General features: G+C 42.4%; 2 protein-coding genes across 3 annotated transcripts; one reads left to right on the plus strand and one right to left on the minus strand.

The window, feature by feature from the left end:
• Window positions 1-7,126: 7,126 nt before the first annotated feature.
• LOC135507817 (small ribosomal subunit protein eS6) lies at window positions 7,127-11,547 on the minus strand. The gene is made up of 6 exons (XM_064927496.1): window positions 11,469-11,547; window positions 10,556-10,687; window positions 9,865-10,075; window positions 9,232-9,378; window positions 7,515-7,672; window positions 7,127-7,260 (listed from the first exon to the last, which is right to left on the minus strand). The coding sequence occupies exons 1-6, from the start codon at window positions 11,472-11,474 to the stop codon at window positions 7,165-7,167; spliced, it is 750 nt and encodes a 249-aa protein (XP_064783568.1). The 5' UTR covers window positions 11,475-11,547; the 3' UTR covers window positions 7,127-7,164.
• A 14,952-nt stretch (window positions 11,548-26,499) lies between these two features.
• Window positions 26,500-60,373, plus strand: LOC135507818 (tetraspanin-5-like). 2 transcript variants are annotated; one of them, XM_064927497.1, is made up of 10 exons: window positions 26,500-26,913; window positions 29,793-29,843; window positions 34,609-34,755; window positions 37,343-37,513; window positions 41,730-41,855; window positions 42,702-42,749; window positions 55,839-55,955; window positions 58,598-58,659; window positions 59,100-59,145; window positions 59,426-60,373. In XM_064927497.1, exons 1-9 carry the CDS (start codon window positions 26,830-26,832, stop codon window positions 59,110-59,112), a joined length of 819 nt encoding a protein of 272 aa, XP_064783569.1. In that variant the 5' UTR covers window positions 26,500-26,829; the 3' UTR covers window positions 59,113-59,145; window positions 59,426-60,373. The 2 variants fall into 2 exon arrangements, with proteins under 2 accessions (XP_064783569.1, XP_064783570.1); XM_064927498.1 differs by lacking the exon at window positions 26,500-26,913 and adding an exon at window positions 27,914-28,458.
• Window positions 60,374-66,274: the final 5,901 nt, after the last annotated feature.

Below are 66,274 nucleotides of genomic sequence, written 5' to 3' on the forward strand. Positions count from 1 at the left end.
AGAGTGTGGGCAAAGCGCTATAGGCTTTTACACAATCGCCCAACCTTAACATACACACACACACCCTCTCAGTGTGTGGTTACAGTAGGTTTTAGGAACAGCAATAACATCAGGCAGGATTTAGCCTACCAACTGCCTAGCCAGTTGTAGCTCAATCTTGGGTGCAATGATCATGTTCCCGCACTGACTGACTGTGTGGAGGCTCATTGATATAATGTTACGTTAGACTACATGCTACACTAGCAAAGTTATATATAGCTGTTGGCTATATTAGCCACGACTTAAAGTTCTTTGCGCAGCTTCAAATGTCGAACAAAGTTGGAAGTTGTTGCACCTCCATCTATAATTTTCATCCCGCATGTTTTGCAAGTTGCAATCCGTGTTTTGTTGACTACAGTGTAGTCTTTATATCCGAGAATCATAATTTTGGGTATCATCTTTCCAAGGGCTCCGTCTGAATTCACCCACCGACGTTCCGGTGCACTGCCACATACAACTTTTTCTCCTCTGGCACAATTTTATTGGCTGCTGTCCGATTCAAACTGTAATCGTTAAATGAAGAGTTGATGCGCTGCACACTTTTTTTAATAGCATCGTTTTTAATATTTGGGCTTGGGGAGGGTATCAAGTCAGTCCGAGTCAAAAGGCTCAAGTCCAAGTTAAGTCGAGTCATTGGTGTCAAAGTCGAGTTGCAAGTCTTTTATCGATTTTGTCAAATCGAGTGTAAAATCATTATATTCCAAGTCATGTGGCTCGAGTCCACACCTCTGGTAAATGGTGTGCTTGTTGTGAAGCCTTGGGCAGGATTCAAACCGTTTTGTCTGCTATGCACAATGTTCAAAGGCAATGTTCCTGCATATTCGGAAACCAAATTCACAGTAAACACTGCATACAGCGCATTTGGAAAGTATTCTGACCCCTTGACTTTTTCCACAGCCTTATTCTAAAATTGATTAAATTGTATTTTTTTCTCAATCTACACACAATATCCCATCTCTCTCAATTCAATTCAAGGGCTTTATTGGCACGGGAAACGTGTTAACATTGCCAAAGCAAGTAAGGTAGATAATATATAAAGTGAAATAAACAATAAAAATTCAAAGTAGACATCACAAAACAATAAAGATATTACAAATGTCATATTTTATATATATACAGTGTTTTAACAATGTACAAATGGTAAAGGACACAAGATAAAATAAATAAGCATAGATATGGGTTGTATTTACAATGGTGTGTGTTCTTCACTGCTTGCCCTTTTCTGGTGGCAACAGGTCACAAATCTTGCTGCTCTGATGGCACACTGGAATTTCACCCAGTAGATATGGGAGTTTTTCAAAATTGGATTTGTTTTCGAATTCTTTGTGGATCTGTGTAATCTGAGGGAAATATGTCTCTCTAATATGGTCATACATTGGGCAGGAGGTTAGGAACTGCAGCTCAGTTTCCACCTCATTTTGTGGGCAGTGAGCACATAGCCTGTCTTCTCTTGAGAGCCATGTGTGCCTACGGCGGCCTTTCTCAATAGCAAGGCTATGCTCGCTGAGTCTGTACATAGTCAAAGCTTTCCTTAATTTTGGGTCAGTCACAGTGGTCAGGTATTCTGCCGCTGTGTACTCTCTGTGTAGGGCCAAATAGCATTCTAGTTTGCTCTGTTTTTTTGTTAATTCTTTCCAATGTTTCAAGTAATTATCTTTTTGTTTTCTCATGATTTGGTTGGGTCTAATTGTGCTGCTGTCCTGGGGCTCTGTAGGGTGTGTTTGTGTTTGTGAACAGAGCCCCAGGACCAGCTTGCTTAGGGGACTCTTCTCCAGGTTCATCTCTCTGTAGGTGATGGCTTTGTTGTGGAAGGTTTGGGAATCGCTTCCTTTTAGGTGGTTATAGAATTTAACGTCTCTTTTCTGGATTTTGATAATTAGTGGGTATCGGCCTAATTCTGCTCTGCATGCATTATTTGGTGTTCTACGTTGTACACAGAGGATATTTTTGCAGAATTTTGCGCGCAGAGTCTCAATTTGGTGTTTGTCCCATTTTGTGAAGTCTTGGTTGGTGAGCGGACCTCAGACCTCACAACCATAAAGGGCAATGGGCTCTATGACTGATTAAAGTATTTTTAGCCAAATCCTAATTGGTATGTTGAAATGTATGTTCCTTTTGATGGCATAGAATGCCCTTCTTGCCTTGTCTCTCAGATCGTTCACAGCTTTGTGGAAGTTACCTGTGGCGCTGATGTTTAGGCCAAGGTATGTATAGTTTTTTGTGTGCTCTAGGGCAACAGTGTCTAGATGGAATTTGTATTTGTGGTCCTGGTGACTGGACCTTTTTTGGAACACCATTATTTTGGTCTTACTGAGATTTACTGTCAGGGCCCAGGTCTGACAGAATCTGTGCATAAGATCTAGGTGCTGCTGTAGGCCCTCCTTGGTTGGTGACAGAAGTACCAGATCATCAGCAAACAGCAGACATTTGACTTCGGATTCGAGTAGGGTGAGGCCGGGTGCTGCAGACTTTTCTAGTGCCCGCGCCAATTCGTTGATATACAGTGCCTTGCGAAAGTATTCGGCCCCCTTGAACTTTGCGACCTTTTGCCACATTTCAGGCTCTGTCCAAATGTCGTTCCACTTCATGATTGTGTCCCACTTGTTGTTGATTCTTCACAAAAAAATACAGTTTTATATCTTTATGTTTGAAGCCTGAAATGTGGCAAAAGGTCGCAAAGTTCAAGGGGGCCAAATACTTTCGCAAGGCACTGTATATGTTGAAGAGGGTGGGGCTTAAGCTGCATCCCTGTCTAACCCCACGACCCTGTGTGAAGAAATGTGTTTTTTGCCAATTTTAACCGCACACTTGTTGTTTGTGTACATGGATTTTATGATGTCGTATGTTTTACCCCCAACACCACTTTCCATCAGTTTGTATAGCAGACCCTCATGCCAAATTGAGTCTAAGGCTTTTCTGAAATCAACAAAGCATGAGAAGACTTTGTTTTGGTTTGTTTGGTTGTCAATTAGGGTGTGCAGGGTGAATACATGGTCTGTTGTACAGTAATTTGGTAAAAAGCTAGTTAGCTAGCTGGCTTATAACTCATCCATGGCATTTTCACTCGTCATGTCAAACACTGTATTCAAAGTGCCCACTATTATTTATATTCTAACTATAGAGTTATAATAAACATCCTATTTCCATGATTCTAAAAGTTCACCCAAGTGTTTATTTTAATCGCAATTGCAACTTGGTTAAAAATAAGGCCAAGTATTTTTGGCCATATTGTAGCAGTGTAAGTTATCTCAAATGAGTGAAAGAGATGCAGAAATGTATGTTTTAGTTTAGTTTGAAGTTGAATTGAACAGTATAAACCAATCCAAATGGAGAAAGACCCATTGAAATAATTTAGAATATATGGTGTTGCCACCCAAGGGTCGTGCACTACTCATAAAGCAAATTTAGATATTTTAATTAAAATATGTCAAAAACATAAACATTTGAAAAATAACATATGATATGATATTTTGGCCACATCGCCCAGCCCTAATTCAGACCCTTTACTCAGTACTTTGTTGAAGCACCTTTGGCAGTGATTACAGCCTCGAGTCTTGTTGGGTATGACACTACAAGCTTGGCACACCTGTATTTGGGGAGTTTCTCCCATTTCTCTCAAGCTCTGTCAGGTTGGATGGGGAGCGTCGCTGAACAGCTATTTTCAGGACACTCCAGAGGAGTTTGATCAGGCCACTCAAGGACATTCAGGCACTTGTCCCGAAGCCACTCCTGCTTTGTATTGGCTGTGTGCTTAGGGTTGTCCTGTTGGAAGGTGAAATTTAGCCCGTCTGAGGTCCTTTGAAAAACATCCCCACATCATGTTTCTGTCAACACCATGCTTCACAGTAAGGATGGTGCCAGGTTTCCTCTAGATGTGACGCTTGGCATTCAGGCCAAAGAGTTCAATCTTGGTTTCATCAGACCAGAGAATCTAGTTGCCTTTTGGCAAACTCCAAGCGGGCTGTCATGTGCCTTTTACTGAGGAGTCGCTTCCGCCTGGCCACTACCATAAAGGCCTGATTGGTGGAGAGTTGCAGAGATGGTTCTCCCATCTCCACAGAGGAACTCTGGAGCTCTGACAGAGCTCCAATCGAGTTCTTGGTCACCACACTGAAAAAGGCCCTTCTCCCGATTGCTCAGTTTGGCCCGGGGGCCAGCTCTAGAAAGAGTCTTGGTGGTTCCAAACGCCTTCCATTTAAGAATAATGGAGGCCACTGTGTTCTTGGAGACCTTCAGTGCTGCAGACATTTTTGGGTACCCTTGCCCAGATCTGTGCCTAGACACAATCCTGTCTCGGGTGCTCTATGGAAAATTCCTTCTACCGCACTGCTTGGTTTTTGCTCTGACATGCATTGTCAACTGTGGTACCTTTATATAAACAGGTGTGTGCCTTTCCAAATCATGTCAAATCAATTGAATTTACCACAGGTAGACTCCAAGAAAGTTGTAGAAACATCAAGGATGGTCAATTGAAATAGGATGCACCTGAGCTCAATTGAGTCTCACAGCAAAGGGTCTGGATACTTGTGTAAATATTTTGGTTTTTATTTTTTATACATTTGCAAAAATATTTTTTTTTTACTGTTTGCTTTGTCATTTGAGGATTTTTATTTATTTAATATATTTTAGAATTAGGCTGTAACGTAACTGTGTAAAAAGTCAAGGGGTCTGAAAACCTTCCAAATGCACAATCATGTCATCTTTTTTTGGGCTTGGGCTTGTTACATGTCATTAATGTAGGGCTTCTAAAATGTATTTTATATATGGCTCAGGTAGCATCAGTTTAGCATTTTCATGTTGATCAAAGCTCTAATCAAAACCAGACTTTTTTTTTGCTCATCGCTGCATCTCACGCCCCTGACTCGGGAGAGGCAAAGGTCGAGAGCCGTGCGTCCTCCGAAACACAACTCAACCAAGCCCCACCGCCCCATCTTGACACTTAACCCGGGAGCCAGCTACACCAATGTGACGGCGGAAACACCGTACACCTGGCAACCGTGTCAGCGTGCACTGCACCCGGCCCGCCACAGGAGTCACTAGTGCGCGATGGGACAAGGACATCCCTGCCGGCCAAACTCTCCCCTAACCTGGAAGACGCTGGGCCAATTGTGCGCCACCCCATGGGTCTCCCGGTCATGGCCAGCTGTGACAGAGCCTGGATTCGAACCCAGAATCTCTAGTGGCATAGCACTGCCTTGCGCAACTCAGGAGCCCCTCCAGATGACATATTTATATGCGTTATGCCTTTGAATGACATACCGGGTTACCCAGAAGAAAAGTGATTGATTCTCAGGATGGGACATTTGTAAAATACCAGGAAAATATTAAATCCTGGTGTACGCAGCCATCTTGTCTATTTCAAATCTTCTCTCATTGATCATGACATGCAGCACTTTGGGGTGGACCCACCAGTCTTGAAAGAAGATTTTATATAGACAAGATGGCAGCGTACAATTGTTGGATTACCCATTTTAAATAAACAAAGCTTTTTCTAAATTCAAATGCCCCACCTGCAACTGGACACATTTTAGAAGATATGCTTGACCGAATCGAGAACGAAGATAGTATTAAGTTAAGGTTGGTCAATTTCGCTGTCCTACACCAAACAGTAACTAACCTCAAACTCCCAGTTAAATCACATTGATGTAACAATCTGTATCAACTGCAGGCCTGGATTTCAGCTGAACAGTCACAGCTCTCCAAGTATGCACTCAGAGGTGTATGAACAACTGATAAGCACTGGATTTGACGGTGGAAAGCATAAACAACTTTTGGGTGTCATGAAAATCAGAGTAGAAAGTTCATAAATCTTTAGGAATGTAGCAAAGTAAAAGTTGTAAAAATATACATAGTACGGTACAGATAGCCCAAACTACTTAAGTAGTACTTTCAAGTATTTTTAATTAAGTACTTTACACCAGTGGTGCAAATACACTATCAAGCAAAACTGTTTTGCATGATAAGGAGTGGAATGAGGTTGCGTCAAAAGGTTTAGCCTGTTAACCAAGCCAGGCAAACTGATCAGTGCTGAAAAATCTGCGTACAGGAGAAAAGCTCCACGTTAACAGTCACATCCCAGTTTTGACTGATGCTTCAACACCAGTTACGTGTCTGTCCACGAGATTGAGATCAAACGAATGACAGGGCTAATTCCTGAAATCCCAAACCAACCAGGAATTCCTGTTTCTAACGTGAAGACTAAATGCATCCATGGGATCCTTCCTACAATACTGTGTACTACTTGACCTTCACCTCATTCAAATTAAATCAACTCTATTGGTATACAACACCAGCATGCAGCCATCAACCTGACACCCACAGCATGAATGATCCAGTTGCCAACCTGTTCAATTCCTAATTTGACAGAATAAATTCATCCCGTTTCTTTGTGGATGTTATCCATGCCCCAGGACATCCTCGAATTTTCTACTAGAGCCACTATGTAGTTTCTCCCTAGTCAGTATATCTGGGTCACTTTATGGCTACATTTACACAGGCAGCCCAAGCTCGGATTGGTCAAAATACCAATTGAAAATTATCAGAATTAGACTGCTTGTCCACAAACATCACCATTTTCAGATCCTCCGGTTCAGCAGACAGTGGAAGTGCAGGACTAATATTGACACACACTAAGGGAACAATTGAATTTAACAAGAGAATCTGAAATGTAGTTATGTATATGCAAAAGTTCCATGTCAACGCACAAACCAATTTTTCAGTCTGGCCCCAGCTTCAGGCACATCAATCAGCATGACAGTGTCATGTGATCTTTGTTCATTACCACAGCACCCAAAAGATAGACGCAGTTGAATGAGAATCCACTCCAGATCATAGCAGTGGGTACCTACATTTATTTACGATTGCCCTTTGGTTTGCGGCAGTCGTTAAAACAGATACCATCACAAGTCTTGTTCTCTACAGGCCTTTACAGATTAGATTTTAGCGTTCACCAATTATTTAGCGGTTTTGAGAGCCATGGAGCCACTCAGGGATGTGACTGATCACTGGAAATACAATCAGGATGTGTTTCAGGCATGGACATTCTTTTTGATCAATGAAACACTGAGTAAAGACACCAGAAGCAGAATTTCAGCAAAACATTTTTTTTTAATTCAATTCCACATTTCACTTCTGGCTGGACTCAGATTTGGATGTGGAGGCCCTAAGGGAGGAGAGGCGGCGCCTTTTGGCGATTTGTTCCTGGCGCTTCTCCTTAGCCTCCTACAAACAAACGAGATGTGTTAGTCTTCCTACGGACTAAAAGTTGCTGACTTCATGGGTGATATTATACCCATGGACATTTCAATTGTAATATTTTAACCATTTTATGAATCAACTTGCAACCATATCAACTCGCTTACAATTGTAGGAATAAAATGAATGGGATTCACAACATTCAGGGCAATTCATTACACATTAGAACAGATAATGACTAATATTACAGCTAAATGCCTTAGTGGTCTCGGTTTCCATACCTTCATCCTCTTGGCCAGCAGCTTGGCGTATTCGGAAGCCTCCTCCTTGTTCTTCTGGGTGCGCTGTTTCTTCAGGGCAATGCGGCGGCGCTTGTGCTGGAGCACACGGGGTGTCACCAGCCTCTGAATCCTGGGAGCCTTGGTCCTGGGCTTCTTACCTTCAAAAAGGTATGGGAGGAGAGGTGTTATCAGTGGAATTTACTACAAAGCATGAACAAGAGAAAAAATAGTTATGGGTTTCAATGTTTATGAAATGTCTGTCCAGATTAGCGATTGAGAGTTGTAGCTGTTATTCAGTCGAGCCAGTATTCCCAAATGTTGAATAGTTTGACCATTTTGTGCGTGTCAACTCATTTGGCCAACCAACGTTCACATATGACAGACAAAACGTCCCATTCATTTCTAATATGTCCCACACAAAATTACAAGTTAACCCAAATCAGATTTTAGACAATACACTTATTGGGAGAGCATTGCAGTTCAACCAGCCATGGTCAGAGGGTAAGGTTGCATCTAGCAAAGCAGCTCTGCAGTTTCTGTGGCACAACACTGTCCCCCCTTAGAGACTACAGACCAGCCAGAAAGGGTCTACTGGTGTGCCAGACAACTTTTGCACAATTTGGCAAGGAGAAATAATAGGAGTTAAAAATAAAAATCACAGTCAAGAGTTTGACCACCGATGAGTTTACCGATCCATTCATTAACCTTTTACGACTAGGGGGCGCTATACAACTTTTGGATGAAAAACGTTCCCGTTTTAAACTAGATATTTTGTCACGAAAAGATGCTCGACTATGCATATAATTGACAGCTTAGGATAGAAAACACTGACGTTTCCAAAACGGCAAAGATATTGTCTGTGAGTGCAACAGAACTACAGGCGAAACCCAGATAAAAATCCAATCAGGAAGTGCCGTATTTTTTAAACCGCCTCATGCCAATGACTCCTTATATGGCTGTGAATGAGCTACGAATGAGCTTACGTTTTCAACGTATTCCCCAAGGTGTCGACAGCATTGTGATGTCTTTTTACGCATTTCTGTTGAAGAATAGCCGTAAGGGACCACATTTAGCAAGTGGTCACCTGATGTCTCCCACAGAAAATCGTGCGTAAAATACTGAAGTAGCCATTTTTCCAATCGCTTCTTATGAGAGAAACCAATTGCCTCGACGGATATATTATCAAATATATGTTAAAAACACACTGTGGATAGTTCGGCGTTGTAGTGATAGCATTTTCCGGTCGATTTCTCGGCCAAGCATGATGAACAAACGGGAGCTATTTCACCTACAAAAATAATCTTTTGGGAAAAAAGGAACATTTGCTATCTAACTGGGAGTCTCCTGAGTGAAAACATCCGAAGTTCTTCAAAGGTAAATGATTTAATTTGATTGCTTTTCTTATTTTTGTGAAAATGTTGCCTGCTGCCAGCAGAGCCTAGCATAGCATTATGCCATGATAAATTACACAAATCCTTGTCTAGCGTTGGCTGTAACGCATATTTTGAAAATCTGAGATGACATTGTGATCAACAAAAGGCTAAGCTGTGTCTCAATATATTTAATTTGTGATTTTCATGAATAGGAACATTTTCTAGGGGTATTTATGTCCGCTGTGTTATGCTAATTTGTTTGAGGCTATGATTACACTCCCGGATCCGGGATTGCTTGTCACAAGAAGTTTAACAGAACCACTTAGAAGCAGTGCTGGCCTCACCTTCTTTAGTCAGTGGTCTCCTCACAACATACTGCCTGACATCGTCCTCCTTGGCCAGGTTGAAGAGCTTGCGGATCTTGCTGGCCCTCTTGGGTCCCAAGCGGCGGGGCACGGTGCTGTCGGTCAGGCCGGGGATGTCCTTCTCGCCTGGGAGATGGAGAAAATGTGAAGCCACTAGATTCAAAACAGTCTATACAGAGTCACCACCCAAATGGTTAACCACATCCAAGTGCTGGCAGCAGAAGTAAGTTTCAATGGTAAATAGCCGTGAGACATGCACGTCGGATTTCTTAATATGTTTTGTCTTTTTTATGTGTGATGCAGGACTCATCTGTAAAAAATATATTTTTTTAATCAATAAAAATACAGGCCTTAGTCTCAGTAGGACTCCCCTGTCAAAATAAAGGTTTAATAAAAATATGTATCACCTTCAAAACAACCAAATGTTACAGGGAAAGGCTTGGGAGAGCATTGCAGTTCAACCAGCCATGGTCAGAGGGTCAGGTTGCATCTGGTAAAGCAGCTCTGCAGTTTCTGTAGCACAACACCGTCCCCCCTTTGAGGCTAGACCAGCCAGAAAGGGTCTACTAAGGTGTGCACGAGCAAGTGGTTACCATCATTATAACTCCATACCTTTCTTGATGATAACCAAGTTCAGCACACTGAGGTTGGCATCAACGATGCAGCCACGGACAGACTTGCGTTTGCGCTCTCCTGTCCTACGGGGGCGGTAACAGGAATGGCCCTTGGCAAGCAACAAGCGCACACGGCCGTGGGTCAGCACACCCTGCTTCATGGGGAAGCCCTGCTTGTCATTACCTCCGCTGATGCGCACCATGTAGCCCTGGGAGAGATGTGGCAAAATTAATAAAAACTTGTTCTGTACAAGGACCTCTTTATCGCACAACAGTTAGACATTTGTTTAGTGGAATTTAACAGGCAAAGGCTTGGGAGAGCAATGCAGTTCAACCAGCCATGGTCAGAGGGTAAGGTTGCATCTGGTAAAGCAGCTCTGCAGTTTCTGTGGCACAACACTGTCCCCCCTTTGAGGCTAGACCAGCCAGAAAGGGTCTACTAAGGTGTGCAAGATCATGTTGAGTTGAACATGAGCAATATCAACATTCTGTTTCAAGACACTGGGATCCAAGGCATTAAGTAGACTATTCCAAAATTACCCAAAGTTAGTCAATGAACTTGACATAAAGTGAAGATCACAATCACTAGCTTGGGACTAATTAATTGAACTATATATATATATAAAAACAAAAAAACATATCCAGAAGGATCTGAAAACCGAGTAGCTTTCTTAGGGTCCACAGCTTACCTTCCACTCATCTCCCAGGGGATCAGCAGCCACCTCTGTTGCCATACGCTTCTCATAGAAGGTTCGCAGCTTGCGCTCATCATCAACTTCAATGAGCTTCTGACAGCCAGTGGCAGGAAACGAGATATTCAGCTGAGGGACAGACATACAGATCAGTGCTTGTAGTATGACCAGATGTAGCAAGCTTTCCTAGTCGAGGACATGGTAATGTACATCAGGCAGATTACTTGCTAGACGATCACATTGCACCTAAGCTACCCATCCATAACAAATTTAGATGAGTCTAATAATTAACTACTACCTAACCACATGCCCTGTATGGCGAGACCTCTTGAAATGAGTTAAACATGATGCAGCTGTAAACGGGATGCGGGCAATTGGCAGATACTAGCATGTTGGCTAGTTAATGCAATTGGTTTAACTCTTGTTAGCTAGTTTCCTAGAAACAAAATTAGTTATACAGAGAAATTAATTCTGCAGCTACACTATTTGGAACGATCAAATGACACGTAGATAAGTGACGTAGGAAGCTAGTTGGCTGGAAGTGGCCTTGAGGGTGAATATGTTGCAACTAACAAACATGCAACGGATTCGCGAAATATGGACGTGAACAAACCCACATCAAGGATAACATTCGTATCCCCCCACCCAAGAACAGAAGATACTTTGTTGCCGTTATATGAATGACGCCCGGCAAACATGCATGCACACGGACATATTTTCAGGTTCATGTACTAACGTTGTCAGCCATAGCTAGCTAGCTAGCAACAAAATCAATATGCATCCTAAAAGACGATGCAATATCTGACTAAACGAGATACGGATTTATAATATTTGAATGGACTACTTCAATTCGGCCTGGACATTAACAGGGAGATATTTGTTATTTAGAACATGAGTTGACTTCTCTTACCTTCATTTTCTAAAACTGACTCGACGACAGCCTGCCACCGAAAAGAGACCGGATGTCCGCTTCGCAGTCTCACATAGGCAACATAGGCTATCGCGATAACGTGATGACGTTACAACGTTGCGTTTTTCTCATATGAATCATTTTTTATTATTACTTTTATTTCACCTTTATTTAACCAGGTATGCTAGTTGAGAATAAGTTCTCATTTACAACTGCGACCTGGCCAAGACAAAGCAAAGCAGTGCTACACAAACAACAACAGAGTTACACATGGAATAAACAAGCCTACAATAATACAAAAAGAAACAAATAAAGTCTATATACAGTGTGTGCAAATGGCGTGCGGAGGTAAGGCAATAACTAGGCCTTAGTAGCGAAGTAATTACAATTGAGCAAATTAACACTGGAGTGGTAGATGTGCAGATGATAATGTGCAAGTAGAAATACTGGTGTGCAAAAGAGCAGAAAAGTAAATAAAAACAATATGGGGATGAGGTAGGTGGATTGGATGGGCTATTTACAGATGGGCTATGTACAGCAGCAGCGATCGGTTAGCTGCTCAGATAGATGATGTTTAAAGTTAGTGAGGGAAATATAAGTCTCCAGCTTCAGTGATTTTTGCAATCCGTTCCAGTCATTGGCAGCAGAGAACTGGAAGGAAAGGCGTCCAAAGAGGTGTTGGTTTTGGGGATAACCTGTGAGATATACCTGCTAGAGCGCGTGCTTCGTGTGGGTGTTGTTATCGAGACCAGTGAGCTGAGATATAAGACGGAGCTTTACCTAGCAAAGACTAAAAGATGATTCATCAGCATTTTAAACTGCATGCATAAATGTAATGGAAACATTCAGTTTAATACGCCTAAATGAAACATGTAAATATAAAACTTAATCCTCTTGTTCAGATGTTTTAGACCCTTTCTTCTTTAAGGTTGCTGCCCCTATCATCGCCACACCTATCTCCAACCTTTTTAGTCTGTTTCTCCTTTCTGGGGAGGTTCCCATTGCTTGGAAGGCAGCCAAGGTTCGTCCTTTATTTAAAGGGGAAGATCAAACTGATCCTAACTGTTATAGGCCTATTTCTATTTTACCCTGTTTATCAAAAGTGTTGGAAAAACTTGTCAATAATCAACTGACTGGCTTTCTTGATGTCTATAGTATTCTCTCTGGTATGCAATCTGGTTTCCGCTCAGGTTATGGATGTGACACTGCAACCTTAAAGGTCCTCAATGATGTCACCATTGCCCTTGATTCTAAGCAATGTTGTGCTGCTATTTTTATTGACTTGGCCAAAGCTTTTGATACGGTAGACCATTCTATTCTTGTGGGCCAGCTAAGGAGTATTGGTGTCTCTGAGGGGTCTTTGGCCTGGTTTGCTAACTACCTTTGCAGTGTATAAAGTCAGAAAATATGCTGTCTCAGCCATCGCCTGTCAACAAGGAAGTACCCCAAGGCTCAATCCTAGACCCACGCTCTTCTCAATTTACATCAATAACATAGCTCAGGCAGTAGGACACTCTCTCATCCATTTATATGCAGATGATACAGTCTTATACTCAGCTGGCCCCTAGCCGGATTTTGTGTTAAATGCTCCACAACAAAGCTTTTTTAGTGTCCTACAAGCTTTCTCCACCCTTAACCTGGTTCTGAACACCTCCAAAACAAGGGCCATGTGGTTTGGTAAGAAGAATGTCCCTCTCCCCACAGGTGTGATTACTACCTCTGAGGGTTTAGAGCTTGAGGTAGTCACCTCATACAAGTACTTGGGAGTATGGCTAGGTGGTATACTGTCCTTCTCTCAGTACATATCAAAGCTGCAGAATAAAGTTAAATCGAGACTTGGTATCCTCTATCGTAATCGCTCCTCATTCATCCAAGCTGCCAAACTAACCCGGATTGAAATGACCATCCTACCCATGTTAGATTACGGAGACATAATTTATAGATCAAATCAAAATTAAATCAAATCAAATTGTATTGGTCACATACACATGGTTAGCAGATGTTAATGCGAGTTTAGCGAAATGCTTGTGCTTCTAGTTCCGACTATGTAGTAATATCTAACAAGTAACCTAACAAATTCACAACAACTACCTTATACACACAAATACACACATATGTAAAGGGATGAATAGAGTATGTACATATAAATAGATGGATGAGCGATGGCGTGCGGCATAGGCAAGATGCAGTAGATGGTATAGAATACAGTATATGAGATGAGTAATGTAAGATAGGTAAACATTATTAAAGTGGCGTTATTTAAAGTGACTAGTGATACCTTTATTACGTCAATTTATTTAAGTGGCCAGAGATTGAGTCTGTATGTTGACAGCAGCCTCTCTATGTTAGTGATGGCTGTTTAACAGTCTGATGGCCTTGAGATCGAAGCTGTTTGACAGTTTCTCTGTCCCAGCTTTGATGCACCTGTAAATCAAATAAAATAAAATAAAATAAAATGTTATTTGTCACATACACATGGTTAGCAGATGTTAATGCGAGTGTAGCGAAATGCTTGTGCTTCTAGTTCCGACAATGCAGTAATAACCAACAAGTAATCCAACTAACAATTCCAAAACTACTGTTTTATACACACAACTGTAAGGGGATAAAGAATATGTACATAAAGATATATGAATGAGTGATGGTACAGAGCAGCATAGGCAAGATACAGTAGATGGTATCGAGTACAGTATATACATATGAGATGAGTATATAAACAAAGTGGCATAGTTAAAGTGGCTAGTGATACATGTATTACATAAAGATGCAGTAGATGATATAGAGTACAGTATATACGTATACATATGAGATTAATAATGTATGGTATGTAAACATTATATTAGGTAGCATTGTTTAAAGTGGCTAGTGATATATTTTACATAATTTCCCATCAATTCCCATTATTAAAGTGGCTGGAGTTGAGTCAGTGTGTTGGCAGCAGCCACTCAATGTTAGTGGTGGCTGTTTAACAGTCTGATGGCCTTGAGATAGAAGCTGTTTTTCAGTCTCTCGGTCCCAGCTTTGATGCACCTGTACTGACCTCGCCTTCTGGATGATAGCGGGATGAACAGGCAGTGGCTCGGGTGGTTGTTGTCCTTGATGATCTTTATGGCCTTCCTGTAACATTGGGTGGTGTAGGTGTCCTGGAGGGCAGGTAGTTTGCCCCCGGTGATGCGTTGTGCAAACCTCACTACCCTCTGGAGAGCCTTACGGTTGTGGGCGGAGCAGTTGCCGTACCAGGCGGTGATACAGCCCGCCAGGATGCTCTCAATTGTGCATCTGTAGAAGTTGGTGAGTGCTTTTGGTGACAAGCTGAATTTCTTCAGCCTCCTGAGGTTGAAGAGGCGCTGCTGCGCCTCCTTCACGATGCTGTCTGTGTGGGTGGACCAATTCAGTGTGTCTGTGATGTGTATGCCGAGGAACTTAAAACTTACTACCCTCTCTACTACTGTTCCATCAATGTGGATAGGGGGGTGTTCCCTCTGCTGTTTCCTGAAGTCCACAATCATCTCCTTAGTTTTGTTGACGTTGAGTGTGAGGTAATTTTCCTGACACCACACTCCGAGGGCCCTCACCTCCTCCCTGTAGGCCGTCTCGTCGTTGTTGGTAATCAAGCCTACCACTGTTGTGTCGTCCGCAAACTTGATGATTGAGTTGGAGGCGTGTGTGGCCACGCAGTCGTGGGTGAACAGGGAGTACAGGATAGGGCTCAGAACACACCCTTGTGAGGCCCCAGTGTTGAGGATCAGCGGGGTGGAGATGTTGTTGCCTACCCTCACCACCTGGGGGCGGCCCGTTAGGAAGTCCAGTTCCCAGTTGCACAGGGCGGGGTCGAGACCCAAGGTCTCGAGCTTGATGACGAGCTTGGAGGGTACTATGGTGTTAAATGCCAAGCTGTAGTCGATGAGCAGTATTCTCACATAGGTATTCCTCTTGTCCAGATGGGTTAGGGCAGTGTGCAGTGTGGTTGAGATTGCATCGTCTGTGGACCTATTTGGGCGGTAAGCAAATTGGAGTGGGTCTAGGGTGTCAGGTAGGGTGGAGGTGATATGGTCCTTGACTAGTCTCTCAAAGCACTTCATGATGACGGAAGTGAGTGCTACGGGGCGGTAGTCGTTTCGCTCAGTTACCTTAGTTTTCTTGGGAACAGGAACAATGGTGGCCCTCTTGAAGTATGTGGGAACAGCAGACTGGGATAGGGATTGATTGAATATGTCCGTAAACACACCAGCCAGCTGGTCTGCGCATGCTCTGAGGGAGTGGCTGAGAAGCCGTCTGGGCCTGCAGCCTTGCGAGGGTTAACACGTTTAAATGTTTTACTCACCTCGGCTGCAGTGAAGGAGAGTCCGCATGTTTTCGTTGCAGGCCGTGTCAGTGGCACTGTCTTGTCCTCAAAGCGAGCAAAAAAGTTATTTAGTCTGCCTGGGAGCAAGACATCCTGGTCCGTGACGGGGCTGGTTTTCTTTTTGTAATCCGTGATTGACTGTAGACCCTGCCACATACCTCTTGTGTCTGAGCCGTTGAATTGAGATTCTACTTTGTCTCTATACTGACGCTTAGTTTGTTTGATTGCCTTGCGGAGGGAATAGCTGCACTGTTTGTATTCGGTCATGTTTCCGGTCACCTTGCCCTGATTAAAAGCAGTGGTTCGCGCTTTCAGTTTCACGCGAATGCTGCCATCAATCCACGGTTTCTTGTTTGGGAATGTTTTAATCGTTGCTATGGGAACGACATCTTCAACGCACGTTCTAATGAACTTGCACACCGAATCAGCGTATTCGTCAATGTTGTTGTCCGACGCAATACGAAACATATCCCAGTCCACGTGATGGAAGCAGTCTTGGAGTGTGGAATCAGATTGGTCGGACCAGCGTTGGACAGACCTCAGCGTGGGAGCTTCTTGTTTTAGTTTCTGTCTGTAGGCAGGGATCAACAAAATGGAGTCGTGGTCAGCTTTTCCGAAAGGAGGGCGGGGCAGGGCCTTATATGCGTCGCGGAAGTTAGAATAGCAATGATCCAAGGTTTTGCCAGCCCTGGTTGAGCAATTGATATGCTGATACAATTTAGGGAGTTTTGTTTTCAGATTAGCCTTGTTAAAATCCCCAGCTACAATGAATGCAGCCTCAGGATGTATGGATTCCAGTTTGCAAAGAGTCAAATAAAGTTTGTTCAGAGCCATCGATGTGTCTGCTTGGGGGGGAATATATACGGCTGTGATTATAATCAAAGAGAATTCCCTTGGTAGATAATGCGGTCGACATTTGATTGTGAGGAATTCTAAATCAGGTGAACAGAAGGATTTGAGTTCCTGTATGTTTTTGTGATCACACCACATCTCGTTAGCCATAAGGCATACGCCCCCGCCCCTCTTCTTACCAGAAAGATGTTTGTTTCTGTTGGCGCGATGCGTGGAGAAACCAGCTGGCTGCACCGACTCCAATAGAGTCTCTCCAGTGAGCCATGTTTCCGTGAAGCAAAAAACGTTACGGTCTCTGATGTCCCTCTGGAATGCTACCCTTGCTCGGATTTTATCAACCTTGTTGTCAAGAGACTGGACATTGGTGAGAAGTATACTAGGGAGTGGTGCACAATGTGCCCGTCTCCGGAGTCTGACCAGAAGACCGCCTCGTTTCCCTCTTTTACGAAGTCGTTTTTTTGGGTCGCCGGCTGGGATCCATTCCGTTGTCCTGGGTGAAAGGCAGAACACAGGATCCGCTTCGCGAAAGTCATATTCTTGGTCGTACTGATGGTGAGTTGACGCTGCTCTTATATTCAGTAGTTCTTCTCGACTGTATGTAATGAAACCTAAGATGACCTGGGGTACTAATTTAAGAAATTACACGTAAAAAAAAACAAAAAACTGCATAGTTTCCTAGGAACGCGAAGCGAGGCAGCCATCTCTGTTGGCGCCGGAAGTGTGACCTCGCCTTCTGGATGATAGCGGGGTGAACAGGCAGTAGCTCGGGTGGTTGTTGTCCTTGATGATCTTTTTGGCCTTCCTGTGACATCGGGTGCTATAGGTGTCCTGGAGGGCAGGTAGTTTGCCCTTGGTAATGCGTTGTGCAGACCGCAGTACCCTCTGGAGAGCCTTGTGGTTGAGAGTGGTGCAATTGCCATACCAGGCGGTGATACAGCCCGGCAGGTTGCTCTCGATTGTGCATCTGTAAAAGTGTGTGAGTGTTTTAGATGATAAGCCAAATATCTTCAGCCTGCTGAGGTTGAAGATGCGCTAGGTCTAGGTCTAGGGAGGGTGGAGGTGATATGATCCTTGACTAGCCTCTCAAAGCACTTCATGATGACAGAAGTGAGTGCAATGGGGCGATAGTCATTTGGTTCAGTTACCTTAGCTTTCTTGGGAACAGGAACAATGGTGGTCATCTTGAAGCATGTGGGGACAACAGACTGGGATAGGGATTGGTTGAATGTATCAGTAAACACACCAGCCAGCTGGTCTGCGCATACTCTGAGGACACGGCTAGGGATGCCGTCTCGGCCGGCAGCCTTGCGAGGCTTAACACGTTTAAATGTTTTACTCACATTGGCCATGGAGAAGGAGAGACCACAGGCTTTGGTAGCGGGCCATGTCAGTGGCACTGTCTTGTCCTCAAAGCGAGCTAAATGTTTAATTCGTCTGGGAGCAAGACATCGATGTCCGCAACAGGGCTGGTTTTCTTTTTGAGCCTGTACCATAATTTCAAAAGGGTTTTCTAATGATCAATTAGCCTTTTAAAATGATAAACTTAGATTAGCTAACACAATGTGCCAATGGAACACAGGAGTGTGATGGTTGCTGATAATGGGCCTCTGTACGCCTATGTAGATATTCCATTAAAAATCACACGTTTCAAGCTACAATAGTCATTTACAACATTAACCATGTCTACACTGTATTTCTGATAAGTTTGATGTTATTTTAATGGACAAAAAAAAGTGCTTTTCTTTCAAAAACAAGGACATTTCTAAGTGACCCCAAACTTTTGAACGGTAGTGTACAATGTGGAAAATACGGCCATCATAAATATGGATATTTAGCACCCTAACAACCGTTCATTTGGATTTAGAAATGCAACACATATTTACGCTTGTATGTCTTTGTTGTCTCTCTGTTGAAATCGCCTGTCCATCTGGGGAATAACAGAGTGGTGAGAGGAAATTGTTATTTCATCTTACTAGACCTATTTATCTTCTTTATCTTCTTCACTCATTGAGAGTTCCTGACCATTTGTGACGTACTGTATTCAGCTCGTGCTGCACATATGGTCTGGTGGAGTCTAAACATTCTGTACCTTTCAGCTCAAGTGAATTAGATAATTATCGACCCATCTCTAAGCTCTCCTGTTTGGCTAAAATTCTAGAGTCATTGCTGAATAGGCAACTACAATCTTTTTTAACTGTTAACAATACTCTTTCTGGTAAACAATCTGGCTTCAGACCTAAACACAGTACTATTACGGCCACTGCACGTGTTGTAAATGATATGACTAATGTCCTAGATAATGGAAAGTACTGTGCCGCCCTGTTCATACATTTATCTAAAGCTTTTGACACTGTAGACCATGCAATACTTTTGGGTAAGCTGTCATCAATAGGACTGGGATTGGATGCCTGTCGTTGTTTTCATGACTATCTAAAGGATACGAGTCAGGCTGTTAGAGTCGACAGCATCCAGTCTGAGCCATTGGAGTTGGTTAAAGGGGTCCCACAAGGTTCTATTCTTGGTCCATTACTGTTCACTCTCTACATAAACAATATTGGTGATGAGATAAGAAAGTGTCAAATTAATTTATATGCTGATGACACTGTCATGTACTCTATCGCTTCAACGCCTGACCAAGCATTATCACCATGTGGAGACAGGTTTTTAATAGGATCAAAAAGTTGGTTGAAAATACACTTGCACTTACGAGCTTAGATGGTTCTCGAATTAATCAGGTCTCTGCATATAAATACTTAGGGATATGGTTGGATGATAAACTGTCTTTTAAAATGCATATTAATGAACTATGTAAACGGCTAAAATTCAAACTAGAATTCCTCTATAGAAACAGGACACGTTTGTCCTCTACAAATAAAAGACAAGTTGTGCAACCTACTTTTATGTCTGTTATAGATTATGGGGATATTATTTACATGCATGATACGGCATCAACACTTAAATCGCTGGATGCTGCTTATCATTGCGCACTTAGGTTTATTACGGGTGCTAGCTACAGAACTCACCACTGTGTTTTATATCAAAATGTGGGTTGGACTTCGCTGTCCATGAGACGAGAACAACATGCTCTCGTGTTTGTCTATAAAGCACTTCTGAATAAGCTACCTTCTTATTAAGGTATAACTTGTCTCCGGCTGGAGCAGCCTTGTACTTTTTTAATTGTCAAATAAATTAAATCAATCAATCTCTCCAGCCAATACCCACATCAAATCAATGCCTTTAAACCCATGAGAAGGAGTGTACAAATGCATACTTTTGGAAAAGTGTGGAGAATTGGGATGCAGCCCATCGCCACTCTTGTTAAATAGAAATGTACTGATACTTTTTTGCTTAATATTTTCCCTTCCAGTGTCAGTTCTTAGAAATGCAGCTCTGTTAGAAATGACAGAGGCTGATGTAGAGAAACCCATTCAAAATTGGCTCATGCTGAGCCAAGACAGAGCAAAAAAGGAAGCGAATAAGGCCCAGTGGACTAGTGGAAGAGAGAGCAGTTCAAAAAAGGGATTAAAGGTAGGCATACTGATCAAGCTACAGCAGAGATGTAGCTTCTTATATACCCACCTACAATAAGTTCTTGTTAGTCTCCCTCTCTCAAACAGGCTGTCATTTCAAGTCTGCCAGCGGACTCTTGTTGAATCCCAAACGAACCCCTTGGCCCTACCAACTTGCTTGGGGGGCCCTCTGTTTTCACATGTTGCTGACAAAACTGAGGGTGACTTCCTGAAAGTGGCAAGAGGATTAATAAACCCTTCAACTTCGGGACACACTTGTGACTTGAACAAGTATAAATGTAGCTCCACTGTGATGAGACTGCAATGCTGACATGAGGGAGGCGCCAGAAATGTAGCTAAACCTTAATGAAACTTTTAATTACAAAGTCTATAGTCTATGCTAAACACCAATCATGTTTGACAAATATGTTATAATGTTATACTATCTTGATTCTGTCAACATAGGCAAGGCACAGTTTGTTCATTTATTCATTAAAAAAAACTTTATTTAACTAGGCAAGCCAGTTAAAGAACAAATTCTTATTTACAATTACTATTATTTAGGAGCAGTGGGTTAACTGCCTTGTTCAGGGGTTGAACTACAGATTGTTTGGGGAAGCTTGGGGATTTGATCTTGCAACCTTTTGGTTACTGGCCCAATGCTCTAACCACTAGGCTAACTGCCATCCCATTAAGATCAAATGCTCACAAGAACAGAGAGAAAGGGCAGTGCCAATTGTATTTTTTACATTTATTTAATTTAACCATTATTTAACTAGGTAAGTCAGTTAAGAACACATTTTTATTTACATTGATGGCCTATCAAAAGGCAAAAGGCCTTCTGCGGTGCTGGGATTAAAAATAAATTAAATACAAATATAGGACAAAACACACATCACAACAAGAGAGACAACACTACATAAAGAGAGGCCTAAAATGACAACATAGCATGGCAGCAACACAACATGACAACAATATGGTAGAAACACAACACGGCACCAGCACATAACATGGTACAAACATTGTTGAGCACAGACAACAGCACAAAGGGCAAGAAGGTTGAGACAAAAATACATCACGCAAAGCAGCAACAACTGTCAGTAAGACTGTCCGTGATTGAGTCTTTGAATGAAGAGATTGAGATAAAACTGTCAAGTTGGAGTGTTTGTTGCAGCTCGTTCCAGTCGTTAGCTGCAGCGAACTGAAAAGTGAAGCGACCCAGGGATGTGTGTGCTTTGGGGACCTTTAACAGAATATGACAGAACGGTGGAGGGTGAGGGCTGCAGTAGATATCTCAGATAGGGGGGAGTGAGGCAAATTGCACATAGCACACCACCCACCTTGCAATCTGAGCGGAGGGAATACAGTACCTGGATGTTTTATGTAATTTTATGAGGCATGTCTCACCTTGTTTGAAAGTAGCCTAACCAAAATCCGACCATCGGCTAAACATTTCCTCATTAACATTATGCCATTGAAACCAGCATTTTCTCTTGTTCTGTTGGTTTTCAAATCAACTTTATTTTCGATGCCCAGAAGCCAGACACACAATCCTAATCATATTATCAGCCCATTCTAGTTGTTACACTTGCATTTGAGGCGACCGTGCGCTTTGGGAGAACAGAACGTGTTTTCCCGCCTGTTGCATTTTTTGAACATCCGCGTGTACAGCCAACTGCAGCGTGCGATTGCTGCATTTATGTGAATAAATAATAGTCAATATTTTAACTAAACGTTTTGATCTGTTGTATCTGCCTCGTGGGCGTGGCCTTTTAATTACAGGGTTTGTATGAATGTTGTATATATCGTCCCAGAACTGACCCAGTCTGTTTTGAACAGCCTATTACATTTTTTTTTTTATCATCGCGGGATGGATGCCTATAATTTCGAGACCTACATTTAATAAATACATTAAACAATCTATTGTTGACTGCGTCATTGGGCTCAAATGTATTTTTTTGCTGAATATATTAATCACACATTCACACTTAGCCTATAATAAAACCTTAATTCAATTTTTATCGAGCCAACTGCACAAGCTATATTTTTGTTAAATCTGATGTTTCTGTTTCTTGTTTCTCTCTTCTGTGCTGTCGTCCTTTTAAGAACTTGCAGTGGCGGTTCTAGCTTGTATGGCTCCCCATGCGCACCATTCTGCACTAACTCATTTTTATTCAGACATTTGGAACACAAATAATCATAACATTTAAAACTATGTACATCTAAATATATATAAAAGACTCATATCAAAACTAACCAAGACAAATAGAAACAAATTGGAGTATATAAATACAAGAGAATATAGAGAATAGAATTACACCATTACTAACAAAAAATACACAAAACTAAATTGCACAAGTTCTATATCACACAAATAGAACACACTTAAGAGAACTTGATTATTACACCATTGCACACAAGAAACACTAAATTGTACAGCTGCCATCTAAACCCTGACATTTCTTTCCTTCTTTGATGCAGTCATCAATTACATCCTCATAAGAGATCTGCCCAGCAATTGCATGGTTAATACTGATGACTGCAAGGCCACTAAGGCTTTCCTGTGACATGGTGGACCTCAGGTAGGATTTGATGAACTTTAGCTTTGAAAAGCTTCTCTCAACTTCGGTTAAAGTCACTGGAAGAGTAAGACCAATTCTGAGAGCAGTCCACAATGTGGATACATTCCTGAGAGCTCCCTTTGGTGTATAAATATCAGCAGCTCAAGCAGGGTCATGGTTGTTACCCGGAGCAAACTCAGATGCGGAAGCAGCGATGAATGAACCAAAATGTTTATTGTACACAGAGAGATATGGAGTGCAGAACAGGGGTAGCTCAGATGAGTTGCAGAAAAAACCCGAAGTGTAGAGAGGTTGGAGTTGACTGAGTTGAACAGGGTAAATCTGTCCTGAGGGGAATCCAAGGTGGTGGTGGTGAGTGAGATCCAGAGCAAGGTGGTAGGGTGGTAGGAGCCAGGAGCCAGAGCGGTAACTGCAATGAGAGGACAAAATGATGTGAGGCAGGGAAACAAGCACAGCAGAGCAATAGGATCTTGGTAATGAACAAAAGGCTAAGATAATAACTGACTGAGCAGAGATTACTGTATGGCAGAGTACAAGTGGCAGGAATGAGTATTTGTAGAGTTCTTGATTTATGGAATGAGTTGCAGCTGATAGGGATCTGCTCTGACTCCAGCACACCTGTCTCCAATCACACAATTAAACAGAGAGGGAGAGAGAGAGTGTACAGGGGGAGATGTGCAACTTAAGAAGACACCGGACAAACACCAGAGGGCGTAGCCAGAGCAGATGTGACAATGGTCTTCGAAGGCAAGTCAGGTTGTCACGACTTCTGCCGAAGTTGGCTTACCGATCACTGTACCTGTACACAGCCAATCTGTTAATAGCACACCTGACTACCTCCTCCCCATATTATTACTTAGTATCTCTGCTTGCACATCATCATCTGCACATATTTACTTCAGTATTAATGCTAAATTGTAATTATTTTTGCCTCTATGACCTATTTATTTCCTACCTCCCTACCCTTCTACATTTGCACACACTGTAGATAGATATAGATCTTTCTATTTTTATGTTCCATTATGTCGGGCTCCTCCTTCAGTGACACAATTCTAATCACAACTGACAACTGTGTGGCTGACATCTGAGGTGCAATCTAGAATAATTGAGAAACATTTTGCCAGCTTGATGTCATTCATCATATTGAAATGACCTTGCTGCTCAACAAATCAATGAGTTCATTCTGTATTTGGTGGCCAAGGTAGCTGGTGGTGTGACTCCAGGTCCCCTTTTGGACACAGTTAAGGTGCTCTTTCATGACTGGATCAAATTGTGCCATCAGTTCAGCATTTTGTAGGAAATTTCCATTTGATGGAGAGTACAGTGTTTCTGTGTGTCCCCTTAGTGCCAGATTCCTAATTGCCAGAGACTGCACAATAGCTGTAAGACGTGTCAACACTTCTCTCCATCTTATCCTCTCAGTCTCCATAAGTGCCATCTCATGCTCATAAATTGTTTCCCCTTTTTTGATCCTCATTGCCAGTTCTTTCCATGTTTTCATGCTGTCGTGTGAAGTCAGCAAAGAACTTGCATGTTACCAGTGTCAGTCCTGATTTGCTAAATTTCTTCTTAGGAAAGATTTTGCAGCAGAAGCAGAAGAGGCTGTTATTTCTTTCAGAATACACCAACCACTCACCAAGGTCTTCCTGAAATACTGGTGGTGGCAACTTCTTCCATCACTCTCATTCCTTAGGAAAACAAAGTTTGGTGTGCCTCACTTGGTCCTCTGCAAACTAGTTGTGTCCGAATTCTATCAGTCAATACTGAAGGCCAGACAGCAGGGTCTGTAGACAGTGGTTCATCCTCAGCAGCAGGATTTGGTGAGGATGCTGCTACAGGCATTTCTAATGGAGAGCACATGGGCATTAGTTTACGCATGTTATTCACAGCATTTATAGTGGTGGAACATCCCACACATACTCAGTAATAATAAAATCATCAGATTAGCCCCTCATCAGTGGATCCTCACAAGGCCCCCCCTATTTCTTTCCACGACACCGCTTCCTTCTTTTTCTCCTGTGAATGACGGGGATGGGGGCCTGTTCGGGTGTCTGAATTTCATTAAACAAAAATTCTTCGTCCAGTTCAAGGTGAGAAATCACTGTTCTGATTTCCAGAAGATATTTTCGGTCATAAGAGAAGGTAGCAGCAATATGATGTACAAAATAAGTTTTAAAAAATGTGAAAAAACTGACAAAATAGCATGGTTGGTTAGGAGCCCATAAAACGGCAGCCATCCCCATCTTTCTTAGTAAGTAAGAGTGTCCATGATTGAGTCTTTCAATGAAGAGATTGAGAGAAAACTGTCCAGTTTGAGTGTTTGTTGCAGCTCGTTCCAGTCGCTAGCTGCAGCGAACTGAAAAGACTGGCAGAACGGGTGTTGTATGTGAAGGATGACGGCTGAAGTAGATATCTCAGATAGGGGGAGTGAGGCCTAAACGGGTATTATAAATAAGCATCAGCCAGTGAGTCTTGCGATGGGTATATAGAGATGACCAGTTTACAGAGGAGTATAGTGCAGTGATGTGTCCTATAAAGAGCAGTGGTGGCAAATCTGATGGCTGAATGATAAAGAACATCTAGCTGCTCGAGAGCACATTACCTGCCGATCTATAAAGTATGTCTCCGTAATCTAGCATGGGTAGGATGGTCATCTGAATAAGGGTTAGTTTGGAGGCTGGGGTGAAAGAGGAGCGATTACGACAAAGGAAACCAAGTCTAGATTTAACTTTAGCCTGCAGCTTTGATATGTGCTGAGAGAAGGACAGTGTACTATCTAGCCATACTCTCAAATACTTGTACGAGGTGACTACCTCAAGCTCTTAACCCTCGGAGGTAGTAATCACACCTATGGTGAGAGGGCGTTCTTCTTCCCAAACCACATTGGAGGTGTTCAGAACACGGTTAGGGGCAGAGAAAGCTTGTAGAACACTAAGAACGCTTTGTTGTATAGCGTTTAACACAAAATCTGGGGATAAAATCCGGGCATAAATTGTACAATTCCCCCCATTCACACGCACACACACATGTCCCCAAACAACAATTTGACAATTGTCCAGATTACATAGTTTCTAAACAATTAAACTAATTTAGTCCATGAAAAAGGAAAAAAAGAAGCGTTGATTAAGAGTGCTTGGGCGAATCTGGTTTTGCACACGCGCACTTGAGGCGTTCTCTTACGTAAATATGCAAATACTTGCTAGAACGCGCCAATAGGATCTCGCTAGATGGTGTTTGGCTCTGCCCCCCTCCCAATTGTTCTGCCAACTATGACTAATTTTTTCCCACTGGAACATATTTTAGATCTACTTTTTTTAACCTTTATTTACCCAGGCAAGTCAGTTAAGTGACGGCCTAGGAATAGTGGGTTATATCTGCCTGTTCAGGGGCAGAACGACAGATTTGTACCTTGTCAGCTCGGGGGTTTGAACTTGCAACCTTCCTAGTCCAACTAGTCCAACGTTCTATCCATTAGGCTACCCTGCCGCCCCTATTTCCTTGTTCAAAATAACTGGGAAATCGGGAAAATACGTGGTAAACTCATGACAGCGAATTTCAGGTCGGAAAGTCGGAGCTCGAGAAAAAGGAATTCAGAGTTGGATGACCGTTCAAATTGATTTTCCCAGTGTTTTTGAACGCACTGAAGTCGGCAGTTGTAGATTTCCGAGTTCCCGGTTGTTTTGAACGTAGCATATACGTATTATATGTTGCAGGAAGTCCGTCCTAGTCATGACAGGAAAAACTCTCGTTGGTCGGAGGACACGTCTATCAAATAACAGCCATGTCTCGATCATGGACGAGACTCGAATGACGAAAGGTTTTAATTTGGTCCGGTTTATATACTGTATGCTGGAAAAATATATTTGGGATACGACCTTCTGTATTTGTTTTGAAGTGGGTAGTTTGTAACCCTACGCATGTCAAAGAGGAAGCAAGATGTTGAACAATTGTCAGAGCATTTCTACTGGTTGAACCGTTAACTGTGGGTTTTACGAAACGATCTGTCGAAAGCAAACCAGATTGGATATGATTTAACCTTATTCTGGTGGGCGACATTTGTAAATACGAGCCAAATGATGTCCGGAAAGCATTTCAAGGCTCATGAAGTCAGTTGCTGTATCAAATATTTCATATTTGGATTCAATATAATATTTTGGGTAAGTAAGTATGCTAAATCACGTTTTCAGTGTCTATAATGGCTTTGTAGACTAGCCTACATCATATTGAAATGCTTTTTAATCTTGGCCTGCGTTTCATATATGGGGGCAAATAGGCAAGGAATTTGTGTCATTAATGTTTTTTATGTTTTACATCAAGGGATGCAATAAATAAGATAATTGAACAAATTGAAATCCGAATGCAGTGCACATTAGGTTATTGGTCGACCGTTATTAACGTTGAATAGTGGCTTTATCAGGAGACTAACGTACGGGACTCCAATAATAGCCGAATCGATGGTAGGTGCCGCAATGTTGAACTGAAATAGTATAATTATGGTTTATTTTGAAAAACGCGGGGTCCGGACCTATACAGACAGCTTTCCCCCTGCTGTTCGTTGTCAATATAAGTATCCATATGTGATTACGTAATACTGAGATTTTTTGGGTCATTAAATCTGTAGGTCCTACTGCTCATGGCATTCCTTAAATGAAATACAAGCTATAGCAGTTTACATCATATAACAAAGAATTAGGGTTGCCAACTGTCTCGTATTAGCCGGGAGGTCGTTTATACTGGGCGAAATTGGTTTGTCCTATATTCATCCAATAACAGTATAGCGTAAACGCGGCAATTCCTGCAAAGTAAGGTCTGTTGTTCGGTCGGTGTGGCATATCAAGGAAATATGGATAAACCTGCAAAAAAACAAAAGCTGCAGCTACAGCTACTGCAGCTACAACAAACAATGGGAAGCAAAAAAGAGGTGGGTTTAGCCCGCGTTATTCCGTCTTGTATTCTCAATTGGCCATGGAGGGGAGAATGACCTAACTCAGTATGCATAAACAGAAATGCACAAGAAGGCCACGCTAGCTAAAGGTGCTAGCAATATCGGTGCTAGCAATATGAGTATGAAGCTGCTGAGATTTAACTGTGCTTTCTCCACAACGTGGGGTGTGTTTTTGACCAACTCATAAAAAAGCTGGAGGAATCAACGCTCTGCATCAGATGTTTACGAGGACGTCTAAAAGTTCAAAATGAAGATGCTTCTGCGGAAACAGGACAGTTTTGTTTTTTTGGATCACAGACCAAGCAGCTGATGGACAAACAACTGTCAGCACAAAGGTCCAAGCAGCAACAGGAAGTTCTATGACACTGTCATTACATACATTGACAAGTGGTTTGATTTCTCACCAGAATATGTAATGGTGAAACTGAAACCAATTGTCCTCTATGAGGAGCTCTCCTTCACTGACATGGAGCAGGTGGTGGTTGCCCTCAAAATGACAGAGACAGTCAGTATGGACCAATTCTGAAGAGTTTTGTGCTAGCTGGGAGGAAATACAGAAAGCCAGACAGGATACCAGAACATCCACCAGTGAGAAGTGGGTGGCAGTTTTCCAAAACCTAGGGAAAGACAACTTGATCAACATGTTCAGGATTGTCTCATTTGTCCTGTGTGCCAGGCTCAAATGCCTTTGTAGAGAGGATTCTTTTCTCTGATGACCATTAAATGGCAACAAATATCCATAGAAAAAGTAGACTTGGTGAGTGACTCATGCCCTTTCTTCCTGTTTTGCATTTGAATTGTAAAAAAAATATTTTTTTGCTGTAAAGGTCCAAATTGTGATTTCTTTGATCATTTATTTTAAGGTTTATTCACATGAGTTTACATAATGATACAGTTTTAGTAAAGCTATTGAGTAAATGGAATATAAAAATGCTTTGCCTTTCCAATTGAATAAGAATATGATATACACTGTATATTCATTCACACAACACCATACCCACACCGCCGTGGCACCGTGCACTGGCACGCCACATTTGATCACTTATTTGGTAGTGAGAAAATTTGCAACATCACTGTCCATGACAATTATGTCAACATGCAGGCTATTGAGAAAAATAACGACTTTATCAGATACAATGTTTCCTTCTGGCCGTACATCTGATCAATTGTCAGTAGGCTGTAGAATGCATGAACTGAGGCCTTGCCTCCAAATCTGTGAAAAGCCTCCAAATCTGTGAAAATGAATTGCATTCTCCACTGAACCCTATAGCCATACTGCATTGGGGCCTATATGTAATTAAACATCACCCCGTTCATGAAAATGGATTGCTCCTACAGACAGTGAGTCAAGTGGCCGTGGCTTGCTATATAAAGCAGGCAGACGGGTATCGAGGCATTCAGTTACTGTTGGATTGAACATTAGAATGGGCAGAACAAGCAACTTTGAGCGTGGTATGTCAATGCCAGGAGCTCTAGATCCAGTATTTCAGAAACGGCTGTCCTCCTGGGCTTTTCGCGTATGACAGTGTCTAGGGTTTACTGAGAATGCCGCGACAAACGAAAATCATCCAGTCAGCGGCAGTCATTTTCAATGGACAATCTCAATTTGAACATGGTTTTTAGTCCAGCACTAGGCTTAATCTGTATCAAGGAAACTGGCCCTTAGAGTGTTCTTTAGTCCAGAACTAGTCCAGGCCTAGTCGAGCCTGGTCTAAGATCTGTTTTCCCTCATCAATAGCTTTTAGGGGTGTTGGTAGTATGCATTGATGGAAATACAGGAGGCTGTTGTTCTTTAATATTTTTGTTCACATTATTTCAGGGTTACACAATTTTGAATTTTAGTCCCACTCCATAGAGTTATGGCAGTTCTAAATTCCTGTCTGGAAAATTTCACAAATCCTTCTACATTTGAGAAATAATTGGTTGACGTTAACCTCAACAACATTCAGTACATTTCTCATATCTTGATGGTTGATTTAATGGTGGAATAATTTTCCTTAACCACAACTCAGTCGATAAGCCAGAGAGCATGTCTTTAGTTTTATATTAATAACTCATATCAAAAATACTTGTCTGTCTGTCTGTTCACAGTTACTTGGAGTGGCGTTCCTTGGCATAGGGCTTTGGGCATGGAGCGAGAAGGTGAGTCCAGCTGAGATCCCGGGGTGTCCTGTATCATCAGATAACTAATTGTTTATTTATTTTTTATCTGTCGGCTCCAGCCGCAAACTCAGGCTCTGTGTGTAGTTAATCCGACCCACTCTGCCTAGTCATCACCATTTTACCTGCTGTTGTTGTATTAGCTGATTAGCTGTTGTTGTCTCACCTGTTGTTTTAGCTAGCTCTCCCAATCAACACCTGTGATTACTTTATGCCTCGCTGTATGTCTCTCTCAAATGTCAATATGCCTTGTATACTGTTGTTCAGGTTAGTTATCATTATTTTAGTTTACAATGGAGCCCCTAGTTCCACTCTTCATACCTCTGATACCTCCTTAGTCCCACCTCCCACCCATGCGGTGACCTCAACCATTACAACCAGCATGTCCAGAGATACAACCTCTCTTATCATCACCCAGTGCCTGGGCTTACCTCCGCTGTACCCACACCCCACCATACCCCTGTCTGCGCATTATGCCCTGAATATATTCTATCACGCCCAGAAATCTGCTCCTTTTATTCTTTGTCCCCAACGCTCTAGACGGCCAGTTTTGATAGCCTTTAGCCGCACCCTCATCCTACTTCTCCTCTGTTCCGCGGGTGATGTGGAGGTAAACCCAGGCTCTGCATATCTCCAGGCACCCTCATTTGTTGACTTCTGTGATCAAAAAAGCCTTGGTTTCATGCATGTCAACATCAGAAGCCTCCTCCCTAAGTTTGTTTTACTCACTGCTTTAGCACGCTCTGCCAACTCTGATGTCCTTGCTGTGTCTGAATCCTGGTTTAGGAAGGCCACCAAAAATTCTGATATTTCCATACCCAACTATAACATTTTCCGTCAAGATAGAACTGCCAAAGGGGGAGGATTTGCTGTCTACTGCAGAGATAGCCTACAAAGTAATGTCATACTTTCCAGGTCCATACCCAAACAGTTCGAACTTCTAGTTTTAAAAATTAATCTCTCCAGAAATAAGTCTCTCACTGTTGCCGCCTGCAGCCAACCCCCCTCAGTTCCCAGCTGTGCCCTGGACACCATTTGTGAATTGATCGCCCCCTATCTAGCTTCAGAGTTTGTTCTGCTAGGTGACCTAAACTGGGATATGCTTAACACCCCGGCAGTCCTACAATCTAAGCTAGATGCCCTCAATCTCACACAAATCATCAAGGAACCCACCAGGTACAACCCTAAATCTGTAAACAAGGGCACCCTCATAGACGTTATCCTGACCAACTGGCCCTCCAAATACACCTCCGCTATCTTCAATAAGGATCTCAGCGATCAGTGCCTCATTGCCTGTATACGCTTTGGGTCCACAGTCAAACGACCACCCCTAATCACTGTCAAACGCTCCCAAAAACACTTCTGCGAGCAGGCCTTTCTAATCGACCTGGCCCGGTATCCTGGAAGGACATTGACCTCATCCCGTCAGTTGAGGATGCCTGGTCATTCTTTAAAAGTAACTTCCTCACCATCTTAGATAAGCATGCTCCATTCAAAAAATGCAGAACTAAGAACAGATATAGCCCCTGGTTCACTCCAGACCTGACTGCCCTCGACCAGCACAAAAACATCCTGTGGCGGACTGCAATAGAAACGAATAGTCCCCGCGATATGCAACTGTTCAGGGAAGTCAGGAACCAATACACACAGTCAGTCAGGAAAGCAAAGGCCAGCTTTTTCAAGCAGAAATTTGTATCCTGTAGCTCTAACTCCAAAAAGTTCTGGGAAACTGTAAAGTCCATGGAGAACAAGAGCACCTCCTCCCAGCTGCCCACTGCACTGAGGCTAGGTAACACGGTCACCACCGATAAATCCATGATAATCGAAAACTTCAACAAGCATTTCTCAATGGCTGGCCATGCCTTCCTCCTGGCTACTCCAACCTCGGCCAACAGCTCCGCCCCCCCGCAGCTACTCGCCCAAGCCTCCCCGGCTTCTCCTTTACCCAAATCCAGATAGCAGATGTTCTGAAAGAGCTGCAAAACCTGGACCCGTACAAATCAGCTGGGCTTGACAATCTGGACCCTCTATTTCTGAAACTATCCGCCGCCATTGTCGCAACCCCTATTACCAGCCTGTTCAACCTCTCTTTCATATCGTCTGAGATCCCCAAGGACTGGAAAGCTGCCGCGGTCACCCCCTCTTCAAAGGGGGAGACACCCTGGACCCAAACTGTTACAGACCTATCCATCCTGCCCTGCCTATCTAAGGTCTTCGAAAGCCAAGTCAACAAACAGATCACTGACCATCTCGAATCCCACCGTACCTTCTCCGCTGTGCAATCTGGTTTCCGAACCGGTCACGGGCGCACCTCAGCCACGCTCAAGGTACTAAAAGATATCATAACCGCCATCAATAAAAGACAGTACTGTGCAGCCGTCTTCATCGACCTGGCCAAGGCTTTCGACTCTGTCAATCACCATATTCTTATCGACAGACTCAGTAGCCTCGGTTTTTCTAATGACTGCCTTGCCTGGTTCACCAACTAGTTTGCAGACAGAGTTCAGTGTGTCAAATCGGAGGGCATGTTGTCCGGTCATCTGGCAGTCTCTATGGGGGTGCCACAGGGTTCAATTCTCGGGCCGACTCTTTTCTCTGTATATATCAATGATGTTGCTGCGGGCGATTCCCTGATCCACCTCTACGCAGACGACACCATTCTGTATACTCCTGGCCCTTCCTTGGACACTGTGCTATCTAACCTCCAAACGAGCTTCAATGTCATACAACACTCCTTCCGTGGCCTCCAACTGCTCTTAAAACGCTAGTAAAACCAAATGCATGCTTTTCAACCGTTCGCTGCCTGCACCCGCACGCCCGACTAGCATCACCACCCTGGATGGTTCCGACCTAGAATATGTGGACATCCATAAGGACCTAGGTGTCTGGCTTAGACTGTAAACTCTCCTTCCAGACATATCAAACATCTCCAATCCAAAATCAAATCTAGAATCGTCTTTCTATTTCGCAACAAGCTTACTTCACTCACGCCGCCAAACTTACCCTAGTAAAACTGACTATCCTACCGATCCTCAACTTCGGCGATGTCATCTACAAAATAGCTTCCAATACTCTACTCAGCAAACTGGATGCAGTTTATCACAGTGCCATCCGTTTTGTTACTAAAGCACCTTATACCACCCACCACTGCAACCTGTATGCTCTAGTCGGCTGGCCCTCGCTACATATTCGTCGCCAGACCCACTGGCTCCAGGTCATCTACAAGTCCTTGCTAGGTAAAGCTCCGCCTTGTCTCAGTTCACTGGTCACGATGGCAACACCCACCCGTAGCACGCACTCCAGCAGGTGTATCTCACTGATCATCCCTAAAGCCAACACCTCATTTGGCCGCCTTTCGTTCCAGTTCTCTGCTGCCTGTGACTGGAGTTGGAGACTTTTATCTCCCTCACCAACTTTAAACATCTGCTATCTGAGCAGCTAACCGATCGCTGCAGCTGTACATAGTCCATCGGTAAATAGCCCACCCAATTTACCTACCTCATCCCCATACTGTTTTTATTTTATTTACTTTTCTGCTCTTTTGCACACCAGTATCTCAACCTGCACATGACCATCTGATCATTTATCACTCCAGTGTTAATCTGCTAAATTGTAATTATTCGCCTACCTCCTCATGCCTTTTACACACTATGTATATAGACTCTTTTTTGTTCTTTTTTTTTGTTCTACGGTGTTATTGACTTGTTTATTGTTTACTCCATGTGTAACTCTGTGTTGTTGTCTGTTCACACTGCTATGCCTTATCTTGGCCAGGTCGCAGTTGTAAATGAGAACTTGTTCTCAACTAGCCTACCTGGTTAAATAAAGGTGAAATAAAAAATTAAAAAAATGATCTGCTAGCTGACTGCTCAAAGAATTTTCAACACTTTCAAGTGTCTGCAGGTATAGTGCATTATAATGCACTTATAATGCATTGTAAATCTTTTTGAGCATAATGTCTTATAATTAATTAATAGTGATCCACACTACATACCAGCCAATTTGAGTTAGTTGAAATGTTGACATTTCGACATTATAAGCCTGTTTATAAGACATTATAAAGGCTCATATACATGCTTATAACAAGTTATAAAGCATTATGCTTGCAGGCTTTAAGTAAAGTGTTACTGAAGAGATCCTAGTGTTATTTATTATTTCTGTTCTACCAATAAAGAAGTATATCATATCATAGTCATATTAATAGATCACAGGTTTATAAGTCTATGACGAGACTGACCCATGTTAAATAGTGTTCCACACCCATCTGCCCTGCATGTGATTTATTTCTGTTAAAATAAAAAAAAACTGGAGTTTTCCAGTGGGAAGCATGACTTCACAATGACTCCTGAATGGATTGGACACATTCACAGGTTCATTTGTATTTATTAGTGATCCCAATTTTTTCATTGTGTTTGCTCCTCTTTTGGCTTATATTTCTAAGCTGTCATGAAGGCGGTGTGTATGTGCATGCATAGATGTGTGTGCGTGTACATATCCGGGCGTGAATTTGTGCGTGCGTGCATGTGTGAGCCCTTGTACAATATACTGTATGCTTGTGTCTTTGTCATGATAGTCTTAGAGTGCAATAATTTTAGTTTGTCCAATAAGGTCTCCATTGCTCAAGCTTTGTGTTTCAAACTCTATAAAACAGTTGACATGATTGACTATGAATAAAAAAACACAACTTATTGACTATTCATGAGTCAATTATATCTAGTGATCCCCCCCCCCCTCTCTTCCCCCCCAGGGTGTGCTCTCCAACATCTCATCCATCACAGACCTGGGGGGCTTTGACCCCGTCTGGCTCTTCCTGGTGGTGGGAGGAGTTATGTTTATCCTTGGCTTTGCTGGTTGTATCGGAGCACTGAGGGAGAACTCTTTCCTTCTCAAGTTTGTATGTTCACCTTTTTATTCGAGAGCATTATATTTTACATTGATATGACATAACATTGGAAGTATTTTTCCTCCCCCTGTCAATACTTAACCCTACCCTACCAAGCAATTATAGGGCCACTCCAATGTGTGTACTAAACCACAGCTTTACGGAGCAAGTGTGTGTTTTTTGTTGTTTGGACTGGTGAATTATTGCTCACAATTATGTCTTAATGACTTCTTTATTACATTGTGATGTATTTTATGGTCATGTCAGTTTGTATAAGGGCGTTTTGTTAACATCTTTTTAACATCCAGAAAATAATGTCTTTATCAGGTTGTAATATCAACCAAAATATGACCTCTTTCCCATGACTTCTTGATGTCGTCATGAAAGAGACCTTGGGTAACAGAGACCATTTGGTTGTAATCTGGTTATATGATGACTTCTCAACCAGAAAACCAGTTTAACAAACAGAAGTATTTTTCCCCCTGGGGATTGGTCGGCCTTTGATAGAAATGAGGTACACTCTTAGAAAAAAGGTGTTATCTAGAACCTAAAAGGGTTCTTCGGCTGTCCCCATAGGAGAACCCTTTGAAGAACCCTTTTTGGTTCCAGGTAGAACCATTTTGGTTTCCAGGTAGAACCCTTTCCACAGAGGATTTTACATGGAACTCAAAAGGCTTCTACCTGAAACCAAACATGTTTATCCTATGGGGACAACCGAAGAACCCTTTCGGAAGTCTTTTTTCAAAGAGTGTAGATGAAAGGGGGTTTTAGGTTTATGACAAAAAGCTTTATATTGAGTCTTATAAACCAAGTCAACATCTTAGAAGAGCTCTATTATAAAATGTCAATGGAATGTTGAATGTATTGGCAATGAATTGTTAGAGGTCCAGAATGGATTCATTCTCTCTCTTGAACTGGGTGATGGAGGGGGTAGCTGAAAGTAGAAAGCTTGAAAACAACAAGTGTGTTTGCATAATATATTTGGCTGGCAATGTTGATTAGTTCAGTTTTTTTAAAGTTCAGTTGCTTTATCTACAAATATGTAGCGTTTGTTCATGTTTCATATACTTTGATCCAGAGGGAAACATTTGGAATGCTAAATAATGACTTCATATCCTGGCTGTAAACTGTTTTGCTGGTTGTAGAGACCACATTTATACGTGCGTACTATTGTTTGTATAGATGAACGTTGTACCTTCAGGCATTTGGAAATTGCTTTTGTGTTTATACAAAAAAGTATAAACACCATGGGACCATGCAGCCGTCATACCGCACAGGATGGAGACACGTTCTGTCTCTTAGAGACAAACGTACTTTGGTGCGAAAAGTGCAAATCAATCCCAGAGCAACAGCAAAGGACCTTGTGAAGATGCTGGAGGAAACAGGTACAAAAGTATCTATATCCACAGTAAAACGAGTCCTATATCGACATAACTGAAAGGCCGCTCAGCAAGGAAGAAGCCACTGCTCCAAAACCGCCATGTCTCGTTTGTAACTGCACATGGGGACAAAGATCGTACTTTTTAGAGAAATGTCCTCTGGTCTGGTGAAACAAAAATATAACTGTTTGGTCATAGACCATTATTATGTTTGGAGGAAAAAGGGGGAGGTATTGCAAGCCGAAGAACACCATCCCAACTGTGAACACGGGAGTGGCAGCATCATGTTGTGAGGGTGCTTTGCTGCAGGAAGGACTGGTGCACTTCACAAAATAGATGGCATCATGAGAAGGAAAATTATGTGGATATATTGAAGCTACATTTCAAGACATCAGTCAGGAAGTTAAAGCTTGATCGCAAATGGATCTTCCAAATGGACAATGACCCCAAGCATACTTCCAAAGTTGTGGCAAAATGGCTTAAGGACAACAAAGTCAAGGTATTGGAGTGGCCATCACAAAGCCCTGACCACAATCCCATAGATAATTTGTGGGCAGAACTGAAAAAGCGTGTGCGAGCAAGGAAGCCTACAAACCTGACTCAGTTACACCAGCTCTGTCAGGAGGAATGGGCCAAAATTCACCCAACTTATTGTGGAAGGCTACCCGACTCGTTTGACACAAGTTAAAACATTTTTAAAGGCAATGCTACCAAATACTAATTGAGTGTATGTAAACTTCTGACCCACTGGGAATGTGATGAAGGAAATAAAAACTGAAATATACAATTCTCTCTACTATTATTCGGACATTTCACATTCTTAAAATAAAGTGGTGATCCTAACTGACCTAAGACAGGGAATTTTAACTAGGATTAAATGTCAGGAATTGTGAAAAACTGAGTTTAAATGTAGTTGGCTAAGGTGTATGTAAACTTCCGACTTCAACTGTATATCAAATAACTATATTCTTGCTATGAAACTAGTGTGAAAAAGTGCCATATACGTAAACCCGTGTAGAATGTACATGAAACAATTTTTTTTTTTTTGTCCTCCGAAGAGTGGTGATGGGCCACAAACATTTTTAAATAGAAAATAATAAAAATACATTTACAAAACGTCCTATCGCAAAACAGTACACCACCTGATCATAAGTAATTTGAACCAATTATTCTTGCTGGGTATCCCATATTAAGTGTTGGCCAACATTGCTCTGTTCCAGTTCTCCGTGTTCCTGGGGATCATCTTCTTCCTGGAGCTGACAGCTGGAGTCTTGGCCTTCGTCTTCAAGGACTGGATCAAGGACCAGCTCAACTTCTTCATCAACAACAACATCCGGGCGTACCGGGATGACATTGACCTGCAGAATCTCATAGATTTCACCCAAGAATACGTAAGAGCAGTTACCTTTTCAGAACTGTCTTTCTGTGTGATAAGATTAATAATTTACTGGTGCACCCAGTGGTGTAGTGAGGGCTATACGCAGGTACAGTGCCTTCTGAAAGTATTCAGAACCCTTGACTTTTTCCACATTTTGTTACGTTACAGCCTCTTTCTAAAATATATATATATTTTTAAATGATCATTCCCTCATCAATCTACACACAATACCCCATAATAACAAAGCAAAAACAGTTTTTTTTATACATTTTTGCTAATTTATAAAAAATAAAATACTGAAATATCACATTTACAGAAGTATTCAGATCTTTTACTCAGTACTTTGTTGAAGCACCTTTGGCAGCGTTTACAGATGAGTCTTTTTGGGTATGACACTACAAGCTTGGCACACCTGTATTTGGGGAGTTTCTCCCATTCTTCTCTGCAGATCCTCTCAAGCTCTGTCAGGTTGGATGGGGAGCGTCACTGCACAGCTATTTTCAGGTCTCTCCAGAGATGTTCGATTGCGTTCAAGTCCGGGCTCTGGCTGGGCCACTCAAGGACATTCAGAGACTTGTCCCGAAGCCACTCCTGCGTTGATTGGCTGTGTGCTTAGCGTCGTTGTCCAGTTGGAAGGTTAACCTTTGCCCCTAGTCTGAGGTCCTGAGCGCTCTGGAACAGGTTTTCATCGAGGATCTCTCTGTACTTTGCTCTGTTCATCTTTCCCTCGATCCTGACTAGTCTCCCAGGGACTGCTGCTGAAAATCATTCCCACAGCATGATGCTGCCACCACCATGCTTCATTGTAGCGATGGTGCCAGGTTTCCTCCAGACGTGATGCTTGGCATTCAGGCCAAAGATTTCAATCTTTGTTTCATCAGTTCATGTTCTTCTGGAAGGTTCTCCCATCTCCACAGAGGAACTCTGACCAAGGTCACCTCCCTCAACACAATCCTGTTTTGGACCTCTACGGACAATTCTTTCGACCTCATGGCTTGTTTTTTTTCTCTGACATGCACTGTCAACTCTAGGACCTTTAAATAGACAGATGTGTGCCTTTTCAAATCATGTCCAGTTAATTGAATTTAACACAGGTGGACTCCTGTCAAGTTGTAGAAGCATCTCAAGGATAATCAATGGAAACAGGATGCACCTGAGCTCAATTTTGAGTCTCATAGCAAAAGGTCTGAATACTTGTGTAAATAAGGTACTTGAGTGTTTTATTTAATACATTTGAAAACATTTCTAAAAACCTGTTTTTGCTTCGTCATTATGGTGTATTGTGTGTAAATTGATGAGAAAGAAAATAGTTGTATGTGTAAACTTCTGACCCACTGGGAATGTGCTGAAAGAAATAAAAGCTTAAATAAATAATTCTCTCTACTATTATTCTGACATTTCACATTCTTAAAATAAAGTGGTGACCCTAAATGACCTAAGACAGGGAATTTTTACTTGGATTAAATGTCAGGAATTGTGAAACTGAGTTTAAATGTATTTGGCTAAGGTGTATGTAAACTTCCGACTTCAACTATATATATATATATATATATATATATATGTATATATGGAGACTGTTTAGTGCCAAAAATAAGGTGTAAAATACATGAAACATTTAATAAAAAATGTCTCTCAGATATAGGACAGACACTTCAGAACAAACTTCCTTTAGATTTTTTGGGGGGTACTATCTGTTGTTTCATTTGGGGAATCTGTTATTCAATGCGTTTGTATGGGCTAATAGCAGTAAGGCCAAATAAAAATGTTATTTTTTTTATTTTTTATTATATATATGTTTTTGACACTTCAAGGCAGAATGATATATCATGAGGATTTGTATTAATCGGGAGGGCATTTGTTTCACAAACTGTGGGCAGCGGCGGCCTGCTTATTGGCTGAATATCCGTGGCGCAAGGTAGTTGTCAACAAAGCAGCATGACAGAAACATGATGCAAAGTTTAACTACCGGTATTTTCTTAGAAAATATATACTGTATGAAGTGATCTGTGCATTTGAACAACAGTATAAATACACCTATTTCACTTTTGTATGTCAGAAACCGAATGACCACTGCTGCACATGCTGCCGCTTTTTTTGAACCGATTCGATTGTACTATTTAGAACGAACAGCCAGCTCACCAACGAAGAAGTGCACCAGGGAGAACGCAAAAAAGCATGCAGATGCAATAAGTGAAAACACATTATGTAACTGATAGCTAACAATGTCACAAAGCATGTTTCGCTAACCAGTCAACTTTCATATTAGTTTAGAAAGACTTGAAATTGGCATGGGAGCTAGCTTGCTAGCTGCTTTTTAAGGTAGATAACTGGTTAATTTGACAAAAACATCAAACTGTTTCTGAAAATTACTGTAACTAGCTAATTGATCATGCTTTGTGATACACCTGGTGCTTTGTAATACAATCCGGGGTAGTTCCCCATCATAGCAAATAGCTGGCAAAACAATCCAAGCAATGCTCGCACGGTCTATGCGCCCACAGAGGCGAAGCTGCTGCTGCTGGCAGTCACTGAGGTGCAGAGTAGCTCAACAGCTTGTTTTGAACATTTACCACACTTTTATGAGAATTTAAAACATAATCCATGAATTATATAATACACTATTTTTATTGAAAAATATAACTTATTTTTTATCACCAGTTTTTTTGGGGTGCGGGGGGTAATCAAAAGTGGGGCGCAGCCCTAATTCCCTAACGGGCAAGCTGCCACACACTGGGTCTACATTCAAATCAAATTTTATTTGTCACATTCATCGAATACAGGTGTACAGGTGTAGACCTTACCGTGAAAGGCTTACTTAACCAACAATGCAGTTCAAGAAATAAGAGTTAAGAAAATATTTACTAAATTAACTAAAGTCAAAAAATATAATAAAGTCAAAAAGTAACACAACAAAATTACATAACAATAGCGAGGCTATATACAGGGGGTACCGGTACCGAGTCAATGTGCGGGGGTACAGGTTAGTTGAGGTAATTTGTAAGGTGAATATGCATAGATAATAAACAGCGAGTAGCAACAGTGTAAAAACAAAGGGGAACTTGGCACTCCGGTACTACTTGCCGTGTGGTAGCAGAGAGAACAGTCTATGACTTGGGTGACTGGAGTCTTTTTAAAAAAAAAAAATGTTTGGGGGGCCTTCCTCTGACACCGCCTGGTATATGGGTCCTGCATGTCAGGAAGCTTGGCCTCAGTGATGTACTGGGCCATACGCACTACCCTCTGTAGCGCCTTATGGTCAGATGCCGAGCAGTTGCCATATCAGACGGTGATGCAACTGGTCTGAATGCTCTCGATGGTGCAGCTATAGAACCTTTTGAGGATCTGGGGACCCATGCCAAATCTTTTCAGTCTCTTGACCTCTACACAGCTGCCTTGGTGTGTTTGGACCATGAAAGTTAGTTGGTGATGTGGACACCAAGGAACTTGAAACTCTCGACCCGCTCCACTACAGCCCCAACGATGTTAATGGGGGCCTGTTCGGCCCTCTTTTTCCTATAGTCCACCATCAGCTCCTAACATTGTTATAGGCCTCCAGTACAGAAACACCACTAGCCAAATGATCAGTTGCTCAGTGTTCAGTTGAATTGAAGGGCAACTGCACCCTCCAAAAAATAGGTTTTATAGATTTCACAAAATTTCACAGACATCCAAAGATGGTCTCCTGATATGGTTTAAGCATTGTTGTGGACTTAGAACGTCCAATTTTTGTTATATAAAAAAATATAAAAAGTGTGATTTTGAGAGTGAAAACCTAGAAAAAACTACAGTGCCTTTTAAAAAGTATTCACACTCCTTGACCTTTTACAAAAAAATGTTGTGTTACAGCTTGAATTTACAATGGATTCAATTGAGATTTTGTTTCACAGGTCTATAATACCCCATAATATAATATAATACCCCATACCCCATAATGTCAAAGTAAAATTATGTTTTTAGAAATTTGTACAAATTAATACAAAATTAAAAGCTGAAATACCTAAATAAGTTCAGGACTAAAAATTTGCTGAACAAGTCACATATACAATTATCTGTAAGGTCCCCCAGTCGAGTAGTGAATTTCAAACACAGATTCAACTGCAAAGACCAGGGAGGTTTTCCAATGCCTTGCATAGAGATCACCTAATGGTAGATGGGTAACACTGAATATCCTTTTGAAGAGGTTGTTGATGTCTGAACGGGATGTTGTTCTGTCTCTTTGGCCTTTCCAGTGGGAGTGTTGTGGAGCCTTTGGGGCAGATGATTGGAACTTGAACATCTACTTCAACTGCACAGATTCCAACCCAAGTCGCGAGAAGTGCGGAGTGCCCTTTTCATGCTGCACCAAAGACCCGGCAGTATGTGTTCTCTCACCACTCTCACTTCACTGAACTATACCCAGTATCCTCTGAAGTACAGACCGCTTTTATTGGAGTTGATCAGTCAGTACTTCACTAGTGCAATTGCAAAAACTAATTTGGAGGAGTTATCAAAATGCTCCATTCTAATGTCCAGCCACCAGCGTATTGCATTAGTCCATACCAATACACTTGAAATAGTAAAGTGGCCTGCGAACACACTTAGCAGAGTCTGTAGCTTAAAGCTCAATACCTTCCTAGTTGTTTCTCTGTGACTAGTCAAATGCCCTGGCTAGATGGCAGTGTTCCTATTTTAGCTCATAACCCTTTTTTAAGGGGCTAACGTTTCACAGTTGCTAACTTCACATAACCATAAATCATACTCATACAACACACACAAGGAGGGACACAACTAGCCTGTGCCGCAGAGAATTCACTCATACTACAGCCAAACGGCATACAAATAGGCTACATAACCCTAGCTGAGCCTTATTTGAAGATGTTTATGATGAAATCTCTTTTTTTTAGCATGCAACAAGACCAGATGGCATGTAGCTTCAAATTACATTTCTTTGCCTACATGCAAATACAAAATACAAGTCGTTGACATTGACCTTATCCATGATTTAAAAAAAAAACTAATAGTTTGGCTCACTATACAGGTCAATATACATATGCCTATATCAAGCTCATTAATAACCCCAGTTTTAAACCATCCTCTCACTTAGCAGGCCCTGCATCCATTTCTATCTACTGTTTGCAAACTTGTCGCAGGTTTGGTATTGAGTCAATTAGGCGAATGCTGTGAATATACCGTTTCTAAATATCCTCTCTTTCGTATTGTAGGAGGATGTCATTAACACCCAGTGTGGCTACGACATTCGAGCTAAAGCGGTGAGTTGAATTGTTCTTATTGCAGAAAATGTTATTTAAGATTCCTGGGAATGCTGTGAAGTACTTTGTCAAAGAGTCTGCACCAATATTCTAATTTGAAAGTTGCTGTTATCAGTGTTGAGCTGACACACTGAGGCCGGTGCAATGCCTTAGTATTAGAGGGGAAAACGTTCTTCAGAGACCTGCTGTCTTGACTCTTAGATCAAAAGGAATAATATTACATGTGTTAATTTCTAACTGAACTTATTTAAACTCACAGACAATTAGTAAACTGTTCCTTCTCTCTTAATGTGACCTGACCTCGACCCCCTTCCTCACTAATCCACAGCTATCCACCCTTATCAGTGCCTGCAAACATATGATCGTCTTCCCTGCACTCAGTACATTCCAAGCTTAATTGCCTCTACCATACACATTCCTCCTACAGATAACCATTAACTTCTAGTGTAGACCCTCTAGACCATAGCACTCAATATTTCAATTGGATACCTGATAATTAACACTATTCCAAGTTTAGGAGTCAGAATACATCACGTGGAAAGGGGGGACTTTATACTAGAATAGCACTCCTACTCTGAGACACTTGATACAAACAGATCCAGAATCCATCATTATGGCAGTCTGTTCACTTGAAAGCAAGCTTCCAGAGTTTTTTCCACAGCATGGGGATGGGTTGTTTCATCAAAGGCAGCCCTCAAAATAAAACAGTGGAATTGCGAAATAAGAGTTCTGGAAAACTGTTTCCCATTAGGGGAGGCTTGCTGGAAAGGTTGCTGGATCGATCCCCAGAGCTGACAAGGTACAAATCTGTTGTTCTATCTCTGAACAAGGCAGTTAACCCACTGTTCCCCGGTAGGCTGTCATTGTAAATAAGAATTTGTTCTTGAACTGACTTTCCTATGTTCAAATGAAGGTTCAATTTAAAAACAAAAAAATGCCATTGGCAGGTTGGTTGAGCTCGATGAGGTCATTCTTACTGCACCCCACCCAAGTCTAAGTCACAACACTGGTCTCACAGTCCATCACCACTCTCCCAGCCCCCATTTGACAACAGCTGGTTCCCTCAGTACTATGGGTTGCATGGAATTACTCATGATGGAGAAATGTGCTTTTGGCCAAGTACCACGGGAGAGGAAGGGGTGTATTTATTTTCCAAGCATTACCCTCAAACTGAGAAAAGCTTTGACAAGATTCAGTTCAGGGAAATTAGAGGTACTTCAACAAAAGGACACAGGGAAGTACAGGATGTTAATGGAATGGCCATTTGGTGAGAGAGTGAGCTCCAAAAGTATTGGGACATTGACAAATGTTTTGTTGTTTTGGCTCTACTCCAGCACTTTGGATTTGAAATGATACAAAGAAAACTAGGTTAAAGTGCATACTGTCAGCTTTAATTTGAGGGTATTTTCATTCATATCGGAGAAACTGTTGACAAATTACAGCATTTTTTTGTACATAGTCCCCCCCATTTTAGGGGGACCAAGAGTATTGTGACTAGGGCTGTTACCGTGACTGTATTACCGCTACACCGGCGGTCACGAGTCAAATTCCACATGAACGTTTGTGTCATGGTAATTAGGCTTCCCCAAGCTCAATCCAGACAGGAAGACCATGTCAGTGACTCAACCCACTCACGTGACGCACCCCTCCTAGGGACGGCATGGAAGAGCACCAGTAGGCCAGTGACTCAGCCCCTGGGGGTTAGAGGCAGAGAATCCCAGTGGAGAGAGGGGAACCGGCCAGGCAGAGTGGTTCGTTGCTCCAGTGCCTTTCCATTCACCTTCACACTCCTGGGCCATACTACACTCAATCATAGGACCTACTGAAGAGATGAGTCTTCAATAATGTTATGAACTTGAGTGAAGACCCAAACGCGGTTTTAACAGAAAACAGAGTTCTTTAATAAAAACAGGAATGGCATAAATCCTCTTCCAACGTAGTCAATGGAACAAAAGAACGTAGTATAATGCAGGTTGCACCTGCCATGCAGACTCCGACAGGACAGGACAAGGTGGAAGCAAACGAGACGACAGCTTGCTTCTGGCATCAAAAAACACAAACAAGAATCAGACACTGAAAGTAGCAGGAACAGAGAAAGAAATAGAGACCTAATCAGAGGGGGAAGAGAGAACAGGTGGGGAAAGAGAGAATGAGCTAGTTAGGGGAAATGTAGAACAGCTGAGGGATGAGAGACAGAGAAGGTAACCTAAAAAGACCAGCAGAGAGAGAGAATGAAGAGAAAGGACAGGAACAGACATAACAAGACATGACAGTACCCCCCACTCACCGAGCGCCTCCTGGCGCACTCGAGGAGGAAACCTGGCGGCAACGGAGGAAATCATCGATCAGCGAACGGTCCAGCACGTCCCGAGAGGGAACCCAACTCCTCTCCTCAGGACCGTACCCCTCCCAATCCACTAGGTACTGATGACCACGGCCCCGAGGGCGCATGTCCAAAATCTTACGAACCCTGTAGATGGGTGCGCCCTCGACAAGGATGGGGGGGGGAGGGACGAGCGGGGGCGCGAAGAACGGGCTTAACACAGGAGACATGGAAGACCGGGTGAACGCGACGAAGATAGCGCGGGAGAAGAAGTCGCACTGCGACAGGATTAATGACCTGGGAAATACGGAACGGACCAATGAACCGCGGGGCCAACTTGCGAGAAGCTGTCTTAAGGGGAAGGTTCTGAGTGGAGAGCCATACTCTCTGACCGCAACAATATCTAGGACTCTTGGTCCTACGCTTATTAGCGGCCCTCACAGTCTGCGCCCTATTACGGCAAAGTGCCGACCTGACCCCCTTCCAGGTGCGCTCGCAACGCTGGACAAAAGCCTGAGCGGAGGGGACGCAGGACTCGGCGAGCTGAGATGAGAACAGCGGAGGCTGGTACCCGAGGCTACACTGAAAAGGGGATAGACCGGTAGCAGACGAGGGAAGCGAGTTGTGGGCGTACTCTGCCCAGGGGAGCTGTTCTGACCAAGACGCAGGGTTACGAAAAGAAAGACTGCGTAAATGCGACCAACAGTCTGATTGGCCCGTTCGGCTTGACCGTTAGACTGGGGATGAAAGCCGGACGAGAGACTGACGGAAGCCCCAATCAAACGGCAAAACTCCCTCCAAAATTGAGACGTGAACTGCGGGCCTCTGTCGGAAACGACGTCAGACGGAAGGCCATGAATTCGGAAAACATTCTCGATAATGATCTGAGCCGTCTCCTTAGCAGAAGGGAGCTTATCGAGAGGAATGAAATGAGCCGCCTTAGAGAATCTATCGACAACCGTAAGAATAACTGTCTTCCCCGCTGATGAAGGCAGTCCGGTGATAAAATCTAAAGCGATGTGAGACCACGGTCGAGAGGGAATGGGAAGCGGTCTGAGACGGCCGGCAGGAGGAGAGTTCCCAGATTTAGTCTGCGCGCAGACCGAACAAGCGGCGACAAATCGACGCGCGTCACGTTCCCGAGTGGGCCACCAGAAACGCTGGCGAATGGAAGCGAGCGTACCCCGAAGGCCGGGGTGGCCGGCTAACTTGGCAGAGTGGGCCCACTGAAGAACGGCCGGACGAGTAGGAACGGGAACGAACAGAAGGTTCCTAGGACAAGCTCGCGGCGACGGAGTGTGAGCGAGTGCTTGCTTTACCTGCCTCTCAATTCCCCAGACAGTCAACCCGACAACACGCCCCTCAGGGAGAATCCCATCGGGGTCGGTGGAGACCTCAGAAGAACTGAAGAGACGAGATAAAGCATCAGGTTTGGTGTTTTTTGAGCCCGGACGATAAGAAATAACAAACTCGAAACGAGCGAAAAACAGAGCCCAACGAGCCTGACGCGCATTAAGTCGTTTGGCTGAACGGATGTACTCAAGGTTCCTATGGTCAGTCCAAACGACAAAAGGAACGGTCGCCCCCTCCAACCACTGTCGCCATTCGCCTAGGGCTAAGCGGATGGCGAGCAGTTCGCGATTACCAACATCATAGTTACGTTCTGACGGCGATAAGCGATGAGAGAAAAACGCGCAAGGATGGACCTTGCCGTCAGAGAGAAAGCGCTGAGAAAGAATGGCTCCCACGCCCACCTCTGACGCGTCAACCTCAACAACAAACTGTCTAGAGATGTCAGGTGTAACAAGAATAGGTGCGGATGTAAAACGATTCTTAAGAAGATCAAAAGCTCCCTGGGCGGAAACGGACCACTTAAAGCACGTCTTAACAGAAGTAAGGGCTGTGAGAGGAGCTGCCACCTGACCGAAATTACGGATGAAACGACGGTAGAAATTAGCGAAGCCCAGAAAGCGCTGCAGCTCGACGCGTGACTTAGGAACGGGCCAATCAATGACAGCCTGGACCTTAGCGGGATCCATCTTAATGCCCTCAGCGGAAATAACGGAACCGAGAAAAGGGACAGAGGCGGCATGAAAAGTGCACTTCTCAGCCTTCACATAAAGACAGTTCTCCAAAAGGCGCTGGAGGACGCGTCGCACGTGCTGAACATGAATCGAGAGAGACGGTGAAAAAATCAGGATATCATCCATGTAAACGAAAACAAAAATGTTCAGCATGTCTCTCAGGACGTCGTTAACTAGTGCCTGAAAGACAGCTGGAGCGTTAACGAGGCCGAAAGGAAGAACCCGGTATTCAAAGTGCCCTAACGGAGTGTTAAACGCCGTCTTCCACTCGTCCCCCTCCCTGATGCGCACGAGATGGTAGGCGTTACGAAGGTCCAATTTGGTGAAAAACCTGGCTCCCTGCAGGATCTCGAAGGCTGAAGACATAAGAGGAAGCGGATAACGATTCTTAACTGTTATGTCATTCAGCCCTCGATAATCCACGCATGGGCGCAGGGACCCGTCCTTCTTCTGAACAAAAAGAACCCCGCGCCGGCGGGGGAGGAGGAGGAGACTATGGTACCGGCGTCGAGCGAAACCGACAAATAATCCTCGAGAGCCTTACGTTCGGGAGCCGACAGAGAGTATAATCTACCCCGGGGGAGTAGTTCCCGGAAGGAGATCAATACTACAGTCATACGACCGGTGTGGAGGGAGAGAAGTGGCCTTCGAACGACTGAACACCGTGCGCAGATCGTGATACTCCTCCGGCACCCCTGTCAAATCGCCAGGCTCCTCCTGTGAAGAAGAGACAGAGGAAACAGGAGGGATAGCAGACATTAAACAGGTTACATGACAAGAAACATTCCAGGATAGGATAGTATTACTAGACCAATTAATAGAAGGGTTATGGCGCACTAGCCAGGGATGACCCAAAACAACAGGTGTAAAAGGTGAACGAAAAATTAAAAAAGAAATGGTTTCGCTATGATTACCAGAGACAGTGAGGGTTAAAGGCAGCGTCTCACGCTGAATCTTGGGGAGAGAACTACCATCTAAAGCGAACAAGGCCCTGGGCTCCCCTAACTGTCTGAGAGGAATGTCATGTTCCCGAGCCCAGGTCTCGTCCATAAAACAGCCCTCCGCCCCAGAGTCTATCAAGGCACTGCAGGAAGCAGATGAACCGGGCCAGCGGAGATGGACCGGAAAGGTAGTGCGTGATCCAGAAGGAGAGGCCTGAGTAGTTGCGCTCACCAGTAGCCCTCCTCTTACTGATGAGCTCTGGCTTTTACTGGACATGAGGTGACAAAATGACCAGCGGAGCCGCAGTAGAGACAGAGGCGATTGGTGATTCTCCGTTCCCTCTCCTTGGCCGAGATGCGAATACCCCCAGCTGCATAGGCTCAGCATCCGAGCCGGCGGGGAGGGTGGCAGTGATGCGGCAGGTGGCAGTGATGTGGAGAGGGGAGCAACGGAGAACGTGAGCTCCTTTCCACGAGCTCGGCGACGAAGATCAAACCGTCGCTCTATGCGAATAGCGAGAGCTATTAAGGAGTCCAGACTGGAAGGAACCTCCCGGGAGAGGATCTCATCCTTAACCTCGACGTGGAGACCCTCCAGAAAACGAGCGAGCAAAGCCGGCTCGTTCCAGTCACTAGAGGCAGCGAGAGTGCGAAACTCAATAGAATAATCCGTTATGGATCTATTCCCCTGACATAGGGAAGACAGGGCCCTGGAAGCCTCCTCGCCAAAAACAGAACGGTCAAAAACCCGTATCATCTCCTCCTTAAAGTCCTGATACTGGTTAATACACTCAGCCCTCGCCTCCCAGACTGCCGTGCCCCACTCACGCGCCCGTCCGGTAAGGAGAGAAATGACGTAGGCGATGCGGGCTGCGCTCCTGGAGTAAGTGTTGGGCTGGAGAGAGAACACCACATCACACTGAGTGAGGAATGAGCGGCACTCAGTGGGCTCCCCAGAGTAACACGGCGGGTTGTTGATCCTGGGCTCCGGAGACTCGGAAACCCTGGAAGTGGGCGGTGGATCGAGGTGGAGTTGGTGAACCCGTCTTGTGAGGTCGGAGACTTGGACGGCCAGGGTCTCAACGGCATGTTGAGCAGCAGACAATTCCTCCTCGTGTCTGCCTAGCATCGCTCCCTGGATCTCGACGGCGGAGTGAAAAGGGTCCGGAGCCGCTGGGTCCATTCTTGGTCTGATTCTTCTGTTATGAACTTGAGTGAAGACCCAAACGCGGTTTTAACAGAAAACAGAGTTCTTTAATAAAAACAGGAATGGCATAAATCCTCTTCCAACGTAGTCAATGGAACAAAAGAACGTAGTATAATGCAGGTTGCACCTGCCATGCAGACTCCGACAGGACAGGACAAGGTGGAAGCAAACGAGACGACAGCTTGCTTCTGGCATCAAAAAACACAAACAAGAATCAGACACTGAAAGTAGCAGGAACAGAGAAAGAAATAGAGACCTAATCAGAGGGGGAAGAGAGAACAGGTGGGGAAAGAGAGAATGAGCTAGTTAGGGGAAATGTAGAACAGCTGAGGGATGAGAGACAGAGAAGGTAACCTAAAAAGACCAGCAGAGAGAGAGAATGAAGAGAAAGGACAGGAACAGACATAACAAGACATGACAAATAAAGACTTAAAGGTTGAGACCGAGTCTGCATCTCTCACATGGGTAGGCAGACCATTCCATAACATTTGAGCTCTTTTGGAGAAAGCCCTGCCTCCAGCTGTTTGCTTAGAAATTCTAAGGACAATTAGGAGGCCTGCGTCTTGAGACTGTGGCATACGTGTAGGTATGTACGGCAGGACCAAATCGGAAAGATAGGTAGGAGCAAGCCCATGTAATGCTTTGTAGGTTAGCAGTCAAACCAGGAAATCAGCCCTTGCCTTAACAGGAAGCCAGTGTAGGGAGGCTAGCACTGGAGTAATATGATCAAATTCTTTGGTTCTAGTCAGGATTCTAGCAGACGTATTTAGCACTAACTGAAGTTTATTCAGTACTTTATCCAGATGGCCGGAAAGTAGAGCCATTGCAGTAGTCTAACCTAGAAATGACAAAAGCATGGATTAATTTTTCTGCATCATTTTTGGACAGAAAATGTCATATTTCTGCAATGTTACGTAGATGGAAAAAAGCTGTCCTTGAAACAATCTTGATATGTTCGTCAAAAGAGAGATCAGGGTCCAGAGTAACGCAGAGATCCTTCACAGTTTTATTTGAGATGACTGTACAACCATCGAGATTAATTGTCAGATTCAACAGAAGATCTCTTTGTTTCTTGGGACCTAGAACAAGCATCTCTGTTTTGTTCGAGTTTAAAAGTAGCAAGTTTGCAGCCATCCACTTCCTTATGTCTGAAACACAGGCTGTCAGTGAGGGCAATTTTGGGGCTTCACCATGTTTCATAGAAATGTACAGCTGTGTCATCCGCATAGCAGTGAAAGTTAACATGATGTTTCCGAATGACATCACCAAGAGGTAAAATATATAGTGAAAACAATAGTGGCCCTAATACGGAACCTTGAGGAACACCGAAATGTACAGTTGATTTGTCAAACCATCCAGAGACCAACTGATTATCTTTCCGACAGATAAGATCCTGACAGGCCAGAACTTGTCCGTGTAGACCAATTTGGGTTCCCAATCTCTCCAAAAGAATGTGGTGATCGATGGCATCAAGAGCAGCACTAAGGTCTGACGCCATTAAAAGGTAATTTACCACCTTCACAAGTGCAGTCTCAGTGCTATGATGGAGTCTAAAACCAGACTGAAGCATTTTGTATACATTGTTTGTCTTCAGGAAGGCAGTGAGTTGCTGCGCAACAGCTTTTTCTAAAATGTTTGAGAGGAATGGGAGATTTGATATAGGCCGATAGTTTTTTTATATTTTCTGGGTCATGGTTTGGCTTTTTCAAGTGAGGCTTTATTACTGCCACTTTTAGTGAGTTTGGTACACAGCCGGTGGATAGAGAGCCCTTTATTATGTTCAACATAGGAGGGCCAAGCACAGGAAGCAGCTCTTTCAGTAGTTTAGTTGGAATAGGGTCTCGTAAGCAGCTTGAAGTTTTAGAGGCCATGATTATTTTCATCATTGTGTCACGAGATATAGTACTAAAACACTTGAGTGTCTCCCTTGATCCTCGGTCCTGGCAGAGTTGTGCAGAGTTGTGCAGCTTTGGAGGAATACTCAGATTTAAAGAGGAGTCCGTAATTTGCTTTCTAATGATCGTGATCCTTTTTCTCAAAGAAGTTCATGAATTTATTACTTTTGAAGTGAAAGCCATCCTCTCTTGGGGAATACTGCTTTTTAGTTATCTTTGCAGCAGTATCAAAAATACATTTTAGATTGATCTTATTTTCCTCAATTAAGTTGGAAAAATATGATGATTGAGCAGCAGTGAGGGCTCTTCGATACTGCACGGTACTGTCTATTTAAGTACATAGATTAAATATATTTTTGCCCCTGCTTCGAGACATGATAATTGTCCATTCTAAATAAATAAAATTCACACATATACTAAAGAATATATGTAAAGACAAGATTAAAAGAAGAATAGTCTGATGGTTGACCATATTAGCCTGTGAATTATATATTTGCTGCCGGAAAATTCGAGACATTATCAAGGGCTTGTCAAATTGTGAATGAGAGACTGATGAAGTGTGTACAGCCTGCACAAAAAAACAAAGCAGAGCTCATGCCTTTCATGCACTATAAAAATACACATTTATAATAAAAGCATTCCATGCATAATCGCATTTGCAGTCACTTTTGATAATGGTGTTTTCCCGCTCATGGAACATTTGTGCTTATAGCCTACTGCATTGTGCACATTGCTGAGCTTTGAATGTGAAGAAATATTCTAATAGTTTATCAACATTTGAAGCTAAATGTTCTGATCTGTTGCTTCAGCATCATTACTTAAAGTTTTTTTGATGCTAGTGGTTGTATTAATTTGGGATCTATCGCATCCCACAACTGTCCCAGACGATGTTTGGAATATTTATTTCTCGCACAGAATAGGTCAACTTTTGTTCTATGGGGGATAGTAGATTGACATAGGCTAGTGCTTTTGCTGTTCGTTCGGCCTACTTTTCTTGTTGACTGACAAAATGTAAATGTGGACAGTTCTTCCAGTATCTTCAATTTGCGCCTCGGAATCAGATAAGGACAGTTGCGTCCCCGACGTGTCTGTCTTCACTTGTAGCCATGTGAGTGAGCGGTGCTTCCTAAAGTTGATTCAGCTGCGGGATCGGGGCACCACCAGTACAGAGCTTGCTCAGGAATGGCAGCAGGCATGCACTCACAGTGAGGTGAAGACTTTTGGAGGATGGCCTGGTGTCAAGAAGAGCAGCAAAGAATCCACTTCTCTCCAGGAAAAACATCAGGGACAGACTGATATTCTGCAAAAGGTACAGGGATTGGACTGCTGAGGACTGGGGTAAAGTCATTTTCTCTGATGAATCCCGTTTCCGATTGTTTGGGGCAAAATTGTTTCCGGAAAAAAGCTTGTCCAGAGAAGACAAGGTGAGCGCTACCATCAGTCCTGTGTCATGCCAACAGTAAAGCATCCTGAGACCATTCATGTGTGGGGTTGTGTCACACTAATTTTCAATCCCAATGATAATAACTAACAATCAATAGCTTTGACCAGTCCCCGAGGTTTGTAAGACCATGGGTTTAATAATAATTAGGCAAAGACTCAGCTTATGCAAAAGGTTAGTACAGTTTCACGAGAACGTTCTGAAGTCCATTAAACAAAGACATCCATTTTATACCTTGCTCCTTACTTACGCACATACTTTCACACAAACAGTAGATATCCTACGCACATACATACACACAAACAGTAGGTGAGTTGTATCCTTATCCAGAGTTCTCACCACTGTATCATTACACAGCCGACAGTTCCAGTCCCCCGGGATTAGAGAAACCTTGAGAAGTATTCCATGTCCTATCATAAATTTCTCAGAGTTTTAGCCAGGTCGGGTCAAACACAGTTGAAATTGTTCTCGGTATTTTCTTAGGCACACGCTGTCTTGCCTATACTTCTAAATGGTAAGTCTTAATTTGTCCTATGCACACACAATCATAAGAATTCTAGTCTTATGATTCCATTACATTTCACTCCATTATACAGTGATAGGGTAGAATACTTTGTCATTATCTTAACATTACCTTTAACATATAAATAATTGTCATTATCTTACCATTACCTTAAACATATAAATCATATGAATTTCTCTTATATCAGGTTGCTTCTCAGCCAAGGGAGTGGGCTCACTCACAATTTTGCCTAAAAACACAGCCATGAATAAAGAATGGAACCAACGCATCCTCCGAGAGCAACTTCTCCCAACCATCCAAGAACAGTTTGGTGACGAACAATGCCTTTTCCAGCATGATGGAGCACCTTGCCATAAGGCAAAAGTGGCTCAGGAACAAAACATTGATATTTTGGGTCCATGGCCAGGAAACTCCCCAGACCTTAATCCCATTGAGAACTTGTGGTCAATCCTCAAGAGGCAGGTTGACACGATCGTCGTAGTGAGGAGACCAAAGCGCAGCGTGGTGTGAATACATACTTTTAATGTTAGACGAATGAACACAAAGAACACCAGACGAACAAGACCGCTATCAATACTGTATGCAAACATGCAACATCACATAGACAATAACCCACCAACCACAATACAAAACAGGCTACCTAAATATGGTTCCCAGTCAGAGACAACGACAAACACCTGCCACTGATTGAGAACCATATCAGGCCAAAACACATAGAAACAGACTAACTAGACATGCAACATAGAATGCCCACTAATATCACAACCTGATCAAACAAAACATAGAAACAAACAGAGCAAATAATGGTCAGAGTGTGACACGGGTGGACAAACAAAACCCCACAAATTCTGACAAACTCCAAGCATTGATTATGCAAGAATGGGCTGCTATCAGTCAGGGTGTGGCCCAGAAGTTAATTGACAGCATGCCAGGGATTGCAGAGGTCTTGAAAAAGATGGGTCAACACTGCAAATATTGACTCTTTGCATCATCTTCATGTAATTGTCAATAAATACCTTTGACACTTATGAAATGCTTGTAATTATACTTCAGTATTCCATAGTAAAGTTTGACAAAAATATCTAAAGACACTGAAGCAGCAAACTTTGTGGAAATTAATATTTGTGTCATTCTCAAAACTTGGCCACGACTGTACAGCCTGTGCAAAAAACAAAGCAGAGCTCATTCCTTTCAAATCATCATTGGAGTCGCATCATGCAGCCTTAGAATGTATTAAAAATCAAAACATATAGCTCAACGTTTGTATCACAACTAAAGTTACATAAATGATTCTAAATTAAGCATATAGGAGTACCTGTTTCTTTGTTAACCTATCAACACAGAATAGCCCCCCCTCCTGCTCACTCCCTCAAATCGTTTGGAGAAAATATCCTTTCTACTTTATTCAGCTATGTTCAATTGTATTCTTCATATTATAAAATAATGCCACAAAATTCTAAGCAAATCATGTCTGCTAAATGAACGAGTGTAGCCCATAGCCAGATCAGTACCTAACATAAGGACAACTCAGAGTATGCTATTCTGTTCTTCTGGAACAGATTAGATTTTCTTCATATCATGTTTCTTTAGACCTGTCCAAAATAAATAATGGATTTATTGTGATGGGGTAGGCTATATTACATGGATTAATTAGACTTTTTTTAAAGTGTAAATGTTCCTCTGGTCTGCATCAGTGGCTTGTAGGCTATGTGTGGATGCCAGTAGATGCTTAATGTGTTCGTTAATTAACGGTCAATTACCGTGAGACAGACAGACAGCTTGACAATCACCTGCAAACAAGCCGTAATTGTGACAAGTTTAAAGTAGTCAAAGTGTAATATTTGGTCCCCTATTCCTAACACGCAATGATTACATCAAGCTTGTGATCTAAAAACCTGTTGGATGTCTTTGCTGTTTGTTTTGGTTGTGTTTCAGATCATTTTGTGCCCTATAGAAATGAATGGTAAATAATGTATTTTGTCATTTTGGAGTCACTTTTATTGTAAATAGTAATGGAATATGTTTCTAAACTCCTCTACATTAATGTGGATGCCACCATGATTACGGATAATCCTGAATGAATCTTGAATAATGATGAGTGAGAAGGTCAGACACATTTTTCATCAAACTTTTTCACTCATCATTATTCATGATTCAGAACAACAAAAAATGTGTCACTGTCCTAATACCTTTGGAGCTCACTGTATATGGCATGCAGGTCAGGGTGAAGTTGCCGCGACACGCTGATCTTTGGTCTGTTTTGCGTTCAGGATTGGGGGAGGGGAAGCTGATCCTAGATCTATACCTAGGAGAAACTTCACCCCCTAGTGCCCCGCGAAAACACTTGAGGTGACGAACAAAAGCTGACCTTTAACATCTAGGCTACTGAAGCATGATTAACCTGATGTACAGTTCACATAATAATATAACAATACTAGAAAGTAGCTGTGCCATTTAGCAGATCCAGTTATCCAAAGTGACTTCTAGTATAGTAACTGTTTTTTATATATATGTAACCCCAGCAGGAATCAAACCCACGACCGTGGTGGTGGTAGCGCCATTCTCTAACCAACTGAGCTACACTTGATGACAGTAAACACCAATTCAATTATAGACTGTAAGAGAAAAGTGTTAGCATTAAAGGTGATTGTTTTGTGTCGTCTCTGCTGTGTTAGGTCTCGGAGCAGAGGACCTTTATCTACATCAAAGGCTGTGTGCCTCAGTTTGAGAAGTGGCTTCAAGACAACCTGACAGTGGTGGCGGGGATCTTCATAGGAATTGCTTTACTACAGGTTGGGAACACATGTCTGATGCATAAGCCCCAAATAGACCGGCGTATGAACCCTGGTTTTACCAGGGTCTCCTTTCATTGCATTTGGGTCTTAAAGCTACAGCCTGGGATTTGGGAAGCTGTTCAATGGTCATTTCAATTCTTGATATTTGACACATTGATATAATTTAATGTGTAAATGTCTCATGAGTTTAGCACAACTGTCTGTCTTCACCATAATCCAAAATATAAGGGACGGAATTCAATCCGAACCTGCGTTATAGGGCACATGACATATTAAGATCATTTCCAATTGAGACGACATCTGCCATGTTTACTTTGAATGCGATCTCCATGTATGTGGTAACATTGGCTTTAAAAGGCACATTGTCGACAGCTAAAAAGGGTTCTACGTGGGATAAATCGACCCCAAGGTGGAATCCCCTCCAAGGTTTCATTATTCCATTGTTTACAAACAAGAATAATGTGAACAAACGACATAGAGTTGAAGTCGGAAGCTTACATACACCTTAGCCAAATACATTTAAACTCAGTTTTTCACAATTCCTGACATTTAATCCTTGTAGAAATTCCCTGTCTTAGGTCAGTTGGGATCACCACTTTATTTTAAGAATGTGAAATGTCCGAATAATAGAAGAGTGATTTAGTTCAGGTTTTATTTATTTCGTCACATTCCCAGTGGGTCAGAAGTTTACATACACTCAATTAGTATTTGGTAGCATTGCCTTTAAATTGTTTAACTTGGGTCAAACGTTTCGGGTGGCCTTCCACAAGCTTCCCACAATAATTTGGGTGAATTTTGGCCCATTCCTCCTGACAGAGCTGGTGTAACTGAGTCAGGTTTGTAGGCCTCCTTGCTCGCACACGCTTTTTCAGTTATGCCCACAAATGTTCTATAGGATTGAGGTCAGGGCTTTGTGATGGCCACTCCAATACCTTGACTTTGTTGTCCTTAAGCCATTTCGCCACAATTTTGGAAGTATGCTTGGGGTCTTTGTCCATTTGGAAGACCCATTTGCGACCAAGCTTTATCTCCCTGACTGATGTCTTAAAATGTTGCTTCAATATATCCACATAATTTTCCTTCTCATGATGCCATCTATTTTGTGAAGTGCACCAGTCCCTTCTGCAGCAAAGCACCCGCACAACATGATACTGCCACCCCCGTGCTTCACAGTTGGGATGGTGTTCTTTGCCTTGCAAGCCTCCCCCTTTTTCCTCCAAACATATCGATGGTCATTATGGCCAAACAGTTCTATTTTTGTTTCATTAGACCAGGACATCAGATCAGGACATTTCTCCAAAAAGTATGATCTTTGTCCCCATGTGCAGTTGCAAACCATAGTCTGGCTTTTTTATGGCAATTTTGGAGCAGTGGCTTCTTCCTTGCTGAGCGGCCTTTCAGGTTATGTCGTTATAGGACTCATTTTGCTGTGGATATAGATACTTTTGTACCGGTTTCCTCCAGCATCTTCAAAAGGCTCTTTGCTGTTGTTCTTGGATTGGTGAGAAAAGTGCAAATCAAAGTACGTTCATCTCTAGGAGACAGAACGCGTCTCCTTCCTGAGCGGTGTGGCGGCTGTGTTGTCCCATGGTGTTTATACTTGTGTTCTGTTGTTTGTACAGATGAACGTGGTACCTTCAGACATTTGGAAATTGCTACCAAGGATGAACCAGACTTGTGGAGTTCTACAAAATAAATTCTGAGGTCTTGACTTATTTATTTAGAATTTTCTGATGATGTCATTCAAAGAGGCACTGAGTTTTGAAGGTAGGCCTTGAAATACATCCACAGGTAAACCTCCAATTGACTCAAATGATGTCAATTCGCCTATTAGAAGCTTCTAAAGCCATTACATAATTTTCTGGAATTTTCCAAGCTGTTTAAAGGCACAGTCGGCTTTGTGTATTTAAACTGGAATTGTGATATAGTGAAATAATCTGTCTGTAAACAATTGTTGGAAAAATGACTTGTGTCATGCACAAAGTAGATGTCCTAACAGACTTGACAAAACTATAGTTTGTTTACGAGAAATTTGTGGAGTGGTTGAAAAACGAGTTTTAATGACTCCAACATAAGTGTATGTAAACTTCCGACTTTTTTGGTTGAAACTATCATGTAGATGTATTCGACTGTCAAACCTTGCATTTATTATAGTCCTGTCTATGAATTTGAGAGGGGTTATATTTCCTGACCCCCATCCCTCAGATGTATAACCAAACAAATAGCGGGCACCCCCCTTTGTTTTTGTTTTTTTCTAATCCCAGAATGTAGCTTTAAGGGGCTGTACTTTCAACATTATGTTTCTTCTGACTTGTCATCGGAATGGAATGTACTTGAAATAGCCAGGTTTTCTTTATTATTTGAGAGTGGTGTCAATGCTCAATTTCTTAAGATGTCTTGAAACATTGTTTATCCGCTTTTTGTGTTCATAGCTGGCTATGCTGGTGAATGTGGTTGTGAACTTTACTTGCTACTAAATGATGACGTAGGTTATTGTCTGAGAATAGAATTTAGACATTAAACAAACTGTATTGCTGATCATAAAACTGACCATGAAACACTGAAATCAACTAGATCTATCACCACAGTAGCCGTTCAAAAGTAGAGATGTCCCGTCTGATCTTTGTGCCCTTTTTCAGATTTTTGGGATCTGTTTAGCACAGAATCTAGTGAGCGACATTGAAGTAGTGAGAGAGAGCTGGTAAGAACCACAATTGATCATTGAAAAAAAACTTTCTTTTTTCACCTCCATGTAGTAAAGGAAAACTCTTTAACAACCCAAAAACTACTTTTTGGCATTTGTTTCAATCAAGTTTTCAAGATATGTAACTTTAAAAATACAGAAATCTGGTCCCTATGATGCATTTTGAATCATATGATGCTGCAGAGTTCTGCATTTTGAAAGTTACATATTTTTGGGTGAAGTATTCCTTTAAACAAACAAAAAAATTGTGGTTTCAGTATAGTGTAATTATGCCACCTGGTGGTCATAACTGGTACTACAGGATGAACTACTGTTGATGTTTTGTTGACTCTGCGTAGAGATTATCTATTGAATTTTTTTTTTTTTTTTTAAATATAAACCCAAGGTTTGGTGAGTGCTCTTTTAATTTATTTTCACTTTCTCCCGTCACACATCAGTTTGTTTACCTGAAACATCTCAAGCAAACTAAAGGTTGGAACGAAGGTAAGCCCCTTTATTCTTGTTCTAGACTCCGGAATCTTTTTAATCTCATCTATTAAAGACAAATATGTCTGGGGAACCAATAAAACTATAGTTAATAAATAAAGGTGAAATAAGTCCTCCCCGCAAGCGTTGCATTCTCTTGATTTGGGTCTTAGTTTAAGGTCCTTAAAGACATTATATTTGATCATGCTCAGATTAACTACCATATTTTGACCCACATCTTTCATCCATATGTGACATTTCAATGAAATATTGATTTGATTTCGTATCTCCCATGCAGATCTCTTCAGTTTTGCCACCTTCTAAAGGGAGAAGATCAGGACACTTGGGAAATATACAAAACAAAGAGTCTCGCTACTTCCTTTATGCTCTGTATATAATACTTTTGTAAGAGTTTATTTTTTATATACATATGGCTTTGAACATGACTCTTCCAGGCAGTGTTTGACATGCAGTGTCAAACACTGCCTGGAAGGGTCGTGTACAAAGCCACATGTATGTATATATGGGAGCCAAACATATGTGTCGATATGGCTCTGGTCATGTACAGTATAGAGCTGAGGTGGTTCTGGAAATGCACTGCATGCCTATTCATAGGGCATTGGTTCTCCTACCTGTATTCTTTAATGTTATGATGTCTGATGTATTGTACATTATACGTCAGGTTACCAGTAAGGAGTGAATTGGCTGGGTAGCACTTCGTACACTGTTATAAAGCCTGCGGAGCTGTAGCAGTAGCATGTATTGTAATGTCATGCCATACTGTGTGAAGTGTCAGTTTCTAAAGAGAATTTGTGTTGCTAATACCAGTCTATTGACTAGCAATAACCATGAACTAACTCTATTTCAGACACAAGTGTTGCATTTCATTGTCATGTTCAATTTATACCAATACCATTCCATATACTCCATTCCAGCCATTATTATGAGCTGTTCTCCCCTTAGCAGCCTCCACTGGTGCGCAGTCTAAGTAAATCTGTCCCTATTTGGGGTATAGAGTAATAATATCACATATTTTGCAAATGCTGACTGATTTTTTGGGGGACTGCATGTCGGTCTGTACTTTTCACTGCGCCATCTCACAACTCAAAAACAAACATTTCCCCTGTGCCATAGGTGTGATCATGATGTTCGGTACTTTCATTTCATATGTGTTTGAAATTATGTAAATAACTGGATAGTAAGAAGTTTTAAATATGTCAAAATAAATGTATGCTGCTTTGTATTAGTGGGTCTGAGAGGTGATTCATTCATGTATTTGTGTAAAAGGTAACATGTTTGTTGACCATGAACCACCGCCAAATTCATAATTGTTTTTCTTTTTTTTCTTCTGGCAATGTAAGAAGGGCCTGGACGTCTGCCTATGAGACTGTCAAATGGCATGTTAGGCTAGTTTTAAGAGGCTAACAGATTGATTCCGCCTACTGTTGTGCTGCTTTGAAACTTTACTTGAACAAGATCTGTCAAACCGTGTCATCTCAAATATCATTAGCCATTTCCTGCTAAATGTCTCCACCTGCAGGTGAATCAGTGACAGTACACAAACTACATTGGCGAAGTAACCATCCAGTGATAACTGACTCAGCCAAGGCCGGTTCCAGGCATAAGTGACATCGGCCGTAACTCAGTCGAGGGTCTCAACTTACTATTGAGAGTAAGAATAGTAGAATGCACCAGGTGCAATTTCGATATGTGGTTGTGCAGAAGCAGTTTTTCTCTTATCAGTCACTGGCAAGTCACTCAATTAGCCATGTCAGCTAACACATTTTAGGTTGGTAGTTAGTCTTGCCAGCTACCTAAACTTGTAGTAATCGTGGCCGAACACCAACCGGCATGCAGTGAACGTGCCCAGGGGCTCTGACCTCCAGGGGTCCCCCATTGACTTTGTTAGTCATTCTCACTCAGATAATAATAGCATGGCATAAGTCATTACAAAATGTGTAGAATGGCAGAAAATGTTTTAAAACTGCAAAAAGTTCTATCCACCCCATGGCAAAATGCGTAGAATTGCTGAAAATTTGTTTTAAAGGTCCAATAGGGGCCAAAAAAAACCTGGGACATTTCAGCTTCCATGAATTGTTTACAGATAGATCATTGCAACATGGAGCTGCGCATTATCACGCTGAAACATGAGGTGATGGAGGCGGATGAATGGCATGAAAATGGGCCTCAAGATCTCGTCATGGTATCCCTGTGCATTCAAATTGCCATTGACAAAATGCAATTGTGTTCGTTGTCCGTTGCTTTTGTCTGCCTATACCAGGGGTGGGCAACTCCAGCCCTCGGGGGCCTGATTGGGGTGACACTTTTTCTCCATCCCTAGCAAATAAGGCTGATTAATCCAATTGAATACTAAACTGAAGTTCATAATTAGGTGATTATTGGAGTCAGGTGTGTTAGCCGGGGCAAAACTGTAACACCAATTAGGCCCTCGAGGACTGGAATTTCCCACCCCTGGCCTATACCATAACAACCCCACCACCACCACAGGGCACTCTGTTCACATCAGCAAACCTCTTGCCCACTCGACTACATACATGTACAGTTGAAACTGGGAGTAATCTGTGAAAAAACACTTTCTCCAGCGTGCCACTAGCCATCGAAGGTGAACATTTATCCATTGCAGTCAGAATTCCAATTGCACGCTCCCTCATCTTGTGACATCTGTGGCATTGTGTTGTTTGACTAAACTGAACATTTTAGAGTGGCCTTTTATAGTCCCCAGCACCAGGTACACCTGTGTAATGGCAGCATTCGCTCAAAACTGAAAGCGCGAACCATCGTATTTAACCATGGCAAGGTGACTGGGAATATGGCCGAATACAAACTGTAGTTTGGAATCGCAATTCAATGGCTCACACACGAGACGTATGTGAAAGGGTCTACAGACAATCACGAACTACAAAGCAAAAGCCAGCCACGTCGCTGACACCGACGTCTTGCTTCCGAACAAGCTAAACACCTTCATCCGCTTTGAGGATAACACAGGGCCCAGACGGTATCCCGAGCCGTGTCCTCAGAGCATTCGCAGACCAGGTAGCTGCAGTGTTTACGGACCTATTCAATCTCTCCCTATCCCAGTCTACTGTCCCCACATGCTTCAAGATGTCCACCATAGTTCCTGTACCCAAGAAAGCAAAGGTAACTGAACTAAATGACAATCGACCCGTAGCACTCAATTCTGTCATCATGAAGTGCTTTGAGAGACAAGTCAAGGATCTGCACAATGACCTATCTCATCTGGACAAGAGGAAAACCTATGTAAGAACACTGTTCATGGACTATAGCTCAGCATTGTTTTACCTTTATTTAACTAGGCAAGTCAGTTAAGAACAAATTCTTATTTTCAATGACAGCCTAGGAACAGTGGGTTAACTGCCTGTTCAGGGGCAGAATGACAGATTTGTACCTTGTCAGCTCAGGGGTTTGAACTTGCAACCTTCCGGTTACTAGTCCAAGGCTCTAACCACTAGTCTACCCTGCCGCCCCAAGCATTCATCACCAACGTACCCTCCAAGCTCATCATTAAGCTTGAGGCTCTGGGTCTGAACCCTGCCCTGTGCAACTGGGTCCTGGATTTTCTGACGGGCCGCCCCCAGGTGGTAAATGTAGGAAAAAACACTCAACACTGGGGCCCCACAAGGATGCATGCTCAGCCCCCTCCCATAGTCCCTGTTCACCCATGACTGCGTGGCCATGCATGCCTCTAACTCAATCATCAAGTTTGCAGATGACACAACCGTATTAGGCCTTATTACTAACAATGATGAGACAGCCTACAGGGAGGAGGTGAGGGCCCTCAGACTGTGGTGCCTGGAAAATAATCTCTCATCCAACATCAACGGGACAAAGGAGCTGATCTTTGACTTCAGGAAACACCACCTATTCACATTTGTACCTTGTCAGCTCAGGGATATGAACTTGCAACCTTTCGGTTATTAGTCCAATGCTCTAAACATGAAGGCTACCCTGAATATATAAATATTTGGGCGAGCGGCATAGACTAAAATACAGTAGAATAGGATAGAATACACTATATACATATGAGATGAGTAATGCAAAATATGTAAACATTTTTTTTTTCTATTATTGTTATTTTTTTATTATTTTTTTATTACAAAAAACACAAGGAAGGGGTAACATTAAATTATTAGAACATGGACAAACAATACAGCATCAAGACACTCAAACATGCATCAGTCTTTCCGCAACAGAGCCATCCTTATGTGTGAGGGTGCGTGTGCATGATAGTGATATAAAACATATGTCCTAGTCTCCTTTTTCATGATCACAATCTTGAGAAACCCGAACCCTCCATCACACCCTTTGAGTTCCTTTGTCCATGACAGGAAATTATTTCACCACCCCATTCCTTTTTCCACGCAACATCATCTAAGGATGTAGAGTAAGTTTCCTGTAAACAGTATATGTTATATTCCTGTTCTTTTCGCAAAGTAAAATCTTCTTTTTTTATAATCTGCCAAACCGTTATAATTATAACTAGCTATACTTATTTCAACCCTTACCATAACTAGATATTATTCTCAGGCTAAATTGACCATAATTAGTGCTTGTAAAGTTACTGCCATCAGAGATATTATGAAGGTCAAAACTAGAGCTTTCAAATGTCTGATATTTAGAATTCAAGAAATAGGTTCTGGCAATATTTGTTTTATTCCCTTGCCTGTGAGCCAATGCCACAGATGTTAGAAAATTGAGTCAAATTATGTGTCTAACAAATCTGAGTATGTTGATGTGTTGATGTGTATGATATTGGATATGATATGATATGATATTGGATATGATGTCTTTATAAGGGTAAGACTATAATGTGTGATGTCCAAATAAATAATAACTCTGCCAATTGACGTTTCACATGATCATGAAAGAGACCTTGCATTACTCTAGAGACGGCTGCACTCCAGTACAAATGTATTCCGTACAATATGTTATTATTCCCCAATGCCCCTATTCTGATATCTTCCCCTTGCTTGTTGTAAACATATATAAACGTGTAGACAAATACATTTAAAAAATAGACCAACAAACACATTCAATTATAAAACAGTTCTCGACAATAGAAAGGGAAAGAAGAGAAGATGTCGAGATCAGGTGTGTGTGTGTATGTGTATAAGTCCGTATGTGTAAGCAAGCATGTAGTTCAGTACGTGTGTGTTCATATCCACTTCATAATGTTCAGATATTTTAAACAGTTCCCATACCTTCCCTGTAGAATTTAGTACAGCCACTGTGTTATGGAGCTGTCTCGGAATAGCTGTCCATCTATAAAGAGTTTGTCCACAATGATAAAGGCACGCATACTCTTCTCCCTTTGTTGTCTTTGTACCGGATATAGCCTCTTACGACGTTCGTTTATCTCCTTTGGAAATTGGTAATTGAGACCGAATTCGGTCCCTTTAAGTTCCCTTCCTCTGCTTTTGATCAGCTCCTTTTGTTGGTAGTGTTCAAATTTTGCGATGATCGGTCAGGGACCCTTGGTCTTGTCGCGCCAAGCTCCAAGTCTGTGTACCCGGTGGAAAGCCACCTTGTTTACAGTCTCTATAGGAAGTTTAAAGACGGATTGCATGAATTCTCTGATCGCGCTCTCTGGATTATTGGATGCGTCCTCAGGAATACCAGAAAAAAATAGATTTTCACGCATGCTACGACTTTATATATCTAGTAGGGTCTCCTTCATTACCCTGTTTTCCCTGAGTCGACAATCCATGTTGGAATCATGTATTTTTACCTTGGCTGCGAGTGTCTTGTTTTCTCTTTGGAGCTTGAGAATTTTACTCTGGCTGAACTCCAAACTCCCCCTCAGCCCTGCTACCTCCTCACACAACTTTTCCATTGTTGCATGGATTCCAGCCAGAGCCCTAGCCTCTACCTCAATGGTAAGTAAATCGTCCGTGTCTGTAGATTAATCTGTTTTTCTTTATTTTGTAAAGATGGTCGGATCTTTCCACGAAGGAGTATGTTGTTCCTCCATAGCGTAAAGTTGTTGGTACTCGTCAATTTCCCTCAGGATCTCCTTGGTATCCTGATTGGCTCTATACTGCAACTAGATAACAATGAGTCTTTCCCACCACGACAACAGGTGTCTGTAGTACAGCCAGTTAGCACTTGCGGATTCCACGCACAAAAAAGGAACACAAACTTGCAGTCCCAGCCGTAAAGGCTAACCGCGTTGTGGAATCCTTAGTAACAAAACTTTAGTTATGTAAACATTATCTGAGTAACTAGTATTCCATTATGAAAGTGGCCAGTGATTCCAAGTCTATGTATAGAGGGCAGTAGCCCTAGTGATGACTATTTAACAGTCTGGCCTTGAGATAGAAACTATCCCAGCTTTGATACACATGAACTGACCTCGCCTTTTGGATGATAGCGGGGTGAACAGGCAGTGGCTCGGGTGGTTGTTGTCTTTGATGATCCTTTTGGCCTTCCTGTGAATTTAACCTCCTTTGACCTCCTTTCGGAATTTAAAAGTAATAAAAGTAATCATCTAGTTTTTTAAAAGTATCTGTAATCTGATAAAAATATTTTTGTTAGTAACGTATTACAGTTACCATTTTTTGTAATCCCTTACTCCCCTACCCTGCCAACCAGTAGCTGATCTATGCTGCCATACAGGCTATGGGGCTCTGGCAAAGACCTCCACTCCAGCATCACCAATGATCATTGATGGGAAGAACAGAATTAGGTAGGTTTAGTCTGACCTGTTCAAACTGCAACATACTATATGTTTGTGTGTCAGATATATTTGTTTTATTTAAGCTTTCTTTAAATAGGTAAATTAGTTACAATCAAATTATTATTTACAATGACAGCCTACCCGGCCAAACCCTAACCCAGACAACGCTGGGCCAATTGTGCACCGCCCTAAGGGACTTCCAATCACAGCCGGTTGTGATATAGCCTGGAATTGAACAAGGGTCTGTAGTGACAACTCTAGCACTGATATGCAGTGCCTTAAAACGCTGTGCCACTCAGGAGCCTGTCCTGACTGCCATTGGTAATACAACAGTGACTATGTGTGTATTGGTTCACAGAAATGTGTATGGAGCAAGTTTTTTATTTTTTCATTTAACTTGCAAGCACATGGAGACTTGCAAAATGATGTGAT

Source organism: Oncorhynchus masou, chromosome 21, assembly GCF_036934945.1.
Source record: "Oncorhynchus masou masou isolate Uvic2021 chromosome 21, UVic_Omas_1.1, whole genome shotgun sequence".
In the NCBI taxonomy this organism is placed as follows: domain Eukaryota; kingdom Metazoa; phylum Chordata; class Actinopteri; order Salmoniformes; family Salmonidae; genus Oncorhynchus; species Oncorhynchus masou.

What these genes read in the sequence shown, in the direction of transcription:
- LOC135507817 (XM_064927496.1), bottom strand. An exon ending in CTTGGTTATCATCAAGAAAG is followed by an intron (nt 9,379 to 9,864) that starts GTATGGAGTTAT and finishes TCCATCTCCCAG; the next exon opens with GCGAGAAGGACATCCCCGGC. An exon ending in TGCTGGCCAAGAGGATGAAG is followed by an intron (nt 7,261 to 7,514) that starts GTATGGAAACCG and finishes GTTTGTTTGTAG; the next exon opens with GAGGCTAAGGAGAAGCGCCA.
- LOC135507818 (XM_064927497.1), top strand. Translation starts at nt 26,830, where the DNA reads ATGATGTCCGGAAAGCATTTCAAGGCTCATGAAGTCAGTTGCTGTATC. An exon ending in TTTGGGCATGGAGCGAGAAG is followed by an intron (nt 29,844 to 34,608) that starts GTGAGTCCAGCT and finishes CTTCCCCCCCAG; the next exon opens with GGTGTGCTCTCCAACATCTC. An exon ending in ACGACATTCGAGCTAAAGCG is followed by an intron (nt 42,750 to 55,838) that starts GTGAGTTGAATT and finishes CTGCTGTGTTAG; the next exon opens with GTCTCGGAGCAGAGGACCTT.